General features: G+C 40.4%; 1 protein-coding gene across 5 annotated transcripts; it reads right to left on the bottom strand.

The window, feature by feature from the left end:
* Positions 1-24076: 24076 nt before the first annotated feature.
* Positions 24077-52450, bottom strand: RESF1 (retroelement silencing factor 1). 5 transcript variants are annotated; one of them, XM_044775303.2, is made up of 7 exons: positions 52280-52387; positions 50925-51019; positions 44102-44152; positions 37329-37393; positions 28650-33723; positions 27280-27363; positions 24077-24835 (listed from the first exon to the last, which is right to left on the bottom strand). In XM_044775303.2, exons 5-7 carry the CDS (start codon positions 33667-33669, stop codon positions 24669-24671), a joined length of 5271 nt encoding a protein of 1756 aa, XP_044631238.2. In that variant the 5' UTR covers positions 33670-33723; positions 37329-37393; positions 44102-44152; positions 50925-51019; positions 52280-52387; the 3' UTR covers positions 24077-24668. The 5 variants fall into 5 exon arrangements, with proteins under 5 accessions (XP_044631238.2, XP_044631240.2, XP_044631239.2 ...); XM_044775305.2 differs by lacking the exon at positions 37329-37393; XM_044775304.2 differs by lacking the exon at positions 44102-44152.
* Positions 52451-65094: the final 12644 nt, after the last annotated feature.

Raw genomic sequence — 65094 nt, 5'->3', positions numbered from 1 at the left:
ATCATATTCATATTTATTAATATTTATCATATTACAAATTAAAAGAACTTAAAAATGTTTATTAATCCACTTTTAAATAGAGTAATAATCACAAATAACACATTTTTATGGAAAAAAATAATAACCTACCAAAACCAATTTTCTCTAAGGAGAGGGGCATTATTTTACCTTTTTGCAAACCTCTCTGATGTTTAGCCAACTAGAAGACAGCTGGATTCTCATATCGCCTATAGAGTCAATCTGTTATGATACCACATGCCTTGTAGTCTCTGGAAAACTCCATTTTACGTTTATGAGAGAATGAAAGTGAAAAAAGCAAATAATGGCTTAGTATTATTTTGAAGATCGTTTTGACCTTGTGGAAGCCCTGAAGGGATTCTGGGGACCCCCAGTGTCTCTGGACTGTACTGGAAGAAGTGCTGCATTAAAGGATACACAAAATGGGGAAGCAGAGAGAACACATTCCATTGAACACGGTTACACCACAGGAGGTGAGGCATCCAGTCTTTCTGGTCTTGGCCTTTGGTATCTTTCTCACCTGGGGAGCCATGTCATTATGTCCCTATATGGAAGTAACACCCTCTTGCTAATTGACAAGTCTCCAGCACCTGTTGCTCATATTCTTCCTATTGCTATTTATTGCTGCTGCACATGCACCTTGTGCCCAAGGATAGGGACTCTCCAGCTTCTGAAGCACAGAGGCTTGGGGGGAGGGGGCGGGGGAGATACGCCAGCAACCAGCAGCGACCTGACCTGGGTGCAGCCTTCAAAGCATGACTAACTTTCACATGACTTAGGACTTCCCTGGACCTTGATCAGTCCGTTGACCTCATTTCTTTGTTTGGATCACTGAGGGAGAGTCAAGCTTCTTTATCAGCTCAGAGCAAGACTTCAGGCACAGCACATACACAAAGCACAGTCATATTCGATCCAGGGAGAGGCACTTGGTCTGTTGTTACCTTTTTAATCCAGGCTGCACAACAGAGAAGAGATACTGTTTATATTCCATATTTTTCATTGCAAAAGAGAAACATTTACTCTCTTTTTATTTTACTTTTTAATAAAAAGCACATACATTTAAGGTGTACAAGATGATGATTTGATATACATAGTAAATGGATTACTACAGTCAAGCTGGTTAAAATATCATCTCCCCACATAGTTACTACTTTTTCACGTGTGATGAGAGCACCTGAAATCTACTCTAAGCAAATTTCCAGTATTTAATAAGTATTAGTAACTATAGTCATCACAGTCTAGACTTATTCATTCCACAGACTGCAATTTTGTGTCCTTTCATCAACATCTCTCCATTTTTCCCACCTCCCCATCCCTCTAAAAAAGAAAAACAGAACTACCATACACTCTAGCAATCCATCTTCTGGATATAAATCCAAAGGAAATGAAATTGGTACCTTGAAGAGACATCTGTGCACCCATGTTCATTGCAGCATTATTCACAATAGCCAAGATATGGAAAAAAAACTGTCAACAGATGAATGGATAAAGAAAATGTTGTATGTATATACAACGGAATATTATTTAGACTTAAAAATGAAGAAAATCCTGCCATTTGCAACAACATGGATGACCCTGGAGACAGTATGCTAAGTGAAAGAAGCCAGACACGCAAAGAAAAAAACCGCATGATCTCACTTATATGTGGAATATAAACACATCAAACAGATAGAAGCAGAGGGTAGAAGAGAGAAATTTCTAATTCCAAAATTTTGAGAGTAAACAAAACACACAGTCATCACCAGTAGAAGGAAATACACCAAATAGAGGACAGTGGCGGCTTCAAAGGAGGGAATGAGTGAGACTGAGGCTGGAGAGAGTACAAAGGGGATTTTCACTTCAATGTTTTTTCTTTCATTAAAAAAATTCAAAGCAGGGGCTGGCCCCGTGGCCGAGTGGTTAAGTTCGTGCACTCCGCTGCAGGCGGCCCAGTGTTTCATTGGTTCGAATCCTGGGCGCGGACATGGCACTGCTCATCAAACCACACTGAGGCAGCGTCCCACATGCCACAACTAGAAGGACCCACAACGAAGAATATACAACTATGTACCGGGGGGATTTGGGGAGAAAAAGGAAAAGAACAAAATCTTTAAAAAAAAAAAATTCAAAGCAAACATGTCTAACTGTTAATATTTGTTCATTGTGGGTGGTAGGTATTTTGGTGTGTAAAGGCAAATAAAAATTAACAATAAGAGGCCTAATTCTCCTTGTTAAAAATGAGTGAAGAGACTCTGCCCTCCCTTTTCTTAGAGTATTTACTTTAGAAAACTTGTCCTTGTAAATTCTTTCTCTGCTCCTTCGAGATATATGCAAATCTTTTTAAAAGACTTTTGCCAGTTTCATAACCCAGAAATGTCTCTCTCAAGGAGCTGGGGGCCATCTCTTTGAAATGTAAACATCAAGGGAGATAGTGTCCCTCTCTCCCAGGCTCTGTGGGTGGTTAGGAGCCTAACTTTGGTGGGTGCCTTGCTCCAAACTGAAAAACTACCTCCTCTCATAAAGATATGAGAAGTTGACTTTTCCTTTGTATAAAGTCAATCAACACAGATGGCCACTCCAATTTCCAGGTGAATTTAGGATGAACTACGTGTGACAGATGGTGCTCTCAAGTCCTCTTACTGGAGGACTAGTTATTGTTTATCTTGACAACATGCACATAATGGGTTGTATCTGCCTAGCTATGAAAGAAGGTGAGATTTCTTGCAGTCTTTGCCATCTCTTCAGCAGACTGCCTGTGACGTACACCACATTCTGGTTTAATGCTTACTCAACAATAAAACTGTTTTCTTTTTCTACTACTTTTGTGGAGAGATTTATTGGGTTGGGAGATTTTGTTTTTAATTACATTTCCCCAACAGTTGTTTGTTATGTTATTCTTTGTACTTTCTGTATCTTTTTCAAATTAGGAAGAAAAAGATATATTCATGGACAACTTCTCAAAAATGTTGTCAACTTTCCTATGCTGCTCTGTCCTATAAGCAACCTTCATTTTGTTTAGCAACTAAGCCATTTTTCCCCTTGGCCTTAATTTATGAAAGGGGTTTTTGCATTTAAATGTCTGGAAAACTGCATTGAGACCTTAGTAAAAAATACATTTAAAAAAAATCTAAGGGGCTTTAGAAGAAGTGTTTTAAATCTAAAATGCACAATGGAATTCATAGAGGATTTATTTTCCTGTAGAATATATTTTTAAATATGATGTGATTTATTTATCTCCAGCTTTATTGAAGTATAATTTAAAAATAACAATTGTATTTAAGGTGTATGATGTCATGCTTTGATATATGTATGCATTATGAAATGATTATGATAATCAAGCTAATTAACATATCCATCATCTCACGTCTCCACCTTTTGTGTGTGGGTGGGTGTGTGTTGAGAATGGCGTGATTTAAATTTTTAAAAAACAATGCCTGTCTCTCTTGCCAAATTTTAACTTCTCTAAGATGAGGGTTCTTGTCTTATTTATCGCTGTGCCCCCTGCTCCTAACACAATGATGGGTATGTAGAAGATGTCAAATCATTTTTTAGTTGAATAAATGAGAAGTTAGATATGCAAACTCTTACAACAAAGCTAGAGCATCACCTATGACTTGAAAGATAAAGAGGACTCCAGTAGATGATGCTACAATCCACACTTGTAGTTCTCTTTGCATGTAGGCTCTTCATGTCTCTGCAGCTTGAGGTCAGGTGTGCGCATGTGGGATTCACCCTTCGTCTCTGTCCCCTGGGCTTATTCCTCATTTCTTATTCTTTCTTGGTCTGTCTGTCACTGCCTTTCTTCAGTGCTTCTTTTCTTCCACTCTACCTGCTTTTCCTTCGGAGTATATTTTTCTTTGACTTATTTGTTGAATAGAATTATATGTTCTTAATTGCTAACTTAAAAGCAGGTGAGTTAAATAATATATTACATTAAATTGTGTAATCATTTCTTTCAATGGTCATTGATAAAAGGACCTTTGTCCTCCTTGACTAGGGTTAGTCAAACTCTCCATAACTCTATTAAGTGAAAAAATAGCGAAGACTTCTGGTTTCTAGTTCCACATGTAAGGAGCTTGGAAGTCACCACTTTGTCCTAACAAGTAAAAAGCTGAACAGACTCAAAAATCAACAACTCTTCTTGGATCTGTAAGAGAGGAGAGGATACAGCGCAAATCGCTGCCCCAAAGGTTGGAGAGACAGACCATCAAACACAGGAAGTCCACGCTTACCAGAGCAGAAACTTACAAGTGGAAACTGCCACGGGAAACAGTATTGGGGTAGGAAACCTGAACTGTAATTGACAAACTGCTGGAGGCTCAGTATAGACAAGTATGAAAGTTAAAAACTCCAGGGGAACTCAGTCCTAGGGGGAACACTACACTTTTGTGAGCTATGCCTCTGGGAGTTCGAACAGGTTCTCACAGTAAATACCAAAGAAAAATCCCTTTCTGGCATTTTGAAAAATCCTGATAACCTTGGGTATGGCAATGGCTTTTTAGATACAACACCAAAGGCACAATCCATGAAAGAAATAATTGCTAGGCTGGACTGCATTAAAATTAAAAACTTCTGTTCTGTGAGAAACAATGTGAAGAGAATGAGCAGACAAGCCACAGTCTAGGAGAAAATGTTTGCAAAAGACACATCTGATAAAGTACTGCTATCCAAAAAACACAAAGAACTCTTAAAATTCAACAAGAATAAAACAAACAAGCCAACTGAAAAATGGGTCAAAGGTCTTAACAGACACCTCACCAAAGAAGATATACATAGACAAGAAAGCATATGAAAAGATGCTCCACATCAAATGTTATCAGGGAAATGCAAGTTAAAACAACGAGATACCACTATACACCTATTAGAGTGGCCAAAATCCAAAACACTGACACCACCAAAATGATGACAGTGTGGAACAACAGGGACTCTCATACATTGCTAGTGAAATGCAACATGGTACAGGCACTTTGGAAGACAGTTTGGTGGCTTCTTTTTCTGTCTTTCTTTCTTTTTTTTTTTTTTTGCTGAGGAAGACTTGCCCTATGCTAACATCTGCTGCCAATCTTCCTCTTTTTGTATGTAAGCCACCACCACAGTATGGCCACAGACAGATGAGCGGTATAGGTCCGTGCCTGGGAACCAAACCCAGGCTACCAAAGTGGAGCACAATGAACTTAACCACTAGGCCACTGGGGCTGGCCCAGTTTGGTGGTTTCTAACAAAACTAAACATAGGCTTACCATATGATCCAGCAATTGTGCTCCTTGGTATTTATCCAAAGGAGTTGAAAATTTATGTCCACACAAAAACCTGCACACAGGTGTTTCTAGCAGCTTTATTCATAATTGTGAAAACTTGGAAGCAACAAAGATGCCCTTCAGTAGGTGAATGGATAAATAAATGGTGGTACATCCAGACAATGGAATATTATTCAGCACTAAAAAGAAATGAGCTAACAAGCCATGAAAAGACATGGAGGAACCTTAAAGGGATATTACTAAGTGAAAGAAGCCAATCTGAAAAGCCTACATACATACTGTATAATTCCAAGTACATGACATTCTAGAAAAGGCAATGACCATTCTACATATGATACTATAATGATGGATACATATTATTATACATTTGTTCAAATACATAGAATGTACAACACCAAGAGTGAGCCCCAAGGTAAACTGAGGACTTGGGTGATTATGATGTGTTCCTACAGGGTCATCAATTGTAACAAATGTACCACTCTGGCAGGGACACTGGTAACGGGAGAGGTTACGCACGTGTGTGGCAGGGGGCATATGGGAACTCTGTACCTTCCTCTTAATTTTGCTGTGAACCTAAATGTGCTCTAAAAAAAAGTCCTTAAAAAACAATAGTAAACACTTTCTTTCTAGCTCAATAACTTTCCCTTTTATCTTCAGTTAAAGGTTAAAGTTTTTTTTCCCTGTTGTTGGAGAAATAATTATCAGTGATGACACATAGATTAAAAGATTTATGACGATAACCATAAATCCATGTCTGATGGATAATGAGTCTGACTTTTTTGGTTTTTATTTTTGGTGAGGAAGATTGTCCCTGAGCTAACATCTGTACCAATCCTCCTCTACTTTGTATGTGGAACACCACCACAGCATGGTGGTGTGTAGGTCCATGCTTGGGATCCAAACCCTGGTCCTCTGAAGTGGAGCATGTGAACTTAGCCACTACACCACCGGGTCAGCCCAAGTCTGACTTTTTATTGATATACTCAGGCAAATTTATAAACTGCTTTTCCTGAAATTAAACTTAAAATTTTAAGGATTATTTTTGTTAGATCAGACACTGACCCACTGAAAATATAAAATGACTAAGCCATAAAACTAACAAAAGTATTTCTTTTCATTATTGTGTATAAAAGAATTAGTCACAGTTATTTTAATGTGTGTGTGTGTGTGTGTGTGTAGAGACATGCTTCTGCCTTCTGAAATACCACCGAAATACCACAGTTGACACCAAGAGTGTGATTGTCACACTTACTAACAAATATATAAATTGTGAATAACATTTTTAAGCAGCTTTATTGAAGTATAATTCACATATCATCCAATTTACCCATTTAAAGTGTACCATTCAATGGCTTTTAGTACATTCACAGTTGTGCACCCATCATCACATCAATTTTAGAAACTTTTTATCACCTCAAATAGAAACTATGTACTTTTTAGCTGTCACCCCCCAATACCTCAACTAACCACGCCCCCCGCCACCCCACCCAGCCTAAGGAAACCACTAATGTACTTTCTGTCTCTATAGATTTGCCTATTTCGGACATTTAGTAGAATGCCTAAGGAAACCACTAATGTACTTTCTGTCTCTATAGATTTGCCTATTTCGGACATTTGGTAGAATCATACAATATGTGGTACTTCACGATTGGCTTCTTTCACTTAGCACAATGTTTTTTCAAGCTTCATCCAGGCTGTATGAGTAATTCATTTCTTTTTATTGCTGAATAATATTCCATACTATGAATATAGCTTATTTTGTTTATATATTCACCAGTTGATGGACACGTGAGTTATTCCTCATATTCTTTTTAACACATCAAGGCCTAGTCCTCTATCTAAGATTGCCTTTCAATTCCCAAACATTTTTTGAAGAGAGATATTTTTCCATCACTTTTATCACAGCTCCAGATGACTTCTTGGTTTGCTCATGAACGTAATTCCTGCTGAAACATTACATTCTGAATACCCATAACAAAATTAAAGGATTTTGTTTTGTTTCTTACAGTTAGTTTAGAAGACTTTTCAGAAGAAATAGTTCTGACTATACAGCTTCTCTTTCACTTTCTTCTGTAGAATTCTATGAATAAAATATTTTTAACATCAAGAGCCGACTGACTCACAAAGAGGGGAAGAAAAAGTCATCAGAAGGCAGAGCAAATGAAAAGGAATTTCTTCCAGGAGCCTTGAGGCTGGAGCATATAGAATTAGAACCTTTCTTGCCTCTCTTTTTTGGTTCCTTCATCAGTGTATGATTGCTGCAGGGTGAGCGAAAAATTAACCAAGTTTAGGAGACCTTCATCTGTACTCGTAACTCAAAAATACAGTAAGCAGGGCAGTGTTAGTCCTGATGTCTCTGTTCACATTCTGCCAATGCTACTTGCCATCATGTGTCTTTGGGCAAATTACACAATCCCTTTTTATCTCAGCATCCGCATCTAAAAGTGAGGGTTGAATATAGGGTTGTTGTGAGAATCCTATTTACGTGATGGGATATTTCACAAAATGCAGGTATAAGTATGAGGGGAAAGCATGAAATCATATTATGAGAAAGTATTTTTCAATTTTCTCCAATTTCATGGACTCAAATCAAGAAGTCTTCATTTGTACAGCCTGCTGCTTCTTTATCTCTTCTCTAAAACATGCCAAAGACAGGAAGAGCAGGTAGTCATCCAACTCAATTTTTTAAATGGAGCTTGCTTTTACCTTTAGGAATTTGAATGAATAATTATTAATGCCATCCTCGCGAAGGTCCTTAACCCTGAGTTCTGCTCCAAGGCCCAGACTTCATGGCAGCTCAAGGACCAGAAGTCATTTAGATTTTCTTTTCTATCTTCTGCCTCTTTTAAACATAGACAGAAGTGTCCCAGGTAAACAAAATCAAGCTATAAAGTGAACACAGCTCTCCAGTAAGAGCATCCCACAAGTTAGTAGAAAATTGAAAGAAGGGAACAGGGAAAGAACAGGGAAAGTAAAGAGCCAAGTATTTTTCATTTTCTAGAAGTGTGAAATCATCTAAAAAGGTGCAAACATTTAGTTGAGTATTTACAGTTTTATCTTCATTGCCGATATTGTGGAACTGGGAACAAGCTAAGACCGATTCTGTGAAACTGTAACAACCCAAACTCTTGGTTTATTAATTCTTTCTTCCTTCTCCCTTGCCCCCACCCTATAGGGATGATGCTATAGGTCATCCATCTTCCAACTTTCCCAATGAAGTAGCTTCTCTTTAGGGACTTACTTCTAGAAGGGTGAATGTGCCTCTCTTGACTGACAGGAGTGATCCTAACGGGGTGAACCCCAAGCAAAAATTTTTTATATGTTCCAGTTTTATCTTAAATTTTTATGTAGATTTGCATTTTGTTCCAACATACACTCCTGTTTGTTCTCATTTTAAATTTATTTACCTTCAGGAAAACAATTTAAACTTTTTTGTCAAATCTTTCCATCTGATTCATACACCGTAAATCTGCCATCCCTCACAGTGGCCTGTGATCCCCGACTTCAGTAGGAGTTAAAGAATCTAGGCGTTAGAGTCAGAGAGCAGTGATTTCATCCTGACCTTCCAACCAGCTGATGGTCAGGTAGAGACTGTCTGAGATAGATGTGTTAGGCACTGAGCTCCAAATTCAAAGATGCAGTTTTTGCCTTGAAATCAAACACTAGCTGGAACCTGGGCAAAGAAAGATCAAAAGGAAAATATTTTTTCTCCAACTAGCATTCATTGAGTACCTACTATGGGCCAGGCACTATTCTACACAGCACGGAATCATGGTCAAAAGTGCAGGCTCTGGAATCAGTCTCCCTGAGTTCAAATCCCAGCTCTGCCATTTACTTGGACCTTGGACAATGTACTTCACCTCTCTGTGCCTCAGTTTCTTCCTCTATAAAAGGGGAATAATAACAGTACCTACCTCAGAATGTTATTATGAGAACAAAGTGAGTTCCTAATTGTAAAGCACTCAAGGCCATACCTAGCACACAGGAAATGGTATATAAGTTTTCGTTAAATAAATAAAAATAGGCACTGGGAAGCAAACATATATATATTTGAGAGAGAGAGAGAGATTATAAGGTATTGGCTTGTGTGATTCTGGAGGCTGAGAAGTCCCACGATCTGCTGTCTGCAATCTGGAGACCCAGGAAACCTGGTGGTGTAGTTCAACAGCCTGAGAACCAGAGTCGATGCTCTAGATTCCAGTCTGAGTCTGAAGGTCAGAGAACCAGGAGGACCAAGAGCAGGAGATCAATGTCCTGACTCTTGGAGTCAGGCAGAAGGAAAATTCAATTTTCCCCCATCTTTTTGTTCTATTCAGGCCATCAATGGATTGGGTAATACCCACCCATATTTACAGAAGAAATTGGTGAATTCTTCTCGAAACACCCTCACAGATACACCCAGAAATAACGTTTAACCAGGTATCTGGGTTGGATCCACTGAATCCAAAATCAGGATCTTATGGCTCTAGAAGGGCCCCTAGACACAAGCTATTTGAAATAACCCAGGAATTAAGAATTATTACCCATAGTTGGTGGCATTTTGAGGGATTTTTAATTTCTTTTGAATTTTCCAAATCTTCTTCTACAGACCTGGTCTCCGTAGAATTAGGGAATAAAGGGGCCAGCCTGGTGGTGTAGCGGTTGGGTTCGTACACTACACTTTGGCAGCCCGGGGTTCATGGGTTCAGATCCTGGGCATGGACCTCTGCACCGCTCACCAAGTCATGCTGTGGTGGCATCCCATGTACAAAACATAGAGGAAGATTGCCACAGATGGGCGTGCAGTGATAATCTTCCTCAAGCAAAAAAGAAGAAGATTGGCAACCAACGTTAGCTCAGGGCCAATCTTCCTCACCAAAAAAACAAAAAAGAAGAATAAAAGAATTAGGGGATAAAACAACCTTTAAAAATTATGGAGTTAAATTCTTCTGTGTTTTTCTTTTCTTTTTTTTTTCAATCATTGAAAAAAACTAAAGGAAGAGAATTTATATCTCCAGATGTTGCAGGAGCTTAAGTCCTGGTTGGTTTACTCCTACTTCCAGGAGTCCTGGAACCAGCATGGTGAGACTGATAAGCCTCACCCCTTCCTGAAGGTGCTAACTGATCAAGTACCAGGACTCTCTTATCGTGAACAGGCATGCAGGAACTAGAGGACATCGGTTAGGAGAGCAGGTCATCAAAAGTGATAAGCCAAGAAAGCAAGAAGCCACCAAAGAATCTCCTTGCCCAAAGTGGCTTTGGGAATTTGATCTTGTATGAAAGGTCCAGGAAAGTGGAATTCCTCCACATCATTCTACCTAAATGTAGTTGTCGCTGAGCTGTAGCTGTAATTCGTTTGTCTAAAATTTATCTATCAGGAGGCCAGCCCGGTGGTGTAGTGGTTAAGTTAATGTGCCCTGCTTTGGCAGCCTGGGGTTCGCAGATTCTGATTCAGGGCATGGACGTAGCACTGCTCCACAAGCTACACTGTGACGGCATCCCACATAAAATAGAGGAAGACAGGCACAGATACTAGTTCAGCGACAATCTTGCTCAAGCAAAAAGAGGAGGACTGGCAACAGATGTTGGCTCAGGTCCAGTCTTCCTCACACAGACACACACACACACATGCAAAAGTTATCTATTAGGACCCTCGCATGGAAAAGGATAAATTATTTTATTTAAAACACTTTCCTATATTGAGAGGACAATTATGAAGAAAACACTAGGTCAAAAGTGAGTTTTAGAAATCCATTCATCCACTCCACAAATATCTACGGAGTGCCTCCTCAGAGACAGGCACTGTGCTGTACAATAAATAAAGAGTCTCAAATAATTTAGAGCCCAGTGGGAAAGACAACATGGAACAAGCATGCAAATAATTCTATCCTCCACTGAGGTTAGTGTCAGGCAGGAGAAGGCAGAGTGCGAAGGAAGCTATAAAAAGAAGACTTCACCCAGACCGGGATGCCTGGGGATGAGTTCTAGGAAGAGCTCTTTAAGCTGAAATGTGAAGGATGAGGTTTAAAGGGGCAGAAAGGAATGTAGAAGCGGGGGGGGGGGAATGTTTCGAGAAAGGGAACTGCAAATGTGAAAGCCTTGAATGTCAGAGCAATTTGGGGTGTTGAAAGAACAGAGGGAAGCTTGAGTGTTGGGAAGCAGTGAGAGAGATGGCGAGTGCTGAGACATGAAAGCTGACGCTTAGCAAGAGCCGGAGAATGCAGTGCCTTTTACCTGTACTAAGGATGTTGACAAAGTACCTTCGGAGCAATGGAAAGGCATTAAAGATCTCACACAGAGGGCCAACATAATCATATTTGTACTTTAAAGACACCGCTCCGAAGATATGAAGAATCAAAGTGTAAGAAACTTACCGTATTGTTTTCCAGAAATTACCACATTAAGTTCAAGTAACTAGGAACATTGTAGACGCAAAAGCAGAGGGAATTGTTGAGCTTCTCCATTCAAAAGATGCAAGTCCTAATCGTCATTAAATACATTTACTTTTTCTATTGAGAGCATACTAATAATTATAAGGCAAAATAAAAATCTGACCTTAAGAATGTTAACAAACAAATTATTATTATCTTGGTTGGCTTAAAATGCCAAACAGGGGCCTGGACCCTTGCCCGAGTGGTTAAGTTCTCACTCTGCTTCAGCAGCCCTGGGTTCGCCAGTTTGGATCCTGGGTGCAGACATGGCACCGCTCATCAAGCCATGCTGAGGTGGCGTCCCACATGCCACAACCAGAGGACCTACAACTAAAATATACAACTATGTACCGGGGGGTTTTGGGGAGAAGAAGAAGGAGAAGGGGAAGAGGCAGAAGAAGAGGAAAAAGAAGAAGAGGAAGGAGGGGGAGGGGGAGGAGGAGGGGAGGAGGGGGAGGAGGGGGAGGAGGGGTAGGAGGGGGAGGAGGGGCAGGAGGGGGAGGGGGAGGAGGAGGAGGGGGAGGAGGAGGAGGAGGGGGAGGAGGAGGAGGGGGGAGGAGGAGGAGGGGGAGGAGGAGGAGGAGGGGGAGGAGGGGGAGGAGGCGGAGGAGGAGGAGGAGGAGGAGGAGACAATGCCAAACAAATGTTGTAATTTTAATCTGACTTAGATAAGTGAGCAGCAAAAAATTAAAGTAGGATATAAGAGTAAGATTGGATTGTAGATTCCGTGTTTGACAGAGACTTTTACTTGCCTAAAAATTATTTCAAAATGCTCATTTTGCTTTCAAAATTTCATCAACTTCCCATAAGACCACTGGGGAAATCTACTCAATCAAAGTTGAGTTTACTAAAATGTGGCTGTAAATGTAAAAATCCTTTGCCCCAAAATGGATTTGCAACAATCAATTAAAAAAAAAGGTGAGTTTACTAAATTTGCTGCCGCAGAGGTGAGGGTCACCCTCAACGTCGGACACCTGTCTTAAGGGCTGTATCCCAGGTGTGTCACTGGTTCCTAATCTAGCCGTACTACCTGGAAGAGGAGGGGGAGGGGTCTTCGCTTGTGGCAGAGTCCAGTTCCCTGTAGGGGGATCGCAGCGGGGAGAACAGCAAGGGGTTTGGCCCTGTTCCGGCCTCTGGCTTAAGCAGGTCTTAATGGTCCTTTCTTTAAGGCTGCTGTATCCTTTTTTGTTTTCTATCTATTGTTCTATTAGTTACTACGAGAGGAGTGAAGATATACCCAACCATAATTGAGAAAGTTAAATTCTCCTCTTGGTTTCGTCATTTTTGTTTTCATGTAACAGTCTGTTTTGAAACACTTTTATTAATTGCATATATGTTTAGGGTTGTTATGCCTTTTTGATGAATTGATCCTTCTATCGTGAAATATAGCTCTATCTCTGCTAATATTCCTTGTCCTGAAGTCTACCTCTCTGATAGACATTGCTAGTCCAGCTTTCTTCTGACTGGTGTTTGCATGGTATAACTTCTTTCATGCTTTTAGTTTATCCTATTTGAGCCTCCATATTTAAAGACTTTGTAGCATATGAACAGCATATAGAGCATACGTATTTAATATTAATATTTTTCTTTATGTGTTAAGTATATTAATTCTTTGCCATACTTGCTGCAATTATTTTCCTGAACTACATTTCACTGATCTCTACTATTAGTGGATTTTAAAAGGAGACTTTTGGAAAGGAAAGTGGAAATTGAGACTACTTGCCTTAATTCTTTGTTCCAGAAAATTCTTGCCCAGGAAGATAAGTCTTTAAAGAATAAATAGCTTCACTGTTTACCTCAGGATCTGCTTGCCAATCAGTGTATCTGGGCAGATCATCTGTGGGAACAGCTTTCCTATTAGGATAACAGCTGGCTCACCCGGACAAAGAGCTTGCTTCTCTGACAATAGTTTGCTTATCAAAAATTGCTCTTAATCCTCACTTTGCTGTCATAAACTTTGCCCGGTTCCAACCCGGTCTCTGCCTTGAAGGACCATCTTTAAACCACTGGAGTTCAGACCTTCAAGCCCTTAATCCTTAACCCTTCCCTAATCTGCACGCCTCCCTCCGTCTGAGTCACAGTTGAGTCAAGGTGTCACTCACCTCCGCGGCAAAGGCAGAAGCCAGATAAGCCTCAGTGAGCAGAAGCCCATGCGGAGCCTGCCTCCCTCCTGTCACTCTATAAATGGGCCTATTAAGGAAGCACCGGGGTGGCTGGGAAAAGAAGCTGACTGACATCCACAGGACTGGATATACTGTTCATCTGATTATGGAGAGCCTACTCTGCAGTGGATGCTCTCTGATGATCCTTGATATAGGACACAGATTTGTCATACTGTGCCCATCCTGAGAGGTCTTCCACATAACTCTCCCCTTGCCAGCTTCCTGATCACCAACCTTCCAATCTTGTTCTTTCTAAGATTTTGACCAGCAGGTCCACCCATTAGTCACTGTCCATAAATCACTGTTGATTCACACATTGGGATATCTATCCATCCATGTCCAAAGTGAATGACCAGATGCACTGGTTCTGCAGCCACTCTGGTATTTGCTGAACAGGTCTATCAACCCAGATAGGGCATTCTGTACATGTTCTGGTATTTATCTAATGTAGGGTTTTTGCCTCTCTGGACTAGTCAGTTTGTAGATGCCATAAAGGTGAATGAACCATTCTTTCAGTCTCTGTTTCACATTTAATCACATCCAAGAATTTGCTCTTATAAAGGCTGTGAAGTATTTCAGTACAAGTAACTCAAAAGCTATTTAAAAGAATTACTCGTACCTGTTCCTGGTGCAGGCTATAATGAGGTTGGCTTTATCACTGTCTTTTGGTATCACCACTAAGTAGGGCTATAAAATACCCCTGGCTGGAGTCAGCATACTGTAGAAACCAATTCATAAACCAGGACCTCCTTTCTTTCCTTCTCTTCACTCCTCATGAGGCCATAAGTGTGAAAGCAGAAGGAGCAGATATGACTGAACGCTGGGCCACTTGACGATGTGTTTTAATTATGCCTTCCAGACCTGCTTGGGCTAGTAATGTATACGCTATTTTCATTTAACAATGAAATGCCACTGCACCAGTCCAGTGACATAGTTTTGTGAATCAGATAACATCCCATTCATGACGGGCGGCTCAGTTTGCCTAGTCATTTTGTGCCCTAAGAACAGGCCCCAGAAGTAATCTCAGAGCTTCTTTTCAAATGGAGAACACTTGGCAGCCAAAGAGGGCACGGTACTAGAGGTTTTGCTAGGATTCCCCTAAAAGAGGGCTGTGAGAGGCTTCATACAGTACAGAAACTCCCTGTAGCATTGGGCCAGCTGGGCCACCGGGCCTGAGGGGCAGGGCAGTTTGCACAACAGCCTGGGCCTGCTGTGCAGAATTCTCCTGCTTGGTGCCTCACATAAATGTGGAGTCATTGTGAGTTGCTTGATAAATTGCTTAGGGCAGCACATCCGTATACAGTGCCTCCAGACTCCACAAAGGCTCATCCAACAGGGTGCCTCCTTCTTTGTGGTGGGTGGTACAACTTGCGCCAGACTACAACCAGACCCCCAAAACCCCACTGATGTGGTCGGTCCTGGAATTCTTGCAAGGTTTATTTTGTCCTCTGGCATGCATGTGTTTTACTAAGTCTTGCAGGATGCTTATTATTTTCTGTTTGTCAGGTCCAATTAGCATCATATCATCAAAGAAATGGACCAATATTCTGTGGGATATCAAGATAACAAATTTTACTCTAGAGTATAACAGAAAGCAAAATGCTTGCAGGCAGATGTCTAAGCTCAAAATCACTACAACTAGATATACCCATTGCTATTGGTCCACGTCCTAGAGGTTGAAAGAATTAGGATCAGGAGGCAAGAGGGCAGCAGGTGCTGAGTCAGCCCACAGGGAAACCCAGATATGGCCTCAGACAGACTTAACTAGGGTCGTCCTAATAACTCCCCGTGTGGGTACCAGCCTGTGGGGATCCCAATGACTGAGAAATATACTGGTGGAAAGTTTCCACTCATCTTATAACACTACATTATCCAATAAGGGACATGTAGCTCAACAGCCACATGTAGCTATTTAAGTTAATGAAAAGTACATAAAATTAAAAATTCTATCCCTCAGTAGACACACGTGGCTAGCAGCTACACTATTAGTGCAGCTGTGGAACAACTGGATAGAACTGCCATAAAAAGAGTGGGAGTGGCCAGTGATATTCTCCTCATTAGCCAATGGACAAGCTTCCTGAAGGCCTGTCCAACCTGACAGGGCATCCCCACAGAGACTTCACTAGTCAGTTGTTTGGGCCTGTCTGGACTCTGCCAGTTTGCAAGTGAATGAAGCAGTACTCTCTCTCTCTCTGCTTCTAATTTAATCACACCCAAGAATTTGTTCCTAAAAGGGCACTGGGGTGTTGTAATATAAGGAACTCAAAGGTTATTTAAAAGAGTTATTCTCATCTGTTTCTGGTGGTAAGATACAGTCAGGTTGGCTGCAATAAGAATTCATTTTGTACCGGTTACATATCACACCATAAATGTTTCTTAATATTTATTATTATACAGAATAATATATATAATTATTCTATAATATATTCTGTAATATATTAATATATTCTATATTATATGAATATATATGAATATATTAATAAATTATAATCATATAATATAGACTATATTCTATAATTCTAATATTCTATAATATATATAGTATATATTAAAAAAAGAATTCCAAGTCCGGTAACAACAACAAAAAAAGGAACGTAGAATATCTCATTAATAATTTTTCCCTTTTTTGAGGAAAATTAGCCCCGAGCTAACATCTGCTGCCAATCCTCCTCTTTTTGCTGAGGAAGACTGGTCCTGAGCTAACATCCATGCCCGTCTTCCTCTACTTTATATGTGAGATGCCTACCACAGCACGGCTTGCTGAGCGGTGCCACGTCTGCACCTGGGATCTGAACCGGTGAACCCTGGGCCGCCAAAGGGGAACATGCGAACCTAACCACTGTGCCACCAGGCTGGCCCCAATAATTTTCATATTAACTACATGTTGGCAATATATTTTAAATATATTGGGTTAGATAAAAAGTATTATTAAAATTAATTCCATCAGTTTCCTTTTACTCTTTTTAATGTGACTACTAGAAAACTTAAATTACATATGTGGCTCACATTTCATTTCTAAGGGACAGCACTGTGCTAGACAATAGGCATTGTGAATACAAATACAGTCAGGTGCCACATAATGACATTTCGGTCAATGATGGACCATATATGCTATGTAGTGCCATAAGGTTAGTGCCATATAGCCTAGGTGTGTAGCAGGCTGTACCACCTAGGTTTGTGTAAGTACACTTTATGATGTTCGCACAACAAAATCGCCTAACGACATATTTCTCAAAACATAACCCAGTCATTAAGTGATGCACGACTGTATAATTAAGCCAGGGTCCCTGCACTCAAGGAGCTCCTAATTTGTGTAGGAATTGAGATTAATTGTAACATGATAAGCACTCTTACAGTAGTATAAAAAAATCTGCCAGCTGGTACTGTATAAAGAAACAAACGATGGGGGCGGGGGGGGGGCGGGTGACATGGAGAGCAGGCAGAAAGAGGTCTTCTCCCTCGGAGGAAAACTGACTTTAGAGAAAGGCGTTTAATGAGGCTCTTTGCAGCCCGGTGGATGCTTTGATCGATGCTGGGGGAGCTTCCCAAGCACTTGAATGCTGCTGGAATGTAGACACAGGGGCTGGATCTGAAGTGCACAGAGCGGTGACAGACTCCCCAAGTGCAGCAAATACCAAGGACTGGATCATTGAAAGGGCTCATGCGACTCCACAGGATATTCTTAGGGAAGGTTTTAGCAAAAGTAAAGGATACAGCACAGTACGAGAAAAAGCACAGGCAGAGAGAGAGAGATTTGAGGTGCTGGGCACAGCTCCCAGGGCCCTTTCTCAGTGACACAAGACATCTTTAATCTTTGGAGTGGGAACAACCGAGACAGGCATGAGGTCGTCTCAGGGATGCTGAGGCACAAGTGTACTGAAGGGTCCTTTATACTCTGCACCAGGTTGGTATAACCAGACTAGGTAACTGGTTAACCAGGTGCATCACTGTGCGTCCTTACCTTGGTCAAGGAGCCAGACTTTCAGGCTCCTCTGGAATAAGGATAGAGCTATTTGAATCTAACAGAGAGGTCATACTTCCATTCCTGTACAAAGAAGGAACAATTTAGGGGTTAATTTAGGAAAGGACTATGGTAGGCAGCCTCTAGGATGGTCCCTAGTGATCCCTACCCCCTAATATTTATACCTTGGGTAACCCCCTCACCTTGCATGTGGGCTAGAACTTTGTGACTCACTTCTAATAGAATAATATGGCAAAAGTGATAGGATGTCGCTTCTGAGATTAAGTTAGAAAGACTGTGACTTTCATCTTGCCTGCTCTTTCTCACACTCATGTTCTATCGCTTGGAGGAAAGTCAGTTGTCATCTTGTAGGCTGCTTTATGAAAAGACCAGCATAGCACGCAATTGAAGGAGGCCAAAGCTGGTAAGGAACTGAGGCCCTCAGTCTAACAGGCTGCAGGACCTGAATCCTGCCAACAATCATGTGAGTGAACTCGAAAGGGGATCCTACCCAAGGCAAGCCTTCAGATGAGACTACAATCTCAGCCAGCACCTTGACTGCACCCTTGTGAGAGCCCTTAAGGAGGAGGCACCCAGCTAAGCCACACCCACATTTCTGACCCATAGGAACTATGACATAATGTTGTTTTTAGCCTTATACAATGACGATAACTGATGCAGGCATCTAACAATGAGCTTCATTCTGCAAAAGAAGAAGCACACGATGACAGTATGTTCCAAAGACATGAAGTTGGTATGTGGTATAAGTCACAAATGAAAACAAGGGAGGCAGTAAGGGAAGTTAAGGTCACACTGACACAGGCAGCAGAAGTTAAAGTAGGAAAGCACAAGGCCAGTAGAAATTATAAATGCAAAGCCAAATACAGGTGGAAGCTGAGGACAGTCTGTGTGAATACTATGCTGGAAATACTATTTTGGGATTACTATGCTGACACATTCTGGCCAATTAGTCCAATATTCCTAATCACGGAGAAAGGGCAAGTGTTGACATCTATCATGTAATGGAAAGGTTCCTTGGTAAGAAATGGATTTTAGTGTTTTGGATCAAATGAGAAGTTGTTTGCTGACTATATTAATTCCTGGGTGCTCCTTTATTGCTTAAAAGCTGTTTGACCTTAAGTTATTTCTCTGTAGCTCAGTTTTCTCATCCATATAATGAGGACAACATAACTTCCTGGTTTATTGTGTATATTAACTAGTCATTAATGAGAGGCAATAAGCAAAGCTCAATTTATAAAGGATGCACTTGAATCTGAGCATAAAAGCCTAACTATCCGCACATTTTGTTTCCCACAAGATTCTCAGAAGCATCCAAAAGGAACTGAGTGAAGCTAATTCTCCCCATGCATAACAACTTGGTATTTTGATCAGCCAATGCAGCTATGAGTAAGTATATGATTTATATTTGGTATTTTGATGTCTTCAAAATAACTAGAGGGGCTGGCCCCATGGCCAAGTGGTTAAGTTCGAGTGCTCCGCTTCGGCGGCCCAGGGTTCCACCGGTTCACTGGGCGCGGACATGGCACCACTCACTAGCCCATGTTGAGGCGGCATTTCACGTGCTACAAGTAGAAGGACCCACAACTAAAACATATATATAACTATATACTTGGGGGATTTGGGGAGAAAAAACAGAAAAAAAAATAATTAGAGTTTGGACTCCAGGAAATTATAATTATCACAAGGCAGGAGCCACATTTGGGATTCACAGTACAAAGCAAACAGAGCAAATTGCCAATGACCAATGGAATTTAACATATCAAAAATGCTGCCACAGTGACAGTGGTAATTCCGATAAGTGGGTTCCCACAATTACAATAGCAAATTATCAACTTGGAGTTACAGAGAGATCAGAGAATAGAAGACAGGAAGGAAGCAACTGATAGCACTTAGAGAAGGAAATACTAAAGGTTTTTTCTTGCCCCTTCTGACTCTTTCAATTTAGGTTGATAGTCTAGGTTTCCTGCTGTTAAAAAAAAATATTATGTCATAGACAAATCCATTCTACTTAAGTAAAACTAAAGTTAGGAGAAATTATAGATATCAAATTAAATCTCAGATATTTCATTAAAATCTACCCTGAAATATCAGCTATGAAAATAATACTCTGTCTGAGAAGATGGTGCACTGAGTGCAAGTTCATGACTCCATTACTCCCTAGATCTATGCTGGGTTGACTCAACCACTAAGAAATATGGGTTAACTTGTTCAAGACTGCTGCCGTGCCCGCTGGCCTCCAGGAAAAGGAGCTGGCTCTTGCAAAGAACCAAGGAAACTGGCCACATTCTTAGGGCAATCAATCTCCAGTTGGCCTCAAGACTTGACTCCCTAATCACACAGGCAAGGCAGGCCTCTCGACTCAGTGAAACAATCCAGAAAACAAGATTCCTGCCTCCTCTTCTCTCTTACCCAATCTGCTAACAAGTCCTACTGGCTCCCCCTCCAGAACACACACTAAAACCATCCAGTGCATTCTACTCTTCTAGCACATCTTAATTTGGACCAGCTCACATTTCAAGTGCTCAATAGCCACATACAGCTAATGGCTACCATACTGGACTGTTAAGCGCTCGTTGATTACTTTTGGTCACCTGTGTTTATAGCACGTTTACTATGATTACAGGGCTATCAAAATGCTCTTAGCTTGTATCATTCTTAATCTTCCCTGGCAATGCTTTCTTAAATGTGTATTCACTCATTTTTATGGGACCTTCCCAATCTTGAAGTAAAAGAATCTGATATTCAGTCCCAAGCTTCTTTCACTATTTCTGGGGCCTTTTGGGTCACGATGGTCTTGCAGAACTTTTGATGTAATAGTCTTCATTGAAGTGTATAGTTCAGGTACAATCCCGACTCACACTTCATAATCTCTGCGCTGCAGTCTAAACATAATATAGAAGAGCTTTGAATTTGTCTCCAAGTTCCACTTTTAAATATCTAGGGTTGGAAGAAAATCAACCTTGAATGCATTCGTTTAGGCATGTAGACTGTAATAACGAAGCAACATTATTTGTGCTTCTATCTCTGGACTCTTCTCTTGAAGAGAACCTCAAATAAAAATTAGTTGTTAAGACCTGTAGTCTTGACTGCTTTCATCTAGATATAGGGAAGAGAAGGCATCAACCTGACTGTGGTAAGCAATCATTGGGCGTTCCAAAGTCAGTAAGAAAACTTTCAAAGTAATTGTTTTTCATCTCTCTTTCGATCTCCCATAACATTTATGCCCCAAACACATATCAATTGACACTTAGACACTTGCTTTTTCTCATCTTCTAGATTGAAGGTTTCTAAGGAAAGAACTTGTTTTACTCCTCTTTGTGGCTTCTATTGTAGCACCACGCTTTCCACAACTTCATACATTACAGGTATTTAATATTTGCAAATTTAATTCCGGGAGATAAGGTATATGTAACATGCTAATCAATGTCACCATTCAGATGTATTTTCCACTCTATATTTTTCTTCTAAAATTAGTCTTCACTTACTATGGCTTTCTTTCTGTGGTCAATTCTTCAGAATGGATGTCAACTGATTTCTTGGATCTTTCACTCTTGCACCTCATTTCTTTCTACTATTTTCAATTCTCTTCTTCCTGAAAGACCTTCATTGTTCTTACTTTCATTGAGGGTCTGTTTGTTGTTCAATATATTATGCACAAAGGAATATCCTACACACCTTTTGCCCTAAGCCTCAAACACTTAAAAGACTGAATTTGTTTTTACTAATTTTAACAGTCAATGCAGTCTCCTCTCATTCTTTCTCGAAATTAACCTTTGAAATTCAACATCATAAAATATTCATTGGCACCTCTAAGGTTCCAGCCTTAACACATGAAAAAAAGCCACACCAAAAGTGAAAACATTAACTATTAAACAAAATGATAGCAGCCAACTCAGTGTTAAGTACTTATATGCAACTCTAAATACTTTATACAATTTAAGTATTTGAAAGTTAATGTTGACTTTTCAGCAATGACGCAAGACTGAACAGATCCATCTGTGTTTGTTCCTGAATCACCACTGTAACCTTAAGATATTTTTTTACAATCTTAGAAACTGAGAAATCTCAAGAGATATTTACCAATATTTATTCCATGAGGAATTATAACAAATTTTTAAAGTACTTTTTATTTAAAAGTAAACCCATTACATGATTACATAAATTTTTATGAAACATATTTATCAAAAAAAAATTTGACAAGTCTGGCATTGTTGTACCTTTTGGCAAATCTCTTTAGTGTCTGACTTCATAGAGGACAGCTGAATTCTCATATCTATTTGTGCATTCTATCTGTTGATGAGCTATGCTGTCTTGGTTCAACTGTGTCAAGAAAATCCAATCTCACATACGTACACAGCTTTTTACACGGACAAACGAAGTGCTCTTACAGCTTTTTCAGATAATCATGCATATTCTTCTTTGATACTGCACCAAAAGCTAACAATCAGTTGGTTTCCTAAAGATTAACTCCAACATGAAAGCTGAAACCACAAGCAACTTTTCATTGTTTTATTAAAATCCATCAGTTTGCCTGGTATTCAGCATGGACCTCTCTTATCACCTTGCATTGGTTACCAGAAAATATTGCTTCACTAAATCATGCAGATCCTCCAAATAGTAACACATTTTAACACACACCAAAAAACAATTACATTCCTGGGCCTGGCCCTGTGGCCGAGTGGTTAAGTTTGCGTGCTCCGCTGCAGCAGCCCAGGGTTTGTTGGTTCACAACTTGGGCACGGACGTACACACTGCTCATCAAGCCAGGTTGTGGCAGCATCCCACAGAGAAGAACTAGAATGACTCAAAACTAGGATACACACTATGTACTGGGACTTTGAGGAGAAAAAAAAAGAGGCAGATTGACAACAGATGTTAACTCAGGGCCAATCTTCCTCACCAAAGAAGAAAAGGCATACCTTAAAAACTAATGATAATAATTACATTCCTTCATATTCTCATTGAGCTGATCAGAGGTCTAGGTAGTGGGATGCTATGAAGCCCAGGGTCTCAGACATAAGTTTTCCAAAATCCTAATTTTTCTTGGAAAGCTCACATTTTATTATTGGCAACAAATTATTTTTATTTTCCTTGGAATGCTAGGCTGACGTGGCTTGAGAAAAATGTCTGTCAACGATTGCTTCAAGTAAAAACGATGTTCCATGAAATTAGTTCAGTTTACAAGTCAAAAAATTACATGCTTTTCCTCAATGGCCACACAGCATCATTGCTCCTGTATCCCTGCTTCGAATTCTTCTGCAACGTGCACCGTTCTTCACGGGTACTTGCTATTTCATCACTTAGGAGACTTAAAAGATGTGTACTCAAGGGCTGAGATTTAACAACTCTCAGTGCTTTACCAGAGACATTGAGACTTTCAAAGAAAGTTCTGAGAGTTCCCAGCAGTAACGAATACAATGACCAATATAATGATTACTAATACACTTTGGAGCTATTGTCTTGACTGGTGCTAAGGTGCCAGCAGTTTGACTGATCATTGCTTTTCTAACTGAATCTTTCATTGACATTAAACGATCAAATACTCAGGATGGGCAGAGCTGCTTTTCCTACGGAAGCACGTTGCCCAAGTTTGTGAGAAGCTCAGTCCTCCAAAGTCTTCAGAATACATTTTCTAAACTTGTGATAAAATACACACGAAAGTTACCATCTTAAGGGTTGAGGGTACAGTTCAGTAGCGTTAGGAATATTCATATGAGCAAAACAAACTATATACCCATTAAACAATGCTCCATTTCTCCCTACTCCCAGAAATGTAGTTTTTAAATGAATACGAACTATACATGTATAGCATTAAGAATTTATGGGGGCCGGACCTGTGGCCAAGTGGTTGAGTTCGCGCACTCTGCTTTAGGAGCCCGGGGTTTCGCCAGTTCAAATCCTGGGCACGGACATGGCACTGCTCATTAAACCACGCTGAGGCAGGGTCCCTCATGCCACAAACTAGAAGGACCCACAACTAAAAAAGACACAACTATGTACCGGGGGGATTTGGGAGAAAAAGGAAAAATAAAATCTTTAACAAGAATTTATGAAAATAACCAACACTTTTGTAGTGGTCATCCAGTAAAACTGAGATACATGTGAAGAATTATATTTTGCCTTCACTGCTTTCTTGCAATTTCCTGAACCTACTAAAATTTTTGGGACAGCTTAATTAACACTTCTCCTTTTAAAAACACCTTTCTAAAATACACCCTGTTGTGAGGGTAGGAAATCAAACACAAATCAAAGCATTACTATTTCAAATATATTTGTTAAAAAATAAATGTTTATTTCAAGTATGAAAAGTAATGTTTAAATGTTATCCAAAAATTGTGTTCAGTTTAACAAGTATAGAACAAGACTTCTGACAAAAAGTTTACAATCAGGTATAAAATACATACGAATATACTTTGACATTCACAGTGAGCATTTTTGAAAATAAGTTTTGCTAATAAGTTCTAGAAAAAAAAATCCATTTACAGTCCCAGCTAACACAAACAAGTCCTTAACTGAGGAACACGCCTCCCTAGGGATGGACAGTTCGCATTTCAAAATAAGAATTGTATAAGAACTCATTTTAAAATCGTAAACTTGGTTCAATAATGTCAAAATACAATACCTTATGGTTTCCCTGACAAATGCCATCTATTTTGTATGTCTGCTACCCACAAATAAGGTTCTCAAGCCATTTTTATTAAGTAATTTCAATGATATACATAACCTAAGTGGTAACCAAGCTCTCTGAGAAATTTCAGCGTGGCAATGCTGCGTATTTCCAGCAGAGTATTCCGAACGCAAGACGACAGAAATTTTCTGGGGCAATTACAGAACCATCAGAAGAATTAAAGTCTCAAAATTATTTTACAGGACTGCTACAAAGGCTTCTGCTTCTCTTCTCCAGGTACATCTTTTTGTAGGTTTGAAACATTGCTTTTGAATCTTTTACTGGGTTTTGTAGTGTCTCTATTCCATCTGCACTGAAGCTTCTCTTGGAGACTCTTGAATTAGCCAAAATATTACCATCTAAGGAAACAGAAATTTTATTTATTACTCTTAATTAATGTAGTGACCAATATACAACCAATCAAAATTGAGAGGGAAAACACGCATTCTTCTCTGGGATAAAACAGGGCCAGAAGTTAGAAATCTGAGCGCCAACTATGGCGCTTTACCTGTAGAATTATGAATTATACACACAGGACACCTTGCCTCTCCTTTGAGGGCTGTTTTCTACTCTCATCCTTCTCTTCACTGTCCAGAGCTGTTCTGCTCAGCCTTTACTCTTGCTCAATGGAATCTCTTACTTTGCATACTATAGTAAATGTGACCTTCTTAACAGCTATCTAAACTACCAATATAAAGAGCACAAACACCAGCCAGTTCCAAACAGTGAGTGGAAAGGACTGTCTCAATGTTCTGGCCCTGCTATGCATTCGGTATTCTCAGACATACCTGTACATTTCTGTTTCGTTAGACCATTTCATTGTTGCATTAGCTTCACCACCCTTTTTTTTGATGATCCCAGCTTTTCCTACTTCTGTGCATTTCAAGATACGCCTCTTGATCTCAGTAGCTGTTTCCCCTACTCAGAATTCCCTGACTTTTCATTCCTGCTCTAGTCATTCTGTTCTGGATAACAGTCTTGTTTCACCTCTTTCTGCCTGGATGGGCCAAGGATTCTGTCCTCTTAGTTCTTTTATTTGTTTCAAGTTCTTCTGTCATTAGCTTTCCTTCATGTCACTAACACTGATGCCTGAGGTGGGTCTCCGAGTCGCTTTCCACTGGATTGTTATTGCCTCTTCTGACAGTTTCACAACTGGCTCCATCCACATTCCAACCTTTGTGACCAAATTTAGATGTGTCCTTATCTAAAGCATTTCTTCATAGCTGCGTGGGAGCTCCTGACATTTGTTTCTGTCTCACTTCAGGCTGGTCCACGTTCTCCAGCCTCTTCATCTTGGTATGTTTCATCTTTCACTGTTCCCGAGTCCCATCAGACTTTTCGCAGAGCTCTGTGACTTCTAAGTTGGCTTTTCTCTCACCCTGCTGCAGATCTTATTGTGTGTGTGCCCTGGTTTGTGCTTTTTTCATGATTCGGAGTACTGATGTCCTACCTTCATCGTTTATTGCTCATCCTGTTTGTGGCTCTTTATATCTGTCCTTTAGCTCACGTTTATCTCTGAGCTTCTTTGGTCAATGCGTATGCATCTGTCTTCTCACTATTTTCAGACTCAGATTCCAATTATGCTTCTCCCTTTCTCTCGAGACAACACTTAGTTCTCTCCTATTCCCAAAGGCTTTTCTTGCCCCAATTTCCACGCCCATTTCCATCTTTCTCATTTTTGACTTCCTGGTTTGCAACTTTAGAAGAGTTTTTCCCTACTCTCAGACCTCTCACCAATTCATTTTCTCCTCTTTCAGTGTTTTCCTTCTTTCTTTGAGTCACTGATTCAACTTAAGTTTTCTCCTATATGCATGACTCAATTTCCACATGCCTACTTATGTATATTTGTTTTAAGCTCTTTTCTCAACCTCTGTCACACTTCCTCTCTTTTTAAAAAGGTGCTTCTCTTTATATTAATTGCTCATGGTGAAATTCCACTTCTTTCCATTTTCAAGTGACTCTAAACCCTTGTCTTTGTATATTCAATTAACCAAAACTAAGGTAAAACTGCCAAACCCTAGCTACTAGTTCAATGAAAAACCCTAAGAACAAAGTACATTCACTTCACTAATTAAATCAGATACTGAAAACTCTGGTTTTTCTAGTTGGCCCTGAGCCCAAATCCCTCCCCTGCAAAAATAATTTTAAATAGGAGCATCAGTCTCTCATCATCAAAATAACTTAAATTCCATACTTGAACTTGGAAGAGATGGGACCTGGTTCAAGTTCCTAGCCATGTAACTTTAGTCAAATGATCTAACCTCTCATTGATAAAATGAGAATATTCCTGTCTACCTGGTTTTGAGAATTAAATGAATTAGCTTGCAAATCATTTAATCTAGGAGTTGGCAAACAGGGTATGGCCTGCAGGCCAAGCCCAGCCTTTAGCCAGTTTTGGTAAATAAAGTTTAATTAAAACATGGCCCATACTCATTCATTAATTATTCTACGGCCATTTTCTCACGACAACATCAGAGCCGAGTAGGAAAGAGACCTTATGATCTGTGAAACTTAATATTTACTGTAAGTTCTACACAGAAAAAGTATGCCAAACTCTTAGCTAATACATTGTGCTGAGAACTACTTTTTCGTAAAAAGGAAATAGATCATTGCTTCCTTCTCCACAGCATGACAGAAAAAATAAGAAAATGTCTTCCGACCACTCATAGACACAAACACTGAATCATTTAAAAAAGAATGTGGGTTGAAAACCAAACTTCACAATAGTTTCATAACTATTAATCCAGCTTATACACCACAGAGTGCCAGATAAGTAAAATAAAAATTTAAACAGTGATTTTACCTATTTCTTGGCTGGCTTCCGGCATCCTTTTCTCCTCAGTTACACATTTTAACCAATCTTCTTTCGTACTTTTTATTCCTGAAACTATTTAAACATTTATTTTCAGATCTCTAGATACTGCTATTCATCTCTTTTAGTACTATAATGAAGGAAAATCATGTGAGCTTAAAAGAGATTTTAGAAGGCATCAGATATATTCACATATAACATAACTCTAAAAAGAGCCCGGAAAAACATTTTCTTCCAGTTGACATGCCTGAATATCTCACAGTTGAAAAATGAATTCTTTAAAAGTTTACTTTCACTATATAATCATGCTTCTCACACTTGGGCTGAAGACCAACACATCTTAAGGTATTTAACGGCACATCTGATAGCAGTTGTCATTCACACAGCCCCCAACCATTTCCAATGTTCCCGTTACACCCATGCCTCAAATTCTAAGCATCTAGTTAAAAGGACGAAGTGTAATCACCAATACTTTACAAAATGAATTTTACACTCTATTTAATTATATCCTTATCACCTTCCAAGAAAATGTACCATATTTACGTTCAACAGATACCATCTGAACAGCACAGGAGAAACTACGATTTCCATTCAAATCCTTTCGTTTTCCAAACTGGGTTTCTCAACACAATGTTTTAAATATAATATCTACAACCCCTAAATGTTTCCTTACTGCAGCAAATATTAGTCATCTAAATTTTCTTCTTCCTTCCTGCACTACATTGAGAATTCTGTCATTCAGCTAACCAATAATGATGTCTGCTCTTCTGGGTTTGATGACTCAACATTGGACAGTACTGGTTCAGCGGTCCTCTCATTTCAAGATTAGACTAGACGTTACCAGTTTAACTTTACTGATAACACAGGCACCAAATGCTTCAAAGACGACAATAGCTTAAAACCATTTCCATATGTATCAAAAGATTTCACTAAAAATAATTATATATGTCCTAACGTTTAGATCACAATTTCAAATTCACAGGGCTTTGAAATTCCAAGCCCAAAGGAGAATCAACAAAAACAAGACTCCTGAGATAATGTATACTTGACAGTTTTCTAACTCAGCACAAAGAATGTTTTTCACGATATGGCCTTCTTGGTACAAAATGAAATTTTCGTATTTGGCAAACCTTACAATTTTATATACCTCAACTTTAGTACAAATTACATACAATTTACAATAAGGAGGAGATAAACTTAAATATTGCCCAACAAGCCACTGATTTACTGAGGAAAAACAAATACCAAGTAAGGGCACTCAAGTCTTGCCTAGCTACCCAGATAGCATGAGAGGTGCCACTTGCTGACCCACAATACTTTACAATGGTGCGGACACTAACTATCAAAAATTCATACCGGACCTTGCACAGGAGCCTGCTTCTTTCTAGGACAAAGCTGCAGATCCTTCCAGTCTTCAGCAGGGTTTGTATTCTTTATTAGTCCATCTGGACATAATTTAAACTCCAGCATTCTTGATTTTTCTGTGGTATCTTTCACAAGCAAAAGGCTCTTAGGTTTCTTTTCTGGTCTCTTCTCTTTATTAAGCTTCCTGGGTGAACCGTCCAATTTCGTGAGACAGATGCTCTCCCGTTCAGTGCATTTAAAGGCGACTCGGTTCAGGTAGAGTTTCCTTTGATCCTTGGTTTGGGAAGACGTTTGGCTGAATTCAACTTCATTACTTACATTGGCTAAATTTTTGTCTAATTTGCTTTTATCAATCCACATTTTATCAGCCTGCTTTCCACCCACTGTTCCTTTAACATTCCTCGAAATGTATGTTTTAGACTCCTCAGAATGGTGGGTTTTGAGGTTTTTATCAAGGCTTACATAAATATTTACAGGTTCTTTCGAGGTCTGCATGCTGCTAATCTGTCTCTCGTTTGGTTTCCCACAACTCCCTACTCGCATAGCAAGTTTACTGGACCTGATGTATTCAGAATCACATGGTACATTCTTCGCATATCTTTTTAATGCTTTGCTACCCCTAGCTTCTTTATACTTCTGCCTTTGTAAAAACTCCTTCTGTGCTAGAACTCTATTAAATTTAGATGCACTATCCTTGGAGCCCGAAGACTTAACATTTGATACTGTCTTTTCTTTAACATTGGCTCTTTCATTTGAGGTTGCCAAAAAATTACATAACTTAAATGTACCACCTCCCACATTTCTATTCTGCTCTCGTTTATCACATTTCTTCTTCTTTATCTCTGAAACAAGTTGGTTTCCTTCGTCTAACTTCCTTTTTTCCAAAATTTTTTGTGTGCAGCCTCCTGCTTTGAGTTTTCTCTTTTCTGGTGATACTGACAGCAACGAACCTTTCTTCATATGTAGATCTTTATTCTTATTTGTCAAAAAACCCATCTTTGTTTTCAGTGGACATGCGTTTGGTGCCATGAGTCTCTTCTGCAGGCTCTCTTGTGAAAATTTTGTCATTTTGTGACCGGAGTGAAAAGTTATCTCATGAAACTGCAGTTTTCCTTTTCGTTTGTAACTTTGCAAGGAATCTAGTTTTTTATCACCTTTAGATAAAAACTGACTAGATGATTCTTGTTCTGACCTTGGTGAGCTGTTACCTTTTAGTTGGGATATATCTGTTATATTCTTGCCTTGTTCCATCAAAGGAAAATGCTTTCTACCATCTGGAGGAGACAGAGGAACCTTCGGATCATTATTTAGAGGACTATTAAATCCAATAGGGTCATCGCTATCAGAGGTGCCCTCTCCTTGTTTACAACTATTGGTCTCCGAAGGAGGACACTGATCTTTCCCTTTTTCTTCCTCTGAAGTCAAGTTTTTGACGGAATTACACTGGCATTGGGGTACTCCTTCATAAACCATAGAGAGCCACCCCAATGCACAGCAACGGACATCGTCTTTCTCTGAATCCACTGTTACAGAATCAGAACTTTCTCCATCTGTACGTGCTTGTGGGTCACACTGGCTCCCTTCTTTTGTGACAGGCTTTTCTTTCTGAGGTTCTGTCAACTTGTCTGCCTCACAGGCTTGATCATCCTGTTCTGGAAATAATTCTTTCATTTCCTCTGAGCTTAATATAGTAATTTGTATTTGGTCTGTTGAATCTGTTGAGTCTTTGGAGTCACAACCAATCTCATCACAAGTTTGATCTTTTGAGATCTGGTCTGTTAATTTGGAGGCCACAGAACCGTTACGTCTGTTCACAGCTTCAATACCATAGGGAAACTCTTTTAAAAGTTCTGATAGCTGATCACGTAGGTATAAGATGGATGTCTTATCATCAAGAACCTCATTTCTTGCAGGATCTTGGGCAGTGTAATCGCAGGACATATCGATTTCCTCCAGGAAACTATCCTGCTGACTAGCAACCACCGAACACAGATCATTGGCCATGCTCTCTGTTTTAGTGATGTGCTCCAGATTGCTTTCCTCTACAATGCCACTATCTGCCTCAACATTCTTTAAAGATGATGATTCTGCAAGTTGCAGTGACTTTGACTGATCAGGTATTTTATCTGAGATATCTGTGCACTGTCCAAAATTATCCTTTTGAAAACCAGAGTCTCTATTTTCAGTGATGTTATCTAATTGTTGTTCACTACTAATCACTTGGTGATTGGGGAGAGAAGGTTTCTGTGCCTCAACCTTTTTCAAAGGGGGTGAGTTGAATATCTTTGCTATTTGGGAATTATAAGATGTATTACCTTCAGCAAGAGAACAGATATTATCAATCTGTAATGCATCAACATTCACGATATCACTGTCCCTTGAGGTACAGGAGGCTTGCCAATCACCCACAAGATAAAGGATATCTGGTTCTGATTTGGTATGCTTTCCTTGATTAGTATTAGGTGTGCCTTCTAAATGACCCTTAGTTGACTCATTTTGCTTTTCCTTCTGAAACAGTGGGAAAATCTTGGTGCTTGCTGTCGTACTTGCTACTGGTTCATTAACCTTCAAAGCAGCAGTAACTCCAGGATTTTCTGCCAACTGATTTTGTAAGCTACAAACACTGCCTTCTTTAATAACTGGATACATTGCTTCAGGTGAAGCTTCAGGTGTTATTTCTTTGACAGATAACGTTTTGACATCTGAAAGAATTAAGGGTGACACTATAGCAATCTGAAGTTCTGTTCCCTTTGTAACAGTTGCACCTGAAGACTCAGAATTCTGCACTACCATTGACAAAGCTGATTCTTGTGAACTGTTTACCTTCTTATTCTGAGAATTTCCCACAAGTGAAAATGGACTTTTGTCACAGATTTCCACAGGCTTTGAAATTCCAACTGCTGTTGTGTTTGTTCTTGACCCATTACACTGTTTTTGTTCTGTAGTTTCTGAAGGTTGTTTTTTCCACAGAGAAAGACATGTTGCTAGCAATTCCATGGGACAGTGACTGTCACTTTTAGAAGACATTCCATTTGCTGAGGATTTACCCTCAAGGCAAAATGAATCGTCTGAAATCTTGGCATTTATATTACAAGTACTTGGAGTTTCCACGGTTTTCAAATTCGGCTGGTTATCAATGATTTGGGTATTTGGATTCCTTTCAAAACTATGTGGTTTAGAATCCTGAATAGTTTTATTAGCATCTTTTGATAATTTCCTCTGAGTTTTATCTCCTTGTGTAAGTAGACTGAGAATTAGTTTATTTTTATTTGGATATCTTGAAACATATTCCTCAAAAGACGTAGACTGAGGAAAAGAAGTTGTTTCAGAATTTGTTGGCACATTTTGTTCAACATCGACAAAATTTCCGGATGAAAACTGAGTGTTATTTAATGTTGCCTGGGTAATCTCAACAGCTGATGTCTTTAAAGAAGTCATAATTTTCAACTCATGTAACTGGTTTGGCACTGGCAACTTTTCTGAACAGACAGGATTTTGTAAAATGGAATTGACTTGGTTAAAATTTCTGCAATTGGTGTCCTGAATGTTGGAATTCAATGTATGCTGTGTTCGATTTGTTTCTTCTACAGATTCCATAGCTGGTGGTGGTTTATCCTTTGCAGCCTCTAGAGTGACTGGGGTTACCAGTGGTCCCGACTGGATTTGGGCAGTTTGATGAGACAATTCAGAATTTTGAGCCAATTCACTATAAGAGGTATTAGTTGTTTTAACACAACCTGCTGCCATCAAAAGATTTTTATTAATTTTAATTTTCCTTGCGAGTTCCGAAAACTTCTTTTTTATTTCTACTAATGTTTTAATATCTCTCACTAACTTTTCTTTCGCGACACTTGTGTCTAGTACTTGATTTGAAGTTAGATTGCAAGCATCCACTCTTTTCTCTGGATTATTTTCAGGAAGAGTCTGAACGCCATCCAGCGAAGATCTAATGGGTTCACTATAAGGCTGACTGACATTGGAATTTACTTTCAAGTTACAGGAATTTCCAGTCCTGCTGACATTTTCGTTAAGGTTTTGCCACTGCTGTTGAAAGCCTCTATAAAATTCTTTCCTCATTTCAGGTAAATGCATTTCTTGACTCTGAGGAACTTCCACAGAAGAGTGTTTAATAATATGCTGAGTACTTTGCAAAGGCTGGCTGGCATATCTACAGTCATAAGGAGGAGGAGGTCTTCTGTCAGTTTGAGCAACCGAATATTGATATGACTGTATAGTTGCAGCTTGCTTTGACTGTAAAGTCAGTGCAGAATTTGGAGGGTGACTATTTTTAACTTGTAATGATGCAGCCGGCAGAGAGTGTTGTTTCTGAGTAGGATCTTGCAAATAGCTTCGTGATGAATAACTGTATTGCTTTGGAAGTGTTCTATAATCTGGATAAGTCAGTCCATTGGATGGATACTGTTGTGCCCAATCAACCTGTCGCTCTGATAAAGGTGGGTTAAGTCTCGGGTTTCCCTGATAAGTTACAGGACCGCTTCCAGAACTAGAAGGGATCATCTGTAGTTGCATAGAATAGGTATCTGATGTTACAAACTGATTCTGTAATGGGTGTACATTGGGGGCATTTGTTCCAAAACTAGTTTGCTGAGAGAGATTTGCCCCTGTATGAGAAAGCACAGAATTCCTCATTGGTGAGTTCAACCATACATTTTGTGTAACTCCTGAAGACATTTGCAAATTGTGATTTAGTTGTTTGGGTCCTTTAACATTTGCATACGTTATTCTTTCTACTGAAGTTTGTGAGGCCACAATCGTCCCACTATGCATATCAGAAAGAGGGATTTGTTGAGGAGTTTTGTAATTTCTCATGTTGAGCAGCGGCTGTGAAACTGGATTTGAATTACTGAAAAACATGCATGCTTCTTGATTACTTCCAGGACAGTTTAAAGAACTTTGAGATGGTGTGTTTATCAAAGCCTGCTCCAAAAAAGATGTTTGGTTTTTAGGATACTGTGGTGGTAAGGCAACGCTCTCTGGTTTTGTATTCCAATTCATTGTTGATTTGATGTAGTAGCAGTGTACTAAAGCCAGTTGTTTGAATGTCAGAACCTGTAGAAAATAAAGATGTTTTATTAAAAAGCTGTTTTGCCTAGATAGAACTTCTGGGAAAATTAGTTAACCTTAACACCAATGCTGACTCTACCTATCGCAATTCCTGAAGCCTCAGATTAGACAAAATCTCATCTTTAATTCGAGGAAGATGCAACAATAAATACGGCAAATGACAATGAAATTTCTGGGGTATTTAACAGGAATTCATTCTACACAATACAGGTAGCATTTTGTTTGTTACACTTAAGTGGTAATCACTTTCTGCTTTTAACTAGGTCTTTATTCTAAATAACTCAAGCTCACTGTAAAAAGAAGAAAAAAGACAAGTTCAAACATTTAGTAAAAAGTCCTTACTGTTGACGCCCAATGTCTAACTCCCTAGGATATCTATTGCTATCTCGTCTTTCAGAAAATTTCCATACATAAAAAACACTAATACATAAATAAAACCTCATCTTTTGAAACAAACGGAATCCTGCCAAACACACTGGCTACAGTTTGCCTGATTCTCACTACTATACTTAGGATTATGCTGTCATTTCACTACACATATATCTATTTCATTGTCTGCAATAACATTCACTATATGGTTATACCTCCATTTAACCAGTCCTTCATTTTGATGGATATTTGGTATTCTTAAGTTTCTGCACTTATAAACTATCCATTAGTAAGCATTCTTCTGTTTATATGCTATTATATTTGTGATAAATGTTTCCAGAAATTCCTAGAAATGAAATCAATGTGTCAAAGGACATTAAAATTCTTTTCATAGTGATAAACTGCCTTCCAAAAAGGTTGAAATAATTTACACCCTACCAACAGTATATCTAAAAACAAATCCATAACCATAGTAAATGATAGGGGAAAGACAGATTAAAGTAACAAAATTGAACAAACTTCACTCAAACATATTAAGAGGACACCCAACAACTGCAGAACACACGTTTTTGCCAAGTGCGCATAGAATTTTTACCAATATTGACCACACGGCTGGGCCATAAGCAATTCTCAATTTTCAAAGGATTAAAATAATTCAGATTAATTCTCACAAGGGAATTGATACAGAAATTATAGAGAAAGGTAAGCAGAAAATTGAGAAATAAGGAACTGACTTTATACTCATGCAGAGAGAGAGAGAAATAGAGAGCTTTTGCAAGAGTGAGCTCCCTGGTGTTTCTTCTTGTACTTATAAAGGCACAGGTCCTATCAGATCAGAGCCCCACCTTATGACCTCATTTAACCTTAATGACCTCCCTAAAGGCTCCATCTCCAAATACAACCTCCAAATTTAGAGGTTAGGGCTTCAACAAGAATTTGGGGCAACACAATTCAGTTCATAACAGGCTCTCATCCCCATGTTCAAATAAGACTTGAGGACAATTTATAACATTAAATAGATTTAGTTTTAAAAAACTGGGAAAGAATGTCCGCATTTATCACAAGAAGTGAGAATAGTAACAAGTTAACCCAAGGAAAATGAAGTCAGAGTGCAATAAACAAAATAATAAACAAAAACAGAGATTCAACAAGTCACAAGTTGGCCCTTTAAAAAGAATAATAAATACCAATAAGCCTCTGACAACTGATGATTAAAAAAAGGAAACACAATATTGTGAAAAGAGGCTATCACTACACCCTACAGACATTAAAATGGTAAGTATTTATTCTGAGTAACTTTATTCTGATACATTTAAAAATTTAGGTGGAATGGAGAAATTCCTTGAAAAGCACACCTAATCAGGACTGACATAATAAGAATACCATATCTCTTTAAAGAAAATACAACTAAGTATCTTTTCACAAAGAAAATGCCAGGCCTATGTAGACTTTACTGGAGTATTCCACCAATCACTTATGGAAGAAATAATCCAATATAACCTCTTTAAAAGGATAAAAGAGAAGAAATTTCGCAGCTCATTTACTGCTGCTCTCATATCAAAAGCTGAAAAGAACAAAAACGAAGAAGCGAATCTCTCAGAAACAAAAATGCAGAAATCCTAAACGAAATGTCAGCAAACCAAATGGGGTGATAAACGAAAAAGATGATAACCATGAACAAATTGGGTTTATTATAGGAATACAAGGTTTGGTCTTTTCAAAATTAAAGTAATTACATTATGATAACTTTTAAAAATCCTGATCATTTCAGTAGATGCAAGAACTTTTAATAAAATTCAACATCCAGGGTCCGGGTGGTTAAAGTTCTGCATGCTCCACTTCAGCGGCCCGGGTTTGCGGGTTCAGATCCCAGGCATGGACCTACTCCACTCATCAGCCATGCTGTGGAGACATCCAGCATACAAAATAGAGGAAGACTGGCACAGATGTTAGCTCAGGGCTAATCTTCCTCAAGCCAAAAAAAAAAAAAAAAAAAAAAATTCAACATCCATTTATTAAAAGAACAATTTGTATCAAACCAAGAATGAAAAGAAATTTCCTTAATTTTGATAAATGGTAGCATGAAAAATTTAGGGCAACAACAAGACAAAGATGCCACTATCACCCCTTCTATTCATCAGTACCAGAGATCCTAGAAAGCATAAGAATTGGGAAAGAAAACATAAAACCGACTATTCACAGAGGTTATGTAGAAAATCCAAAACCATCAAAGATCTTTCAGATCTATTAAGTTCTGGGTCACAGTGTACTCACTAACAGACTGAAAAAGACTGGGACATTTTTGGATTAAAAACAAATCCCAAGATAAAACATCTTACAGTCCTCACCTGCCTTCGCCCAGGAAAGTGCCTTAATAGACAACGGAATGATCAGGTAGGAGTGTAGCACAAAGTCAAAAGCAGCACTTCTGCTAATGAGTTAATAATTCCCCCCTAGTTCTTAAGTGAACTTAGGGGTAGGAGGCTGTTATGGACCCAACTGTGTCCCCCCCGCCCCACCCCACCCCCCCCACACACACTCTTCCTATGTTGAAGCCCTAACCCCTAGTGTGACTGTATTTGGAGACAGAGCCTTTAGGGAGGTAATTAAGGCTAAATGAGGTCATATGCGTGGGTCCATAATCCAATAGGTCCAGTGTCCTTATAAGAGAGACACCAGGTGTATGCACACAGAGCAAAGACTACATTACATAAGATCACAGAGAAGGTGGCTGCCTGCAAGCCAAGGACAGCGGCCTCAGGAGAAACCAAACACCTTGATGTTGAACTCTAAGAACTCTAGAACTGGAAGAAACAAATTTTGTTGTTTAAGGCACTCAATCTGTTACTTTGTTACTTTGTTAGGGCAGCCCCAGCAGATTAACATAGAGCCTGTGGGTAGGAAGACAATGACCTTAATGAGTAAATTGGGGCTTTCTTCCTTTCCTTCTCCTTTGCGGCACAGAAGAAAACAAATGTGGAAAAGCACCCCTGCACAACCTAAATGACAGGGAGGGAGTTAAAAGTTTTTTGACTCAAAGTCTCTAATTTTGGATACAATGTATTCCTAGACCTTTTGAGAATATATTGTAACTGAGACTTCCAGAGAAAGGATTCCCTGGGTCTATCATTTTAATCTCTCTTAGAAACATAGACTCTTCTGCCCCAAATCTTTACCCTGCCCACTCATCACCCTTCACCTGTGACAGCAGTGAGACTCACCGACAAACCCCAGCTACGGCTGAACTTAAGAATCTCCTTCTCTGCACAGGAGTAGCAGAAGTGTTCTGGGGGAAGAAAATCCACAAGCCAGTAGACAGATTTTACTTCATGAACACAAACAGCAAACTCAACACTGCCCAACAATTCTACTTCATTTTAACGAAATTATATTAATACTGAAAGTAATTTTATTTTCCCATTCTCTAAGACCTTTGCTCTCCCTCCCTGGTCCCCAGTCACTCCAACCCATACATGTGCACCCCTACTCAGCTGCTTATATTTCAGAGGGAAAAAATAGCCCCATCTGCCATCCTCCCATCCCCAAATCTAGAAAACATGCATCCTTGTAAATGTAATCTGTGTTTACAGGGACAGAAATGATCTTCCTCTCATCAAACCTCTACATTTTAAATCCTGCTCCCCTCCCCCTTATTCCTAGGATCAACCTGTCTCTACTGGATTAGGTCATTTACGCATGTGCACACCCACACACACACACACTCTAGGACCGCTAGTATTCAAAGAACACAACCACTAACTTCACTGGGCCCCACATTCTTCAACTCTTCACCCCCACACCAGTGACAGTCTTTTAACTTGGTTAAAAATCACAAGTATAATAAATCAGATTTTAAATGCTTAACGCCTTTAAAGGTAGAAATAAGAATGATTTTTGGAAGTAATCTGTGCTTTCATCTAAATTTTTAAGTAATTAAATAACTAAAAACCATATAGTGAAAAAATCATTAAAGAAATTAAGATGTTACATTCGAAAATATTCACCTAATGCAAAAGACAATAGTAAAGGAAGAACAAAAAAGACATAAGGCATAGAAAACAAAAAGTAAAAACAGCAGACGTAACTCCATCTATATCAATAACATTATATGTGAATGGATTAAATAATCCCAAAGACAGAGAATGTCAGGTGAAAAAAAAAAGCTATCTAACTATACGCTATCTCCAATAAACACACTTTAGATCCAAAGGTACAAACAGATTGAAAGCAAAAGGATGGAAAAGGTATCATGCAAACAGCAGTCACAAGAAAGGTGGAGTGATTGTACTATTATCAGACAAAATAGACTAAAGCAAAAAAGTTACTAGAGATAGAGAGACACTTCACAACCATAAAAGAGTCAATCCACCAAGAAGATCTAAGAATTGTAAACATATATGCACCTAACAGAGCATTAAAATACAAGAAGCAAAAACAAGGGAGAAAGAGGCAATTCTCAGAGTCAAAGACTTCAATTCCCCACTTCCAATAACAAATAGGAACAAATAGGCAGAAAAATCAACAAGGAAATAGAAGTTTTGAACACATTATACACACCCACATTTGTTTCCAGTGGGATTAAAAAAAAAAAAAAAAAGAGTATCTTAAATTATAGATTAGTGAATAATTAGCCACTGGTTGCTCTGTAGGTTTAGGGTTCTCTCCTCTCTGGCAGTTACCGTGGATCGGATCTAGTACGCCAAGTACTCTTGTCAAGTGTGAAAGGGTCAGCAGCCCAGTAACAGGAGCAGGTGCCATCAGGCTATCAAACCACCAGATTCCTATATTCTGTTGTGGGTAATTCTCCTAGGAACATCCTTGCCATGACTGGCTATTTTTGTCATGCTGTGGAGTCAGTTCTGACTCCTAGCAACCCTGTGTACAGGACAGCAGAACCCTGCTTAGTTTTGTGCACCATCCTCTCACCTTCCGGCACTATATCACACAATGTTCTGCTGCTACTCGTAGGGTTTTGATGGCCAACACTTTTCGGAAGTGGCTGCCCAGGTCCCCCATCCTAATCTGTCTTAGTCTGGAAGCTCCGCTGAAGCCTGTCTACCATGGGTGACCTCGCTGGTATTTGAAATACCAGTGGCATAGCTTTCAGCAACACAGCAACACACAGCCACCACAATATGACAACCAACAGATGGGTAGTGTGGTTCCCTGACTGGGAGTTGAACCCAGGCCATGGCTGTGAGAGTGTCGAATCTTAGCCACTAGACCACCAGGGCTGGCACAGATAAATTAGGGAACTCTAAACAGTGATCCTAGATACACTACTTACTGCAAAGTTTGGTTCTACTAATCCGATGCATTTGGCTGTAGGTTTTACAGTTTGAAGAACTGGCCATACTAATATGTTGACACTGATAAGATGTGGTGGCCCTCACTGGGAGGCAAGCAGCCCTTGTGCGTTCATGTTGATAAAGTGCTATGTCCCAAACTGGGGTAAGTCAGAGCCATAATTCACATACTCCTCAAGAGACAGTCCGTGGAGGTTGCCTGTGTGTCATCACGAACACAGCCTTTTTAAATTTGAAATTAAAAACATCTTATATCCTGGAAGTAGACAAAGTCTATCTTTTCAGTTTGACAGTTTTTGATTTAAATCTTATATGATATTACTATTACTTCCTGTAAGAAAACTGGGAAGAAGCAAGTCACCAAAAATCCAAAAGTATAGGAAGTTGTGAACAGCAAGTTGTGAATTGCAAAATTAAGATTAATTTGTGAAGCAAGAAAAAAAGGGAAGTGAACGGCTACAGGAGACAATAAACATAAGAACCCATGTGGATTTTCACATAAAATTTTCATAAAGACCTCACTAAGGTTAAGAAAAGATTTGTGAACTTTTTTCATTTTAAAATATTCTATGTCCACACAATGCACAGAATGTAGTTTAACTGAAAATTCGTCAACCCAGCAGCTTCTTTTATTTGTAAGTTAGCCTTACGAAAGAAAATAACAAAGCAAAGAGATAACCTAAAAATCATACCTTTTAGGAATAATCATATTAATATCTACCTTAAACACAAATGCACAAGCACACACACTCATAAACAGAAAGAACTCTATGAAAATAGACCTTATATTATGGTTTGCCACAGCCAGGCCTGCTATAGGTCAGATGAAATAGTAAGAAGTAGAAGATGAAAGGACAAACTGAGCCACATCAAGAATTGTCTTATATCCAAGGATGACCATTAATTTATCAAAGAAACTGCAACACTATTAGAGAGAAAGATAATGTTATTATAGCCAAGATGATAGGCATAAGAAAAGATTGTGTCTCAGGGTCATCCAAAGGATGCACCTATCTAGACAATGTCTAGCAGGCTTCAGTAATGTCAAATGAATAAACATTATCTATAATTGCTGAACACCAACTTAAAGAGAAGTCCCTATTTAAACTTGTAGATGGGAAAAAGTTCCCATCCCTCCCTTTACATCTATGTCAACCATAAACATTACATGATTTCCTCCGTAAGCATTTCAAGTACCTCAAAAATATAGGCCCTCTTAAGAAATATATGTCATATTCCTCTCCTACCTGAAAAAAACATAAATCTGTTTTGGTATTTTAAATTGGAACTTTCCCTTATGGTTTTGTAAGTTCCATTTCTAATGTGGTCCACAAACCAAAGTTTATTTGGAGAGTGTCCACTGATGTGGTTAAATGGAGGAAAGCCAGAAGTTTTCACTGAAAAACTGATTTGCATTAGAAAAAGCTACAGATACTTCTATAAAAACCAACAAAACCACAAACACCACCACTTCAGTATAAAAGCCACTTTTTTCAGGAATTCTGAAAGCATCCTGATTGACTCAACCTATTCTCTCCAGCTCTGGCTTTTTGTATCTTTACTCACAGGAGAAATTATGCTATCAGCCCTTGAATTGGGCTTTCAAGAATAGATTATTCTAAATTGTACATTATTTTATAATACAACTCCACAAATAATAACAGCTAACATTTGAGAATTTACACCACGTCAAGAAGTGTGCTGAACGCTTTACATACATTGTCACATCTAAGTGTAACAACAAATGAATGAAGTCCAGGAGTCCTCCCTAAGCAGTAGGGTCATGGCTAGTAGGGCCAGAAGTCCCACTAACACAACTGTTAGGCAGGCTCTCCACAGTGCCATAGAAAGAAAGGAGACAACACTAAATGAATTCACATATAGTTTACTACTTACTGGAACAGCAAAACCAACCTCAGTGTCTCTAATCCCACTGATACCAAGGTGACACCAAGGTGGCTACCAGGCTGCTGAGGAGCCAACTCTAACCTATAGCCATTTTATAGCCTGCAGCTACACCCCAAGAGGAAGGGAGGTGGGAGAGTCCTGTGCTCAACTGACACTAGGGAGGCAGAGGAGAAACAACCTTGGGGCTATCTCTCACAAGGCTGCTTATCAGTCTTTGTTCTGGGAGGACCTGCAGGGTGTCCTGCCAAGGTGTGGGTCAGACTGAGATTACACTTTGCCTCTGCAGCCTATGAGAAGAGAAAGGTCATCAAGGCACCAGGAAGCTGTTTATCTACATCTCGACCTTCCAATTTTTCATGTATCCAGCTATAAATTCTATTCAGAAGCCCAGGCCACTCAACCAAACACGCCAATTAATTGTACTTTCTCTTAGGCAACACTGGGGAGGAGTGATTAGACTGTGACTCCCGATAGGACAATCTGGCCTTATGTGGAGGTCAGGCCACAATCAGGCTACTCATAGGGAGCCAAGCCAGCGAGGTACATCCCAGATACCGCCGACGTTCACCAGTGAGAGGCACACGGCTTTCTCCCTGAGAGAACAGGGGAGAGGGAAATAAACTGCTCTCCTTTTCCGGACTTATTGATCTAGGTACAGCATGGGGTATTGGCAATCACATATATTCCACCACGACTGGCCAGCAGAGAGTTCAGAGAAATGCCACTGACTATCATTCGGGCTAGAAAGTTTACACTAGTTTGTGATGTCTCCAGTGCAGAGGTCAGAGACGAATTTCAGAACACTTTGTCTAGTTATATTATTCCCTGAAGTGGGAAGGAAAGATCACAGAGCACACACAAAGAAGTCAGTTATCCTTCTTTGGAGTTCTGCCTCGCAAGTCATTTTAGAGCCCTCTGGGTACCCACCTCAAGGAAACATGATCCACTGGAGGGATGGTGGCCTCAAATATCTAGGAATCCCTGACAACTGCCCCAACTACACGATCAGTGTTTGCCAGGCAAGCGTAAGCTCCACAAGGCGCGATATTCCATTGGGGTACAAATTGTATCAGGAGTCTAAGCATCACTTATTACAATGGAGTGAGCCAAATCTGTGCCTCTTGAGGAGGACAAACTCTTTGAGTAGAACTGAACAGAAAAGCAGGCTGCAATGCCTCTGAAGAGAAATCTGATAAAACTGTTACCCCGTCAGTTAATTTCTGTCATGATGGGCCACATTCCAGTGTTCACGCCGGTTGTCCCAGGTTCTGTTGAGAGGGTTGCAAGAACCTCAAGAGAGGCATTTTGTAGGGATGGAATTAAGATCCAGATTTGATAGAACTGAAGGTTGAAATTAATGATGCAAGGGGATCTCAAGGACCAGAAAAGATCTATAAGACAGAATCTACCTTCTTGTCAGCAGGGTCAGGTAAGGCATGTCCAATCCAGCAATCAGTTAAACTCAGCACCATAACTATAGTCTAGAAAATGCATACAAGACAGATGTGCTTTCCCTTAATCAGGAAGTCATGACTAATAGGATGAGGTATTCAGACCTTCAACCTAAGGACATCACTCTCAAGCACATCCAATCTCCAAGTCAGCAGCTGCTGAGAGTCTCTAAGTAGCTTAGATTAAGAACTTCCACTGGCCAGCAGTTACGTTGAGGATGGTGGCAAAAGCCTGGGGTAAATTAGGATTAATCGTTCCCCCCCCCACCCCTGACCCCTGGGGTCTATTGACTTCCTTCCCCAACAAGCATAGGGGAGTTATGCAGCTTCTGCTGGGTGAGAAGGAATAGCACTCAGTTGTGAACTGATCGGTTGCATGCTCCAAGCCACCCTAGCCATAACACTTTGTCCAGTGACATGGTCATGTAGAAGGAAAATGTAACAACTGCTAGAAATTGTGGCAGTGAATCTTTAGGGCCACAATAAAGCACTGACCTACCTGAGATGAATTTCTGTCATCTAATAAACACCCTTCAACTACTTCAATGAAAACATGTGGCAAAAACAGAATAAGGAAGCAGATAGAAGAATCTATTTTGTATTAAGCCAGACATCAAAGAGTAATGAATAATTGAAAAGCAATAGGATATACTGGAGCATATGAGGAAGCCATCTGGTTTAAAACTAATTCAGCCTGAACTTGTTTTTCCAGAAAAGCCTGACGTGGCTTGTTGAGCATGCACTGTACATCTGCTTTAGACACTAACAACATCCCAAAGCCAAGAACGATGCCCTTAAAGACAGTGATGTGGGGCCGGCCCCGTGGCCAAGCAGTTAAGTTCGCACGCTCTGCTTCAGCGGCCCAGTTTGGATCCTGGGCACGGACATGGCACCGCTCATTAGGCCATGCTGAGGTGGCATCCCACATCCACAACTAGAAGAACCCACAATTAAAATATACAAGTATGTACTGGGGGGATTTGGGGAGAAAAAACGAGGAAAAAAGATTGGCAACAGTTGTTAGCTCAGGTGCCAATCTTCATTAAAAAAAAAAGAAAGATAGGGATGTTGACTCCCCTCTTATTAGCATTTCTTTAAGGATAAGCATTTCTTCCCAGAAACTAAGGATTAATTCCTGACCCACCGTGCTCATCTCATGACCACTGACCTACTGACCAGACTTGCTGTGCTCACCTTGTGACCGCTGACCTGCTGTGCTAGCAAAGCATTCCATGACTGTAGTAAAAGAGATAGTCCAGTCATATGTGATGTGTGGGAAGGAAGCCCCAAGGCTACAGTCCTCAGACCTGGCTCACCTAATAGACTCACCTCAATTTTGATCTATAGATTGATTATGGATTATTGGCGTCGATAAGAGATCTGCGAAAATACAAAACAATGTCACTATTTTCACTATTGTTTTTGGAAAATATTCATACTAACACGTAAGGATTGTTACTTTTAAATGAAATACTTTAAAGAATTTCTCAGTTCTAGTTCTTTATGCAGTAAATATTATTGTAACCCATATAAATGAATGTTTTTTTGGGGTCCTAAAGAATTTTTAATGGAGGGGCCTGCCCCGTGGCCGAGTGGTTAAGTTCGCGCGCTCCACTGCATGCGGCCCAGTGTCTCGTGGGTTCGAATCCTGGGCGCAGACATGGCACTGCTCATCAAACCACGCTGAGGCAGCGCCCCACATGCCACAACTAGAAGGACCCACAATGAAGCATATACAACTATGTACCGGGGGGCTTTGGGGACAAAAAGGAAAAAAATAAAATCTTTAAAAAAAAAAAAGACTTTTTAATGGCTATAAATGCTTCCTACAGTCTACAGGTGCAGAGAAAGCATGTCCATGCGGTTCTCATGGAGGGAGAACCCAGAAGATGCACCTGACCACTATGGTCTTCGCCTATGCATATTTTTTTTTCCTGTTGGTCCTATATTGTACCTTTGTGGTCATAAACTTTATCCATGAGAATACAAAAATAGAGAAAAGGTACAAAACCACAAGTTGGGTGTTTGAAAAGATCAACAAAATTAATAAACCTTTCACTAGACTGACCAAGAAAAAAAGACTCAAATTACTAAAATCAGGAATGAAATAAGGACATTACTACCAACCTAGCATAAAATGAGAATACTATGAACAACTGTATGCCAATATATTTGATAATTTGGATGAAAAGGACAAACTCCTTGCAATATTGTAATTTATAATAAGGAATACAGATTTGGTCTTATCCTATCTCTGGCACAGAGTTCCTAAAACCCTTGGATTTTCCTAAGTGAGGAGAGTGCTAAAGATGTCTTCTGTTATGTTAATAAGGTGACTTTTGGACTGCACTGAAAGATGGGGGCTGGTTGCCAGGAGGACCAATCATGTGATTAGGGGGTTGGAACTTTCAGTACCATCTCCCCCCATCATCTCCAGGGAGGGGAGCGGAGCTGGAGGTTGAGTCAATTGCCAATTGCCAATGATTTAATGAGTTGTGACTATGTAATGAAGTCTCCATAAAAACCCAAAAGGAGAGGGTTCAGCGAGATTCCAGGCTGGTGAAAACATGGAGATCGGAGAGAGTGGCACGCCTCAGAGAGGGCATGGAAGCTCTGCGCCCCATCCCACATTGCACCCGAGGCATCTCTCCTATCTGCCTGTCACTTTGTTTCCTTTAATATCCTTTGCAATGAACCAGTAACCTAGTAAGTAAACTGTCTGTTTGATCTTGTGAGGCGCTCCAGCAAATTAACAGAACCCGAGGAGGGGGTCACAGAAACCTCTGACCTATAGTCAGTGGGTCACAAGTACAGGTAAGGGGGTTGTAGCTGGTGGATCAGAAGCACAGGTGACAATCTGGGGTGAGGGCAGTCTTGTGGGACTGAGCCCTCAATCTGTGGAATCTGTGCGATCTCCGGGCAGATAGTGTCAGAATTGAGTTCAGTTGTAGGACACCCAGCTGATGTCCCCAGAGAATTGCCTGTTGTTGATGTGGGGAGAAACTTCCTCTCACAAACACACACTGGAATTGGGCATAGAACCCTAAAAGACCCCCAAAGACACAGTGACTAAAACTGACTCTAGGAGATATAGGAAATCTAAATAGACCTATAAAGAGATTGAATTAGTAACCAAAAAACTACCTAAAAAGAAATGGTTAGGCCCAGATGGCTTTCCTGATGAATCATATAAAAAAACTGCAAGGTTTAAAACTAATTCTAGGGGCTGGCCCAGTGGCCAAATGGTTAAGTTCACGCACTCAGCTTTGGTGGCCCAGGGTTTCGCCAGTTCACATCCTGGGCATGGACATGGCACCGCTCATCAGGCCATGTTGAGGCGGCGTCCCACATGCCACAACTAGAAGGACCCACAACTAAAATATACAACTATGTACCGGGGGGATTTGGGGAGAAAAAGCAGAAAAAAAAACCTCATTCTACACACTCTTCTAAAAAATAAAACAGGAGGGAATACTTCCCACCTTAATTCTATGAGGCCAAGATTACCCTCACACCAAAACCAGAAAAGAAATCAAAATAAAACTATAGACCAGTCTGTTATGAATATAGATGCAAAAATTCAACAAAATACCAGCAAACCAAACAGAACAGCATATAATTATACGCCATGACCAAGTGGCGTATCCCAGAAATGCAAGATTGGCTCAAGTCATCAAAAACAAATCAATGTTATGTAATTTATCAACAAAGGACAAAAACTACATCATACTCTCAGTACATAAAGATAAAGCATCTAATATGATGGAAATTAAATGCATTTTAAAATCCAACACCCTCGCATGATAAAAACATCAAACTAGAAATAGAAGGGACCTTCACCTTGATAAAATGCACCTAAAAAACTCTTACAGTTTACATCATACTTCATGGTGGAAGACAGCATGCTTTCCCTCTAAGAGATCAGGAACAAGACAAGGATGTCTGCTCTTGCCATTTCTACTCAACATTGTACTAGAGGTTCCAGCCCTGGCAGTTAGGCGAAAAGAAATAAGAGACATCCAGATTGGAAATGAAGAGGTAAAACCATTTCTACTTGTAGAAAGACATCATCTTGTATATAGAAAATTGCAAGGAATCCACTAAAATGCTCATAGAACTAGTATACTAGTTCAGCTGGGTGTGAAGTACAAGCCCAATATACAAAAATCAAATATATTTATACACAACATTTAATCTAGAAAATTAAGAAAACAATTCCACTTACAGCAACATCAAAAAGAATAAAACACTTTGGAAGAAATTTAATAAAAGTGAAACACTCATACTCCGAATATTATAAAACTTTGGTAAAAGAAATTAAAGACCTAAATAAATGGAAGAACATCTCACATTCATGGACTGGAAGATTTAATACTGTTAAGGTGGCAATATTCCCCAAATTGGTCTAAGGATTCAGTGCAACTCTTACCAAAACCCTAGATGTCTTCTTTGCAGAAATTGAAAACCTGATCCTAAAGTTCATTTTGAAAAAGAATAAAGTTGGAAGACTCATATTTCCAACTTCAAAACTTATTACAAAATTACAGTAAACAAGACCATGTGGTACTGGCATAAGATAGACATTGATGAAAGAAACAGATTCCAAAAATAAACCCTCACATTTACAGTCACTAGTAAGGAACTAAAATCCAGAATATATAAAGAACTCTTACAACCTGACAATACAAAGACAGTTAAAATTTGAAGTCAACAAAGCTTTTGAATGGACACTTTTTCCAAAGAAGACATACAAATAGCCAATATGTACACAAAAAGACATTCAACATCACACATCATCAGGAGAATCAAAACCCCAGTGAGATACCACTTCACTCTTACTGTGACGGCTATAACCAAGAAGTGTTGGTGTGGATGTGGACAAATTAAAACTCTTACGCACCGCTGTTGAGAATATAAATGGTTCCTCCACATCAAATAACAGTCTGGCAGTTTCTCAAAAGGTCAAAAATAGTTACCACATGATGGAGCAACTCCACTCGTAGGTATACACCCAAAAGAACTGAAAATGTATGTTCATACAAACACTTGTACATGAATGTCCACAGCAGCATTATTCATAGTACCCAAAAAGTGGAAACAATCCAAATGTCCATTCACTGATGAAAGGATAAACAAAATGTGGCATATCCATACAATGGAATATTACTTGGCAATGAAAAGGAATAAAGTACATCCATGCTTCCACACGGACAAACCTTAAAATGGAAAACCTTAAAACATCATGCTAGGTGAGAGAAGACTCACAAAAGACCACATGTTATGATTGGCAGCTATATAAAAGGTTCAGAATATGCAAATCTAGAGACAGAAAACTAACATAATGGTTGTCTGGGGATGGGTGGGTTGGAAGCGAATGGGAAGTGACTGCTCAAAAGGATAGAGAATCTTTTGGGGTCAGGAAAATGTTCTAAAATTGCGGTGATGGCTGCACAATATGTGAATATACTTAAAATCATTTTACACTATAAAAGGGTGAACTGAATTATATAAATATAGTATGTGAATTATATCACTTAACAGTAGTTTTAAAAACCAAACACAGTATTTCTGCATTATTAGCGCACACAGCAATGACTCAATGAGAGCCAGTGAAATTTAACTGTAGTCTTTTGGTAGAGCAACCAGACAAACGGTGTGCTCTGTGCAAGATGAAGCTGACTGGATATATACCTGGAGGTGCTGGGGCCACCCAACGAAGGGAGGTGTGCCTGAGAATGAAGTCAATGCTGAAGACAGCAGGGCTCAAAGAGAAGGCTATGTCTCAATCCTTTAAAACTTTATGTAATCCAGTAAATTCTCTTCTGAGGCTTAAAAAATAATAATCTGCTTATGATTTCTGTTTCTTAAAACTTAAGTGAATGATACAGTTTCTTCTAACACTTTGCAATTTTAACCACAAGCTGAAGATTTTATTTATAAATGACGTCTTGTAATTTAATACATCTCAAGAGAGTCTCAGTGATTATCATTAAATCTGCAATCATAACAACTATGCACAAATGTCTCACTTGAGACATTTGCATCAACAAGCCAGCCTCCAACACTGCCCTTCAATTTACAAGCACTTAGGATCTCAAGGATAAGCACACTACACAGCTGCCTCCCAACAGAGCATTTAGAATCCTTCAAGATCCACAAGACTTATTACAAAGTAATTTTTAACTTGCATTTCTATAGACAGAATTGGTAAATTGTTCTCTTTATCTCAAATTGAATACTTTCCAGGTCTGTTTCACAAAGAGTATGCCTCCAAAGGGGGATTGCAGGAAGGGTGGCAACAGCATGGTTAGACAAAAAAGATTCTTGCAATTCACCTTCATACCTTCTCAAACAATAAGTTAGATCAATTCCTTAAATATTTGCGCTTCTATTGTGTCCAAGACATCGACAGTCTAAGTGGGAAGAAAGATCCCTGTACATCACACAATAGGGGAAAACAAGGCTTACAGGCAAATCTTCCCTGGCTGGAGAATTTAATGGAGGCATTCTTTTTTTTTTTTTTTAAAGATTGGCACCTGAGCTAACAACTGTTGCCAATCTTTTTTTTTCTGGTTTATCTCCCCAAATCCCCCGTTACACAGCTGTATGTCTTAGTTACAGGTCCTTCTAGTTGTGGCATGTGGGATGCCACCTCAACATTGCCTGATGAGTGGTGCCATGAGTGGTGCCATGTCCACGCCCAGGATCGGAACCAGTGAAACCCTGGGCCACTGCAGCAGAGCACATGAACTTAACCACTCGGCCAGGGGCCGGCCCGTAACGGAGGCATTCTTGGTTTCAAATAAGGCTGCAGATCAAAAGTACAGCTGGGTCTGGCACTTCCTTACAAAACTAAACCTACAACAGGATCTACGGTGAAGGGTTTAATCAACACAAAGCTGATAAATTGATTTAGAGCTTAAATGTGCAAACTGAATTTCCCCTAAGATGGTGTTGTCTGGGGCCATAAAACATACTTCCTCTAACGTGACAACAGCTAGGATGTATTGAGCAATTAACATGCGCCAGCAGCTCTTCCAAGTGTGTTATGTGTAGGAAAGTCATAATTTAGCACACAACAATCCTATGAGGTAGGTACTACTGTTATCCTCATTTTACAGATGAGAAAACCAAGGCAGAGGGGTTAATCATAATTCCCCAAGGTCATACAGATAGTAACAGGTAAAGCCAAGATCTGAAGCTCAGCAGTCTTGATTGCAGGGACCATGGTCTTAACCATTACAGGTTTCCTAACACAGCATGGTGTTTACAGAATGGAAGCCCTAGAGACAATCGCTTTGGCTTTACAGGTTGATTATCTCATGGAATGGTTCTCCCAGAGTTGTGTTCTATGCTGCCCTCCCCCAACCCCGTGTGCCAGAAATAATAAAAGAAAGACAACCAAATAAGAAACAGAGCATGTGGAGAATAATCTTAAGTAGACTCTGCCTAAGTTGGACCAAAGTCATCTCATCATAAATGTCTCCTCTTCCACATCCTGCAAAGATGAACAACTGAATTTCCCAGGCTATGACAATCTCAAGCTTTGTCACTGAAGGTGAGCAGAATATGCCATCCCAAAATATGCCACTTTGGCATTTTGATTATTTTGAATTGAAGTTACTTAAGAAACAGCCAGTGCAAGGACAGTCTGATCGCCTTTGTCCCCTGAAAGCAAGAAATAAACCTATGAAAGATAGCCTCCAAATACTAAGAGGGTAGAGGGCATCCTTATCACCAAAGATAAGGAATTTAGTGCTGAGAACTCGGTATTAACAAATCTCGCTACTTCTTCACTAACTTGCTACCCCAAGCCCAAATCCCTGTCTTGTCAATTCTTCACAAATTTATTGTTTCCTTGTCTACAAGATATAAAAGCTGCCTGTCTTGATCACTTTTTTGAGTCTCATATTTTCATGGGCTCCTGTACATACAAAATTAAATTTGTTTTTCTCCTGTTCATCTGTCTTACGTCAACCTAATTATTACACCAGCCAAAGAACATTAAAAGGAAGAAAGGAAGTTTTCCTCCCCTACATTATCAAATCCATTGTGTTCCATTAATTTTTAACCAGTGCTGATTCATTTCATCAATAATTCGACTCCATTAACAGATAAATTAGAGTAGGCTACTTAGCAGTGACATACTTACCTTTAAATACGATGTTACTCTTCTATTACTGTATATGCTTCCATTTCACTCCAAATATGTCAGTGCCTCTCTACACAGTGTTTACTTCTTTGGTCCTAGGGACAGCGAGAAACATTTTGTAACCAATAACTTAAAATAGTTATTATATTTACTTATATAAAATTTACATGAAATTTATAATAAAAGTCCATGCTAACGTTTACTTGATGTGACACTGCTGTGCAAAACTGTGTTCTTAGATTGCACCAAAAGCATACTAAGTTTACTGAATTTTTATTAAATGTACAAAGTAACAGAAACCAAATCCGGTCTAAAATATCATTCACTTCTTAAGTTAGAATTCATGTGCGCTCCTCCAGGTCCATATTGTCCTAGCATTCCTACACAAAAATACTTCATCTTAGCAATTTTCTTTATTGGATTAGTAAAAGAAAATCCGAGTGTACAAGAAAAAAAGAACACGTAACTAAAACCTTAAACTTCGTGCATGTTAACACTGAATAAAACTTAAGCATGATTTACAGCTAACAGCAGCAGAAAAAATCCCCAAACAAGCTCTGCGGTGCGCCTGTGAAAATGCACCTCAAGCGCCTACACATCACCTGCCGTTCTCTTTATTTTGGAGGTAGGCGTTGAAAGTACTACAAATCAATTGTTTTCACTGCAACGATTCCCCGAAAACTTGCTACTGAACTCAGGGCCCTAAGGACATTTGCTTAGGGATTCCGCGGCCCTCCAGAGCACTTAAAACCGGTATGCATTTGTGCACTTAAAAATGCCTCGAGGCACTAGCATTGCTCAGGAACAGACAGCATCTCCGGGATGGCCGCGTCCGCGGGCCACTTGGAGATGCAAGCGGAGTCGATTGTTCCGGGGGTTCCGCATCACGGGGGCGGGGAGGGAAGGAGGGAGGGCACGCTCCAGACACAGTCAATGCAAAAACAAAGATTTTTTTTTTTTCACACCAGCGACAGGAAATAATTAAAAACACAGCTCGTCTCACACCCACCCGCCTGAGAGTTTAACAAACGCGTCCCCGCGCTCGCCCGCCGCCACCTCCACCGGGAGGAGGAAGGCGATGGAAGCCAAACAGCCAGGCGCCGCCCTCCGCCTCGAGCTGGCCGTCGGCGGCGGGCAGAGCAGCGCAGGGCAGGGCAGCGAGCGGGGCGGCGGCCGTGGGAGCCGGCGGGGCCCCAGGCCCGGAGCCGCCCGCAGCCCGAGCGCCCGCGGCCCGCTCCCCGCTGCAGAACAAAAGCGCGCGGCCCCGGCCCGCCGGCCCCTAGGCTCCGAGCCCGCCGCCCCGCCCGGGCGCCCGCGGGGCGAGCGAGGGGCAGCCGGGGCCGCCCCGCACTTACCGCCGAGCGCGGCTCGCAGCCCGGGCCAGCAGGGAAGGGAAAACGCGCCGACCGCCCGGGCCCCAGGATTTAAGTCACCTCGGGCCCGCCTCCGGGGGTGGGCCGATCGCGGGACCCCGCGCCGCCGCGGTCCTAGTGCCGCCGGGAGCAGCCGCCGCCGCTGCCAGCCCCGCCCTCCGGTGCATCGCGCCGAGGTTTGCAAAGTTACGTTCACGTGTCTGATGCAGGAAACTGGTCGAGCGGTGAATCTCTGCCTTTAACTTGCACCAGAATCGCCCCGGAGGGCTTGTGAAAAGAGACTGAAGAGCACCCCCTGGGAAACTGCCAATTTCACTAGATCTAAAGTGGGGCTGAAAATGTACATCTCTAACAAGTCTCCCGGACAGGCAGTTGCTGCTGGTCTCAGAACCGGTGATCTAGAGTATGGGGTCGACAAACTTTCTGTAAAACGTTTGAAAGAAAGTGCACCAAGTGGAACGTAAGGAGATGATTTTTTCCAGGCTATTGCGGTAGAGAGAACATTCGTTAATGCGGAGGAACTTTCTCAAAGAAAAGGAAATAGAGCTTTTGTATGGGAGCTTATAGGAGAAAGTAAACAAGGGAATCCTGTCTGAGTGATTAAGAATGAGGAAGGGCTGAAGCGGTTAGTCCTTGCGATATGGAAAGCAGGGTATTTCTTTGCCCTTGAAGTTCAGATCTTGGCTCTGCCGCTCGCTAGACATACAACCTTGGGAAAATCGCTTAACCTGTCTGTGCTCGGTTTTCTTATCTGTAAAAGGAGAATAACACTGATACTTACCTCACAGGATTGCTGAGATGGGTACATGAATTAGCACATAACTTAGAGCAGCTCTCAGATAAGGGATTTTCCAGTGCCTAAAGCCACACAAATGAGCAAGCAGGAATGAACCCAAGGGAGAGGGAGTTTTGTTGCCAGAAAGTCTTATACGGACCCCACTCCTGTACAGCCTGAGGAAGCCTTAATGCCCAGCAAGATTTAATGCCCAGGAAGCTAGAACTCTATTTGGGATGAAGTTGCTGATCTCTTTGCTGTGTATCCTTGTCTGCGCTTGTGCTGATTTTCTCCTGCCTCCCTTAGAAAAGTAAAGCTTGTCTGATTTTCTAAAAATGTTTGGTCTTTCCACCAATCCTGAAGTACAACTGACATTCATCAATACAGCAGCTCTGAAGGGTCACCAGCAAGGAGACTTGCAAAGAGAGGACACGATCTCCAGGACCTGAAAGTATGTTTAATCAAGGGCTGGGCTTTACACTGTCTTCTCTTTGAGATATTTACAGCCCAGTTACAAACAAAGAACCTTGTTGTCCGACTTGTCAGGCTGAGGAAAGATTCCCCTGAAAGATTAGATTGCTCTCTGCTGTGTCCCGTATCAAAGATTACAGATCCTCTCCCTGTGTTTCCCAGCATTCAAAAATAAAGTCTCTCCTAGGTAGGTCAAATGACTCTGACTATAGATGCAATCTTGATCTCTCAAGAGCATACTACTTAGCCTCAAGGCTCACTAACTCCTAAACTTATAAAACATGTTTTAGAAAAGTGCATGACGTCATTAGCATGCCTATAGTAAGAAATTATGAGGCTGTACAAAAGATGCCTATTACTCATTTCAGTTGTAAATGAGGTCATTGGTTTGCTTTTTCTTTTCTTGGTTGTCCCCTATATTCTGTTGCCCCTTCCTGTTAGTAATATTTAGCTGAGTGCAAGGTCACATAACTGAGACTACATTCCCCAAGCCTCCCTTGCAGCTAAGGATTCCCATGGTTCAGTTCTCACAGTGACATATGAGCAGCAATGTTGGATGCAACTTCTGCCTAAGGGGATTCCTTGCCCTGGAGTTCCTCTATCTTTCTCCATTTGCTTGGGTTGGAATGTATTCTTCTTTGGCACTTCGGTAGTGCTCGTAGACCCGTTCTTAGGGTAATGTTTTGGAATGCTTAAAATAAATTGTATAAGATTACACAGGAAATTAATTCAATGTTAAAGTTATCAACATATTTCCAAAAAAAAGTGTGATATGGTAATATGTATGTCTTTGTGAACACTATAAATAAGACCTATTAGCAGATCCAAGAACAACTGTGATTTTGAAAGTGATGAACATAAATGATACAGTCATGCACAGCATAATGATGTTTTGCTCAACAATGGACTACATATACAGTGCTGATCCCATAAGTTTAGTACCATGCAGCCTAGGTGTGTAGTAGGCTATACCATCTAGGTTTGCTGAAGTACACTCTGTGATGTTTGCACAGTGATGACATCACCTGACAATGTATTTCTCATAATAGATCCCTGTCATTAAACAACATGACTGTATTTCAAGACTATCTGTATTAACTCTAATAATATGAAAATACCTGTGATTTTTGTAGTGACAAATTTACTATTAATACTGCTATGTTACTGTGGCTTTTTTTTTTTTTTTTTTGCCAACTTTCATTATTGAAGGATATGGTACATTTTGGTAAAACGTTAGTGAAAATAGAATTGTTTGGCCATCCACATTCATGGTATTCTGAATTCTATGTATAGATGTGGTGGGCAGAATTTTGGCCCCTGTGACCTTCATCTCCTGGTGTAACTCCATGGTTATGTTACTTACCTGCAGAAGGGACTTTGAAATATAACTAAGATTACTAATCAGTTGACCTAAAAATAGGCAATTAGCTTGGATTGTCTGCATGGACCCAGCCCAGTGTAATCATATGAGCTTTAAAAGCAGAAGGAGAAGATAGAAGAGGAGGCCAGAGAGATAGAAGTCTGAGATTGAAAGCACGAGAAGGGCTGAGCTCACTGTTGCCAGCTTATATATGGACGGGGCCACATGGAAAGCATGAGAAGGAGATAAATTCTGACAACAACCTGAATGAGCTTGGAAATGGAACTCTGAGATAAGTCGGTGTTGTTTAAGAAGCTTGGTATGTGGTAATCTGTTATGTCACCAAAAGAAAACTAATATAGGGGCCAGCCCCGTGGCCAAGTGGTTAAGTTTGCAGGCTCTGCTCTGGCAGCCCAGGGTTTCGCCAGTTTGAATCCTGGGCATGGACATGGCACCGCTCATCAAGCCACGCTAGGCAGCATCCCACATGCCACAACTCAAAGGACCCACAACTAAAAAAAATACACAACTATGTACCAGGGGGCTTTGGGGAGAAAAAGGAAAAATAAAATCTTAAAAAAGAAAACTAATATAATGGACTCCAGGTTATAACCCCTGCCCCAGGGAATGTTTAAGGAAGAAAATGGAAGGAAAGTAGATACTAGAAGATCTATGGAGAAGAACTCTCCACCAGCCTGGATCGGCTAGACTGTTACTGACAGAGGAGTGAGTTTCTCTCTTTTACGAGTCGGTTAACTTCTGGAGATAAAGGAGTGTTAGCTTATGTGAAGTGTAAAATGAGAAAAGAGATCCAGGACCGAGTCTTGAAAAACTCCCCTGTTTGATGGCAAGGGAGGAGGATGTGCCTTAAAGAGACAAGCATAGCCAGAAAGACAAGAAAAACGAGGAGAATGGTATCATAGAAGCAAAGAAAGATTCACGTGAGTAAAAAATGTTCAATCTTGTTGAAGATCAAGTAAGGATAAACTGGAAAATACCCTTTGGGTTTGACAAGAAGAGGATAATCGGAGAGCTGAGCCTGGAATTGCAAAGGACCGAGAAGAGCCAAAGCAATCCTGAAGGAGCACCATTGAGGGACTTTCACAACCTGCTTTCCAGACTTACTATATAATAATCGAGTGTGATGTTGGTGTAAGATAAACCACCAATTCCTCCTGATCCTTGTGTACTTCAGTACTTTGCGTGCTCATTTGACCATATATTAAATATACAGAGATTTTAATCACCGTTTTATTAAGTAACACATGGCACACACGTCTCTGATTCTTTCTTTATTCAACAAGCCACAGCAAGCCCTCCAGATCACAGTAGTAGCTCTACGTCATTTTTAATAATTACTTAAAATTCGTCGTTATCCTATGAAACTCACTTGGTTTCCAAATTTTGCCACTTATGAACAATCCTTCAGTATTGGAAGGACTCCCAGGAGGAGGCTTGCTGGGTTGAACTGTAATTTCAACATAACAGATGCTGCCAGATTACTTCCTTTTAAGGCTCAAGCAATTTTCAGTAACACCGGGAAAGTTATCCTTTCACCATCATTGACAATGTGTATGAACTTCTCTATTGATGTAAAGGGATCTCATTGTTGTGTTTATTTGAACAGTCAAAAAAATCTGGTAAGTTGAATTACCAACTGGAAAACAAAATTCCAGGCCAAGTTGGAAAACAAAGAACAAAAAGTGTAGAAGGTGGCCCCAGGGCTCAGCAATCAAAAAGGAAAATAGCCCAGCCATTCAGGTGCTAAGAGCTTTGAGTTTTGCAGACTGAATATAAGATGCTGCTAACCAATCAATGCATTCTTTGTTGAAACTACTATTCTGTTCAGTTTCACAGTCAAGGGGGACAAATTCTGCCACTATAAGGAACTGGTTTTTAAAGACTGTACCTTAGCCCAGTTGTGTCACATCTGTTCATTCTCAATGGTGATATGCCAGATGATATTAAATGTTGTGAGAGACACTGAAGGACTGAGAATTTTCCGCAGTGGTTCTCTCACGTCCTTGTCTCCACAGCTGTTCCTCCTCACCCCTTCTTACACACGACCGTAGCCCCTACCTATCACCCTCCACCTGCCTTCACCAAACAATGGCTACCAATGTGCAAGAATCATTCCTCTTTTCCAAGGACCCACCTTTGACCAACTAGTCCCCAAATTAGCCAAACTTCAACTGACCCCTCCTGCTAAGATGCCTTCCTTTCACAAGTTAGATGCTCATTTGGAGCCTTCTCATACCCAGCATTCCTCAATAAAGGTTTCTAGTAACAATGTTCTGGTCTATTTTCTAAAATTGTGGTGCCTCAATTCAAATCAGGACTGGACCCTGTGCTGCTCAGCCCCCAGCATCAAGGAGAACAGAAGATGCGCAGGACTCCTTCTCATGTCCGCTGAAGTTGCAGTGACTGGCTGGCTGAGTGAGCCCTGCTCCTGACCTGCTCTCTGATAAACAAATGGTGAGCAATAGGATGTATTAGAGTAGATGAGGAAGCCATTTAGTGTACAACTCATTCGACCTGACTTTGTTTTTCCAAAAGGGCCTAACATGGCTGTTGAGCATGCATTGTGTGTCTGCTTAAGCATTTGCTACGTCCCAAAGATAAGAACAAATGGCCCTAAGATAAAGATGCAACTTCCCCCACATTGACATTTCCTTAAGGGTAAGCATCTCTCCCTAGGCTAGGAACTGATTGCTGGGCCCACCCTGTGACCACCCAGCTCGAGACAACAGATGGGCTACTGCTGTGTCCACCAAGACAGTGGACCTACTACCTGCTGTGTGAACAGCTGTGCTGTGACGGCTAGGCAATCTCGTGACTCTTGTAAAAGGGCCATTCCTATCATATGTGATGTATGCTCTTTGTTCCAAGATGGTATATAGCCACTCTGTACATCCCACCTCTTTGGTGCCCTCCCTTCCTTGGGGAAGGAAGGCCCTGGGCTAGTCCTCAGATCTGGCTCATAATAAATTCTCCCCAATTTTGACTTATTGATTGGTTATGGATTATTTTTGTCAACGTGTCTGTGTTGAAGTGCCACCTGAACCTTTGTTCTTTTTGTTGTCCATTGTGTAACCCTCTTGATTTGTTTTCACTACTCAGGGTTCTCACAGATGAGCTGGGCTCATAGTCTCAAGACAGCTTTCCTGGCCAATTATTTCTTGTTTGTTCTTGTCATTTGAATATGGGCTCAAAGTTGTGGGGGCAAAGAGCACTAAACATTGGAAGCTCTGGCAGGATCTTACCAAGGACACTTTAGAACTTCAGTGGCCATTCTGGGGAACTTGTAATTTGAATAAGATAATCCATTTGCTTGACATCTTCGACTCAAATGGTTGAAAGATTCCAAATGTTCAATGGTCAGCATTTTTAAATGGGCATAAAGAGACTTCTAGATGGAAAATTCTAAAATTGCTTCCATTAAGGACTCCTTAGGAAAGGCTAATAAAAATAGGGAGCATCTAAAATCTAACATTAAAGTTTCTCCTCCCTCTCCTGATCCAATCCTGGATTGATTTTCTTCCTGGACCCCTGTATCTCAGCTTCCTCCTCCCCCTTGTTCTGCTCATCCTCTTCCTCCTGTACCTTCCGTAGGTCCTCTTCCCTTTCCTCCGTTGCTCCTCCTTAAACTCACCTCTCTCACTGGACACAATCCTTTTGTAATGTCTTACAATGTAGATAAAGATGATGACCAAGCTTGCTGGCCTCATAGCTTTAAACTTTGGTCAAGATCGGGTTTGCATAACCTAGTTAAGAACTTTGTAAATGCTCCTGGGGAAAGAGCAAAATTCATTGATGAATTTGCAATCATCTTAGAAATTTGTAGTATGGACTCTCTGATCTCTATCAATTAGTTCTTCTCCTTATGGAACCCAGAGATGGGGAAACTCATATAATGTGTGGAGCTTCTGTTATGCTCTCCAAATAGAAAATCTTGAAGAATTTATTCCCTCCACTTGCTGACAGCATTAGCAAATGAGAGACATAACTTCTCAAAGGATAAACTGATAAACTCCAATTTTTTTTTTGAGGAAGATGAGCCCTGAGCTAACTACTGCCAATCTTCCTCTTTTTGCTGAGGAAGACTGGCCCTGAGCTAACATCCATGCCCATCTTCCTCTATTTTATACATGGGACACCTACCATAGCATGGCTTTTGCCAAGCAGTGCCATGTCCACACCCGGGATCTGAACCAGCAAACCCCGGGCCATCGAGAAGTAGAGTGTGTGAACTTAACTTCTGCACCACCGGTCAGGCCCCTCAATTTTTTTTTTTTGAGGAAAATTAGCCCTGAGTTAACATCTGCCACCCATCCTCCTCTTTTTTTTGCTGAGGAAGACTGGCCCTGAGCTAACATCCATGCCCATCTTCCTCAACTTTATATGTGGGACGCCTGCCACAGCATGGCTTGACAAGTGGTGCATAGGTCTGCACCCAGGATCCAAACCAGCGAACCCCTGGTCGCCAAAGCAGAATGTGCGAACTTAACCACTGCACCACCGGGCTGGCCCCAATAAAATCCAATTTTGTCATACCAAAGTGCATTATGTTGGTCATGACCTCATCACACAAAATGGAAATTCTCTTTCCTTTCAGAGAATGGAAGCTCTTCATGACTTACCTGGCTAATTACCAAAACAGTTCAGAAGAATTCTTGGACTTGCAGGATATTGTAGACATTGGATTCCTAACTTTCTGTACTGACTGCTCCTTTATATGATCTTAACTAGTTGACATGCCTGAGTTCTTGCCCTGAATGGACTCACTGCCCTTGGACTCCCTAATTGCCGTAAACTTTTCTTTCTATTTGTATATAGAAAATCAGGACAAACAGTAGGGGTCTTATCAACAGCATAATGGACATCAGAGACCCATTGATTATATCCCCTCATTTGACCCCATAGCAAAAGCCCACCCACCTTGTTTGGGTGCAGTGGCAGAGCTGCCACAGTCTGATGACTTAGCCTCAGTAGCTGCACTTAACCACACAGTCCCTGATGCTGTTCAGACCTTATTCTTTTCTTCTTTTGAGGAAGATTAGCCCTGAGCTAACTGCTGCCAATCCTCCTCTTTTTGTTGAGGAAGACTGGTCCTGAGCTAACATCCATGCCCATCTTCCTCTACTTTATATGTGTGACTCCTACCACAGCATGGCTTGCCAAGTGGTGCCATGTCCAGACCCGAGATCTGAAATGGCAAACCCAGGGGCCGCTGAAGCGGAATGTGCAAACTTAACTGCTGTGCCACCGGGCCAGCCCCAGACCTTATTCTTGAATGAAAATACCTAGCATTTTTCTGCCTCTAGATTGATTTCCTAAAAAATCATCTCCTCTCCCCCTGTACATATTTTATCCATTGCAGGAACTCTCTGGACCCCACCACAGTTCTTTGTCCTTGAAGGGAAGGCAAACCTCATAAGTGTTATGGGCTTATTTGGGAATTTCACCTGTCTCACTTGGACTTTTCTTTGAAATTCCTTTAAATGTCCATATTTAAAGCCATCTGTGGTTGGGTGCTGGTTGAAGACCAAACAAGGAGGCTATCAAGCTGGACATGCTGTCACCACCCACTCAGATTTGCTCCGACCCCTCCCTCTCCTAGAGGCCAAATCTGCACAAGGATGTTTGACAGTCCTTTACTAAACAAATTTCTATATGGTGTGACACACAATTCATTCAAAATTACATGTTTCGAAGTAAATGATATTTATTCTCTTAATGACAAATTCATCAAATAGAACAGAGAAGGTAATTATTTTTGCTATTTAATGGCTCCAAATTTCAAACTACAAGAGCTAGGCTTTAAAAATCTGAATGCTATGGCGTGTGTTTTCCTCCAGGTTTTCAGTTTCAGACTAAGGTAGGCAGGATGGAAGCAATGCAAGGAGGATGATGGCTTTGTGCTGTGTCAACTTAGCTAAGCTCAAACTCACTTTCCCAGAATTTCTTTCCTTGCGTGATTCTGAGTTCCAGTTAGCCGCAGGAGAATTATGAGTTTTGGAAGGTCTTAGTGAAGCAGCTGTCATTTTTTTCACACTGAAAGTCAGTATAGGGCGCCTCACATTGCCGCAGTAAGCACATGTTGTCGCTGATCTGCTGGTTCACCTTGTGGGGGAACAGTGGTACCGAGTGCACAGTGCCTCAAGCACACACCATATCTTCTCCTTCAGCTTTTCCTAGTCCTGCGCCAGGTACATGGGTAGTTCCATGGTGAAGGGCACCAGTTTCTCCTGCAGGTCACCCAACATAATGGTTTGTCCTTGTGGTTTCTAGATTCTCCATATGGATTCTGATGAGGATTTTAGGCTGGTTAATTTTAAAACTGCAGATGAGAAGCAGGCTCCGAGGAGTGGAATTTGCTTGCCCTTTGTTGGGAGGCATTTGCATTTGTGGGGGGAACCTGCATCTGTGGAGATGCCTCCCTCTCTGTGCCAGCGGGAAGGGGGATGGCCTTGTCTCTGGAAACTCTTAATGGGGAAGGCAAGAACTTAAGTTGGTTACTGTCTGGCAACCTCATGTAACTGATTTAGGGTGGTGGCTTCTGGCCTTTACTTAATCCGATTTGATTCTTATCTAAAAGTTGTGGGACCACCCAATGGCCAGACCCCACCTGCACTGATACCATTTTAACTTTTTCCATGTTCTTTCCTTTGTCTTGTAAAGACATGGCTCGCATACCTATGCCTTAAATTTAGCCTTACTCTCCAGCCATGTGGGCAGCAGGAGCTGGGGCAGCAGAAGCGGCGGCAGCAGCACCTCCTCCTGCCTGTGGGCGCTGTCCCCACACAGCAGCCTGACTGCCCATGGGTCCTGTCCCCATGCCAGCAGCAGCAGCAGCTCCCCATGCCAGCAACAGTAGCAGGGGTGGCGGCAGCACCTCCTCCTGCCTGTGGGCGCTGTCCCCACGCAGCAGCCTGACTGCCCATGGGTCCTGTCCCCATGCTATTCCACACTATTCTCTAAATAAAAGAGCACTGCTGCCAGATCTTGAGAGTCCAAGAAATCTTTCTTTCGACTCCTCGGCTCACCAACCCCACATCAGATTCCAGTTCTTGCTCTTCCCTACTTCACCTCCAGCTTTCCTGATTGCCAGTCAGGATGACTTCAGGCCCTTCACAACGCAGAGGCAACAACCTTGGATAGACTTCTCAACCAGCTACCATGATTGTCTAAGTTCTAATGCCTGTAATAAACACCTTATTCTATTATTCATAGTGTTTCTGCATCTCTAATCAAAGTCTGCCTGATACAAGGGTCAGTACACTTAGGAAATAATCATCTTCTAAAGGGAAACATAAAATTATATTTCTAGCATTGATTGTTTGCTACATGCCAGACATTTCACTGTGTGCTTTATTTCATATGATCTTTACCACAACACCATTTTACAGGTGAAGAAATTGAGCACAAAAAGATGACTAAATTTGCCCAAAGTTCACGCTGCTAGAATATGAAAAGCTGGGCAATTAAAAGTTTCTTTTCTTTTCTTTTCTTTTTTCCTGAGGAAGATTTGTCCTGAGCTAACATCTGCTGCCAATCTCCCTCTTTTTTTGGTATGTGAGCCAGCACCACAGCATGGCCACTATCAGATGAGTGGTGTAGGTCCACACCTGGGAACCAAACCCAGGCCACCAAAGTGGAGCATGCCAAACTTAACCACTGGGCCACTGGGGCTGGCCTCAAGCAAGAGTTTCTGCTCATAACCATTGTGTCATCCTCCCTCCCCAAAGAGCATAAACTCTGCGCAGCAATGAATTTTCTGCACAGAATGGTGATTTTTTTTTTACCCCATGGGTGTTCTGACTTTATTCATTTTTCTTTGAAAGGGATCAGAATATGCTGCCCCAAAATATGTCACTTTGGCATAAGGTTTATTTCAAGCTGAAGGCATTAAGACTCAACCCCACCCCACCCCCAACCAACAGGGAGAGAAAAGTGACTCTTATTATCAGACAGGGAACCAATAACAAGGTGAGTTGCATAAACAAGACTTTACTAAAATAGCCCTTCTCTCCCATTAGTTTCACTTCCCCCCAATTTATTGCCCCCGAAGCCCAAACCCTCTTTCTTTTCTTAAAAGGGTATATAAGCTACACTTCTTTGAGTTTCACTTCTTTTCAGTGAACTCTTGGGCATAAAAAAATTGACTGCCTTTTCTCCTGTTAATCTGTCTTTTGTTAGTTTAATTCGCAGCCCCCCAGGCAATAAACCTGAGAGGGTAGAGTTTTTTCCTCCCTACAAGTCTCAGTTAAAAAGGAATATTTCCCAAACAGAGAAACCATCTGAAGAAGTCCCTTTGATTAACAATTCAGTACAGAAATGTTTTCTTAGTCAAAACTTGCAAGAGAACTACTCTCTATCTAATTCAATCACAATTTAAAGTGTTAACTTGCCCTCCTTTAAAAAACGCCAGCTATCAAATACTCATTGTGTGGGGTGAAAGGCTTCAGTGTGGGAGGGAACGCAAACTACAAGTTTTTGTAAAAGCCACAAGAGGCCAATCTATTACACCACCCATTCTCCAAGAAGAGTCAGGGCATGCTGAAGCATGCTGCGTTTTGTTTGTACCAACATTTTCCTTGTTATAAAAATCATATATGCTCATTAGGCAATAAGAAAAACACTGAAAAATATGATCAAATAGCCTATTACCCAAAGATAACTATCATGAATATGTTAGTTTTTCCTCCTATGATTTCTTTTTCTATGCATAGTTTTTGTTTTCCTTTAAAAACATAGTTTTACATGTTATAATATAATCTTCACAAACATAATTTTAATGATTGAAGATTTTTCCAAGGAAAAGAGGCATGATCGTTTCCTAAATCATTTCTCTCATGGTGAACAGAGTGCAGGGATCATTCTGTTTTCTTTGCCTTTACTTAGACACTGTCACATTTTTTTTAATCAGGACTTTTTAAAATCCACAAGTAATGCAGAAATATAAAAATTCAATTTCCAACTTCCCTCCCCAGAAATAGCCACTGTCCAATTTCTTTTGCGCATATCCTTCCAGAATCTTGTCTGTGAATATACAATTATATTGAAAGGCAAAATTCTTAGATAAATTTGTTAGTATGTGTAAAAAAAGGTTTATTGAATTATGGAGGAACGAGCAGGTGAGAAAAGAGTTGATTTTTTTTTAAACAATTCAAGCAGATTCTATTTTTTTAAATTTTATTTTAAAGATATACTTTTTCTGGTGAGGAAGATTGACCCTAAGCTAACAACTGTTGCCAATCTTCCTCTTCTTTTTTTTTCTCCCTAAAGCCCCGGTACATAATTGAATATCCTAGTTGTAAGTCCTTCTAGTTCTTCTATGTGGGATGCTGCCACAGCATGGCTTGATGAGTGGTGTGTAGGTCCACACCCAGGATCCGAACCAGTGAACCCCAGGCCGCCAAAGTGGAGCGCACAAACTTAACCCCTACGCCACTGGGCTGGCCCCAAAAGAGTTGATTTGAGACGCATTTGAAGAACAGAGTCTTACTTACATGGTCAGAGGGGAAAGAAATGCCAAATAAGATTGCTAAATTAATTATAAAGAGTACTTAACTTTTTCAGAGCAATAAAGGCATATCATATTTGGAGTTAGCATCTCTACCATGTGGTAAGCATCCTAACTTTTCAAGTTTACAAGTAAACTTCTACACTTATAGAGCAGTAGTCTTTCTGCACCTTCATCAGATGTTAATTATTGTCAAATATGTAGTATCACTTCCCAAGAGTGTCACATTAGGGCAAACGGACTTACAAAATATTCTGACATGTATGAAAAAGCAAGCAATTATCATTTAGTCTCTTTCCAAGTTTGGGATAAATTTTCTTTAAATATATATATACATATAATATATTTATTTAAGGTATATATATATTACATATATATATATATATATATATATTTTTTTTTTTTGGTGAGGAAGATTGGCCGTGAGCTAACACCTATTGCCAATCTTCCTCTTTTTGCTTAAGGAAGAGTAGCCCTGAGCTAACATCTTTTCCCATCTTCCTCTATTTTGTATGTGGGTTGCTGCCACAGCATGGCTTGATGAATGGTGTGTAGGTCCGTGCTGGGATCCAAACCTGCAAACCCAGGCTGCCGAAGCGGAGTGCACCAGACTTAACCGCCACTCTACCGGGCCAGCCCCTTAAAGCATATATTTTTATACACAC

The sequence above is a fragment of the Equus asinus genome, chromosome 22 (assembly GCF_041296235.1).
Source record: "Equus asinus isolate D_3611 breed Donkey chromosome 22, EquAss-T2T_v2, whole genome shotgun sequence".
In the NCBI taxonomy this organism is placed as follows: domain Eukaryota; kingdom Metazoa; phylum Chordata; class Mammalia; order Perissodactyla; family Equidae; genus Equus; species Equus asinus.
The sequence above is the reverse complement of the archived record's forward strand: the minus strand, read 5'-3'. Positions and strand labels throughout refer to the sequence as shown.

Excerpts from the sequence above, each read along its gene's own strand:
- RESF1 (XM_044775302.2), bottom strand. The coding sequence starts at position 33,669 with ATGAATTGGAATACAAAACCAGAGAGCGTTGCCTTACCACCACAGTAT. Across the intron at positions 27,364-28,649 it reads GAAGCAGGCTCCTGTGCAAG|TTTCAGGAATAAAAAGTACG; the intron begins GTCCGGTATGAA and ends ATGTTTAAATAG. Across the intron at positions 24,836-27,279 it reads GGAAGCCAGCCAAGAAATAG|ATGGTAATATTTTGGCTAAT; the intron begins GTAAAATCACTG and ends CTGTTTCCTTAG.